This window comes from Nicotiana sylvestris, chromosome 2 (assembly GCF_000393655.2).
Source record: "Nicotiana sylvestris chromosome 2, ASM39365v2, whole genome shotgun sequence".
NCBI lineage: Eukaryota > Viridiplantae > Streptophyta > Magnoliopsida > Solanales > Solanaceae > Nicotiana > Nicotiana sylvestris.
This window is the reverse complement of record NC_091058.1, coordinates 208,632,891-208,704,979: the sequence shown is the minus strand read 5'-3', so window position 1 is coordinate 208,704,979 and position 72,089 is coordinate 208,632,891. Positions and strand designations below refer to the sequence as shown.

The following is a 72,089-nucleotide window of genomic DNA, read 5'->3' as shown; positions in this document are numbered from 1 at the left end:
ATTTTGGTTGAGCGCCAGCCGCGCTCCCTGAAGTTGGGGCGTGACAGAGTTACAGAGTGGGAACAAACCAATAAGTTGCAAATGGGCTTACAAGATCAAGAAAGATATTCATGAAAATATTGATCGATTTAAGGCTCGTTTGGTTGCAAATGGTTTGCTCCGAAAGAGGGAACTAATTATAATGAGACTTTTTCTCCTGTATCCAATAAAGACGGTTTCAGAATTATCATAGCATTGGTGGCTCATTTTGACCTCGAGTTACACCAGATGGATGGTAAGACAATATTTCTAAATGGAGAGTTGTCTTAAAAATTTATATAAAACAACCTGAAGGTTTCGTCGAAAGTGGAAAGGAATACTTAGTGTAAGTTGAAAAAGTCTATATATAGCCTGAAGCAAGCTTCTCATCAATGGTATTTGAAATTTAACAGTATTATGACATCATTTGATTTTGTAGAGAACAAGTTTGATGAATGCATCTATTTGAAGATTAGCGGGAGTAGATTCATTTTTCTTATCCTCTATGTTGATGATATTCTACTGGTCAGCAATGATCATGGATTACTTTTTGAAACCAAACAATTCATGTCAATACACTTTGAGATAAAAGATCTTGGAGATGCTTCTTTTACTTTGGGCATCAAGATTCACCGTGATATATCTCGTAATATTCTTGAGTTGTCTCAGAGATCCTATGTGGTTCGTATTCTTTTTAGATTTAATATTCAATCTTGCAAGCCTGGAGATATACCAGTGGTCAAGGGGGACAAATTGAGTAAGAAGCAATATCCTAAAAATGATATTGAAAGGGAAGCCATGAAAAATATTCATTACGCTAGTGCAGTTGGCAGTTTGATGTATGCTTAGGTTTATATTAAACTAGACATAGCTTTTGTTATAAACATCCTTGGAAGATACTTATCTGATCCTGGTCATTATCATTGGGTTGCAACTAAGAAGGTCATGAGATGTCTTCATAAGACCAAAGACTATATGTTAATCTACAAAAGGGTTGATAGTCTTGATATTATTGATTTTTCGGATGCTGACTTTGGCAGGTGCATAGATGATTATAAGTCCACATCTGGTTGTGTTTTCATTCTTGTTGGTGGTGTCATTTCTTGGAAGAACGTTAAATAGACGTTGGTTACATCATCGATAATGTATGCTGAGTTCGTGGCTTGTTATAGTGCATCCACTCAAGTTGTTTGGCTGAGGCATTTTATTGGTAAAGCAAGGAGACATTATTATTCATAATATTCGTACAGATGAAATGCTAGTTAATCCACTAACTAATAGTCTTAGGCCCATTGATTTTAAACATCATGTTATAAATATGGGTATTGTAGAATCTTTTAATTCTTTAGTTTAGTGAGAGTTTTGATATTCTGTGATTGTGAACATTTATTATATGGAATAAAATGTGCACATAATATTATATATATTATTTTATGATGATCATCATTTCTGTTCACATTATTTGTAAGTCACATTATGGTATCTTGAGGTGAAAATAGGCTCACCCAAGAGTTTTGAGATGTGCAATTATATGCAACTTTAGTTGCTATATATATTGGATGCATTTCGGTAATACGGTATTTTGAGATGAAAACTAGTTCGTCCATGATGGCATCCCCTTTTGGTATATGATGCAATTCGATAATACGGTATCTTGAGGTGAAAATTGGTTCGCCCAAGATGTGCATATGTTATATGCCTTTATGACATATAAAGGACCGATAAGGTAATAGTGCTATGTATTCGTTGTTATATCAATATATCACACGTGGCACTATTCCTTACTACACTACTAGACCATGATCTTGTTTACTTAATTGAGATTGTTGTGATTATGGAAGATCATGTGTTGACAATAATACATAGATCGACATAGTCTGATATTCAAGGTTGAGTTAATATAGGTCGATTAAAGTTTATGGACTTATTTTAAAATGAAATAAAAATGTGACCACAAATATTTTCTTTCGTCATCCCAGAATTTTCTTTTTAAGAAAATTAATTTTTCTTTGGTTGTTTTTGTTTTGTTTTAATATAAAAATTTTGCTAATGTAGCCCAAGTGGGAGAATGTAAGAAAAATGGACTAACATTATTGAATATTTTAGGAATTTTTACCTCCTATAGCAAAGGTTAACACCTTATTTATTTTAAATAAATATCATTTAAAAAAATTATATTCTATAGATACCTTTTAAGGTTTATAGCAAAATATTTAATTTTGGTTACCTCCTAGCCCTAAGTCACTAAATACACTAATCAGTTACACTATTTTCTTTCTCTCTCTATTTTGATACATCCAATTCTCTTCCTCCATGCCGTTAAAATTTTCGATCTCCTCATCCTTTCACTAGATTTGTGCAAAGCCCACTTCAGAAATTGCTCTGGCTCTCGCATCCGACGACTGCAACGGCATATTCCTACAGTACGTTTTCACTTCCGGAGCCAAAATCAAACACTTCCGAATCCAAAAATTATCGTTTACAACTCGATATCGCAGGGGAAGGGGAGAGGAGGAAGTTTGCAGCAAAGGGGAAATTGTTGTGGGACTTGGCCGGAGAAGATTGCCGTAATTAAAAGGAATTTCAGTCCATTTTAAGCATAATAAACAACAGGCTTGACGAACTAAAGTTATGGAGAGTCATTGTTGGGTTTCAACACAATGAGCTTTTGGTCTTTGCTTCTAATGTTGGTCTTGCTGATGGGTCTTCTTTTCCTGTTAATATATGTCAAGGCTTGTCACTATCGTTTTTCTGCTTCTAATATTGTTCTTGCTGATGTATTTTCATATATTTTATTGTATTTATAGTCTTTTTTTCCCATTGTAATTCAATATATTTCGTTGTATTTCATATATTTCATTGTATTCACTTTCTTCTTTTCTCATTGTATTTCAATGTATCCCGCTGTATTCTATGTATTTCATTGTATTCATTATCTCACTATATGCCATGAATGTATTCATAATTTTTTTTAAATTAATATAATTTATGTATTCAGATGTACTATATAATTTTTCTGAAGATTGCTATGTTTTGGGGGTATTTTTCGGTTGAGAATCTTTTTTATAACTGAAAATACAAAATTTGTGTGTTATAATTGAGTTTGTTGAGTTATATTAGGAGTCTATTATGTTAATTGATTCACTTTCCCTTTTAAAATAGTGTAATCCCCTATTTCACGACGTGAATACAGTCGAATACAATAATCTGTCCAGCTGTAATCCCATGTTTCACTTCATAAATACAGTCGAATATACTCGAATACAACAACTGATTAGCTGGACTTCCCTGATTTACGCCTATTTTTGCTACTGTATTCATGAATACAATAGCTTAAATACATCAAATACATCCTATAACCACGTAAAAGGTATCTATAATCTGTAAAATAGCAAATGGTATCTATAGATGGTTAATTACTACTAAAAGATAGTGCTTTATGAAAATTTCCCAATATTTTATTTATATTTAAATAAATATTCAGGTTTGATAATAGTTAATAAACGTGAGCCCAATTACAAGTGTGATAATTGGTTATTGGGTCGTGCACTTTATGTGCTTGGTGAGTCTAGTACGGCGTTGAGTGTAGGCTCAACCAGATGAGGTTCGTCAGGATTTCATTAATTGCAGCTAGGTCCTATGTCTAGCCCTCATATAAACATATAGTCAGAGTTATTTCATAACATTTGTTGTGTGTGTTATCTGTCCCATTGACGCTGCCATATTGGAGAAAAGGTAATAGAGAGAAAGATCTAGTCCTTCGTCAATCCGCGATATGGCTCAAACAGGTACGCAACCGTTCTTGCTAATTTTGATTTATTTTTTGTCTTGATATCATATTTGATCTTGGGTTTATTGTGTCGATATTCTCACACTTCTAGGATGGAAATCCGAAAACGCTATACTATTTGTAATTTCCAAAAAAAAAAAGTATAAAAATTAATTGATCTTCTGTACTAATGACGACCTATAGGACGATTTGAATCAGTTTTTAAATTTATAACTATACGAACAGTTGACTTGAAATGTGAAATGGTCTTGTGCAATATATAGTTATATACTGAAACAGTTCGGAGGGCACTATTTAAGCTCGATAAAAAAAACATACGAAAATTCGTTAATAGTTAGTCTGTAATGGCCCTTAGGGAAGATATTGAAGTCATCAATTCGGGAGAAATTAAAAAAATAGTCAGATTTATAAGTGGTCATTCAAAAATAGCTACAGTTTTAAAAGTAATCGAAATATAGCCACTTTTCATTTAAAAATAAATCTGAACGAAAATATTGTTCAAAATCCGGAAAAATATTCCGGTATAATATACTGGAATTCCAGTATAATATACCGATCCAGCATAATATACTGGAGAGTGGAGCATCGGTGCTCCAATCTCCAGTATATTATACTGGAACTTTCCGCGTGTTGGAGTTCCAGCATAATATGCTGGAAGTTCATGCACAGGTATACCGATCTCCAGTATATTATGCTGGAACTTTCCGTGTTGCGGCAAAATAGTGGCTATTTTTTAATGACTTTGCAAACGCTGGCTATTTTTAAATAACCAGTCCGAAAACTGACCAGCCTATGTTATTTTAACCATCAATTCCAATCCGATTAGTGCTTCTTTTTATTTTATTGATATGCCGCTCCGCGAGCAATTTATATAGGAATCATTCAAGTAAACTATAAAATACATAGTGGATAATCTCAAAATTAAATTGACAGCTTCTCCTCAAACAATTCTTTTGCAACATAATAAAATCTAACTATAAAAATAAAACATAAATTTTCTAAAAACAATAGAGTTGATGAACAATAAAGAGGTCTTATAGCCTGTTTGTCTCGTGGTCTAGCGTCCACAAAAGTTAAAACAATTTAGGCCCAATGCTACAGAAAAACAAACATATACAAAAGAATCTAGTCAATTGATTAGATTTCTAGTGGTTTAGTGTAAAGTTTAGGGGCGGAGCTAGCAGGGAGAAGGAGTTCATCCGAATCATTTTTTTAGAAAATTATACTATATATATGAGGTTAAATTTTTTCGGTAAATATATATTATATTGAATCTCTTTGGTTTCTTCACCTATTTACTTTTTATATATTTTTTAAATCTCCTTAATGAAAAATGAGGAAATATTTTTTGAATCTCCCTAATGAAAATTTTGCTTTCTCCACTAATATACACATAAATTAAAGAACTTTGACCTCAATCAGAAAGATATTATTTAAAATTAAATCAAGCTATCAAATCAATTTTTTCGAGAATTTGAGTCAGTTTGCAGTTCGATTTATTACTTCGGTCTACCTTCAACCGAGGCATCTGTATCTATATCCGTTTTTTGTGTCACGTTTTAATTTGTGCTCGCTTTGCAAAAAGAATTGCAAGCATACCCGCTTTTTCGCATAACTTCAGCATACGGGGCTGAAGTAGCAAAGACAATCACGCAAAACTTCAGCATTCTAGTAGACGGGCCTGAAGTAGCAAGTGTGCTGAACCAAATATGCTGAAGTTTTTGTTTTGTAACTGACGAACTTCAGCTCTAGAGCTGATGTTTTTGTTTTTGTAACTGGCGAACTTCAGCTCTAGAGCTGAAGTTTTTGTTTTGTAACTGTCGAACTTCAGTTCTAAAGCTGAAGTTATTTAGTTAATCTAGATACTAATAACTCCTTTGATTATCCTTCGTGTTGATGAGTACTGTCTTCTCCGGATTGTGTCGTGTCTTCTCATGTGAGAAATAACCTCCTTTTGTTCCATCTGTTTCGCTAATTTAGGACTCATCTTCTATGAAAAATGTGAATATTTATAATTTTAATTTATATTTTACTGAACTACCTTGAACCACAAAAAAACTTTACAAACTTAGAAGAACACCTCAACAACTGAATGAAGATGAAGTTTATGAATGATGATAACAACAATTGCAGCAGCCACAGAAGTAGCAATAATAATAATAGTAATAGTCATAATGATGCTAATAGTAACTGGTTAGGATTTTCTCTCTCACCCCACATGAAAATGGAGGTTACTTCGTCTGAACCTCAACACCAATATCATCAGTTCAATATTTTCTGCTTAGCTGAGATTCTCTTATATATGATTTGAGAGAGTTGTAAAGCAAGGAGGAGAAGAAATGGGGCTAAAGTTATTTAAAAAATAGGTACAAATTAAAAGTTTTTAAATAGGGCGCCCCGTGCAATTTTTACCTTAAACTGTCGTACTTCTTTGCTCAAAAAAATAATGACAGAATTGAGATTATGGAATCAAAGCACTTAGATTTAGGTGTGAATTTTGTGAACGAGTTTTTATTAGGCTTTTTCGAATAAAACTTCTATATTTAGAATAACATAAATCGACATTATCATAGCTGAAAATACCTTAAATACAAAGACAAATCCGGATTTAAAGTGTGCATATATGGATTCAGGTTTTCTTGCAACCATTTCCCGTTAATCAAGAGGTTGTTACCTATACAATTCATGTACGGCGAAGTTTAGTGGTCATATACAATTTTATTGCTCAACGATCTGAGGGGTCGTTTGATTCGGAAATAAGTTATCTCATAATTAATTATTTTGGGATTAGTTATTTTAGGATTAGTTATTTCAGTCTTCCAAAAGAATAAAAAAAAAATTATTATAATCCCGGAATAACTAATTCCAAAATTAGTTATACCATAATTTTATTTCAATCAAATATAAAATAAACTCATCTAAACGAGCCCCGAAGGTATGGCTTTTTACTCTCAAATGTGTCTCAACCTATTCACTTCTATCTATTGTTTGTTGATTTGTTTTTACTAATAAAAAAATCAACAATCTCTTGGCCCAAAAAAAACTGCAGTGATACAAGTACGAAATCAACGAATATTAAGTTCTGGTGAGCTCTCTATCTTTCTCGGTTGAGATCAAGGGTTAAAATCTTATCAATAACGTAGCATTCCCTTCCCTTTTCACGCCCCCTCCCCTAATATAATAAAAAAGATTTTGAGAAAAAAAGGAAGTGTAAATAGAGATATATTCAAGTCGAACGATATGGATTCACGTGAATCCATATTCCTCTTCCTAAATCATATTTAATAATATTATATTTTTGGGAAAATTTTACATAAGAATAAATGGGTTCCCTATTTTTCAATTTTATAGCCCATATTTCAATTTACAACTAACTAGCCCAAAAATAATAGGTTAATACCCAACATTCAACTCCAATAGATTCTCGAAATTACTCTTTAATTTTTAAAAAAGATTGCTCAAGCTTTTAAGCTAACTTTCGAATCAGTAAGTGTGACTCAAATATTAGTTCAACAAACCAAATCCATTTGGGTAGTGAAAATTAGATTTTTAACAAGCTTAAATATGTGGGTATAAATTCCAAATTTGATTTCTTGAGCATTTTTGAGTGGGTATTATTTAAACTTGTTAGAAATAGTATAAGGAGGTTGTGTATAAAATTTGAAGTCATTTAATAGAGATTTGGACTGGTTTTGAACAAGAATTGCAATTGAAAATCGTGAAAGAAGTTCGTTTGCAAACGTTTGTATAAAGGTGTATAAAAGTGTATAATAGTGTATAAGATGTGTTTATACACTCATGTACACTATTATACAAAATTATACAAAAAACTGTCTTCGTCTTCTTCCTTGCGTCTTTTCTGAAATTTAACTAAAATCTACTCCAAATTACTTCAAATTTAAATCTTGAACTCCTTTTGATTTTTACAATCAATTGGAACAACATTCAATCCAAACAACTAACAAACTCAAAAAATTATATTTTCGAAAGCAAAGCTTTGAATGGTCTTCAATGGTGGACTTCTACTTTTTAATTTTCTTACATTGCAACTAGGTGACAGGGGGAGAAGCAGAAAATACTCGGCCCCTTGAAGCATATGTAGAAGATGCGAGAAGAAGAGAGAGTAAAAGCAATGGTTGTGAGAATACATATTTAACTCCATAGCTTTTAAATGCGAGAAGAAGAGAGAGTAAAAGCAATGGTTGTGAGAATACATATTTAACTCCATAGCTTTTAGAAGCAATGGTTGTAAGAACACTTATTTTGAATTTGTCGATGCTTTCAAAATATGTACAATATGGGCTTGATAGGGTAAAACATAAAAACATAGGCCATTTTTTGTTATGGTGTGAAGTCATGTGTATTTTCTTGTAATTTTTTCTATTTTTTTATAAAATTACTTAAGTATATGTGCGTGCTCAAAGACTACTATTGTGCAATTATTGTTGAGTGCACCTCTACAAGTGAAATTGGGAGAAATTCCAAAATAACCAGATTTACAAGTGGCCATTCAAAAATAACCACAGTTTCAAAAGTAATCGAATTTTAGCCACTTTTCATGTAAAGATAAATCTGAACGAAAACACTGTTCAAAATCCGGAAAATACTCCAGTATAATATACTGGAGTCCCAGTATCCAGTATATTATACTGGAGTTCCATCATAAATACACTGGAGTTCCAGTATAATATATCGGTCCAGCATAATATGCTAGAAGTTCATACGCATGTGCTCCAATCTCTAGTATATTATACTGGAACTTTCCGCGTGTTTGAGTTCTAGCATAATATTGTTGCGGCCAAAAACACACGGAAGTATATGCGGTCGTCAAGTAATAAAGTGACTTGAAGTCGGATGTCGAACCCACGAGGACTTGTGATTAAATATTAACTAAATTAGATTATTTTAATTATTTAAATAAGAATTAAACCTAGAAATATTTGATTCTAAATTAATTAAATAAAGAAATATAAATAATGAACTTTGAACAGAGAAAGGGCAGATTTTTATGAAATCAATGTAATGAAAACGATCTAGGGTTATGGGCTATCTAACAATCCTATTATATTCTTCAATTGAATTGGCTGACTAATTTATCTAGTTTATTGATTGATAGGGTTAATATTGCTCATAAGAATCTGTCGAGTTCTTACTCGCCTATTCAAGCTAACCTAACGCCCATATGTCTATGGAGTTAGAATCAACAAGAACGCGTTTATTATTCCTGTACATCAACCAAGCAAGGAAATTAGGTATATATGTCTATCCTAACTGCGAATCCGTTCCCCGATGCCCAGGTTCAAGAATGTGCTCTAGTCAATCCTATATGTAATCTAGAATTCCCACTTTCGAGTTCAATTCTAGAATCATAGATAGTATTCAAATGGGGATCAAGCAATTAAATAATTAAGCGCAAGATTGAATAAATAAACTAATATGATAAATCAATAAGGCAAAATCAATATCCGAATAACAATTAATAGTCATGAAAGAACCACAACCCTAGAACGTGATGTCACGACCCCAAATCGGCCCGGTCGTAATGGCGCCTCTCGTGAAGACAAGGTCAGCCGACACAACACTCACCTTAACCCTTTAAGCATTAAGAGTCATTTTTAAGTCTTTAAATTAAACAATGTTTCGTAATAAAATCCTGGAATAACAGTGCAGAATAAAATACCAGCTCGACATTGGGGTGTCACTAGTCATGAGCAACTATCAAGGTCTGAATACAACAAAAGTGTAAAAATGTACTAAATACAGTAACAACAATGAGGGGAAGGAAGCGGTGCTGCGAACGTCATGCAGCCACCTTGTTAACTCTGATGACTCCGCGACTGAGCTATCAACACCCGCTACCGGGTTCCGATATACCTGAATCTGCACACGAGGTGCAGGGAGTAATGTGAGTACTCCAACCCAGTAAGTAATAAGAGTAAATAAAGGCTGAGCAGTAGGAAATAATGAATCCACATTTACGCTGGGTTCAATAAACACAACAGGCCTTCAAATAATAATACGAGTCAATCTTCCCTTTTAAAATCCAGCTTTTAGTAAAAATTATTTTGAAATACTTTCCAGCAGTTTCGGTAGGGGTTCAATACCATTTAAGATAATAATAGAGATTAAAGCCATAATCGGCCCCTCGGGCAAAACATAGTTTGTAAAACAGCCCCTCGGGCAAAACAGTAATCATAAACACTTCATAACTTAAAAATCTCAGTGGAAATAACCAATGCCAAATCACTGATTAATTTTTGAACATCTCATAAACCCTAGTTTAAATAAAAGTTGCTTTAAAATATTTGTTCAACTTTCCGACAGAGGCTCAATATAAAGATGAGTGAAAACAGTCGATAAATCAACATATTCGATAGAAATTCACTTTAAAGATGAGTAAAATCAATAAGTCCATAAACAGGCCTCTCAGGCAAAAACATCACTCATATGCATGTATATATCTATCGCCCCTCGGGCTAGCCTCTCTGTCACTCATGACTCAACTCTTACCAATCAGTACTCACACTCAACATTCACGCTCAATTGGTACCATATAGTAACCACTACGGCGTGCAGCCTGATCCGTATATCTCTCACAATAACTGAAATCAAAGTAACCGCTACGGCGTGCAGCCTGATCCGTATATCTCTCACAATAACTGAAATAAAAGTAACCGTTGCGGCGTGTAGCCCGATCCATGCATCGCTGTGGCGCACAGCTCGATCCATATAAATAGTCGACTGCGCTCACTGGGGGTGTGCAGACTCCGGAGGGGCTCCTACAGCCCAAGCGCTATATTGTTGTGGTGCGCAGCCCGATCCATATAAGTACGTTGCGGCGTGCAGCCCGATCCATATACATATATATATACATTGATGTGGCGTGCAGCCCGATCTATAGATATATAATCCTCACAACTAGGCCCTCGGCCTCTCTCAGTCATTAACCTCACCATCAGACTCTCAGTCTATCTCAGTCATCAATCTCACAATCAAACCCTCGGTCTATCTCAGTAAAACAGGGAACTCAGCCCAAAACAATTTCCATATTTTAAGAATATAGTGATAAAGCCAGATTTGAGCAATAAACAGGTAAAACATGACTGAGAATATGCTTTCAAACAAATAGAGTGAGGAAAGATAGTAAAAATGCCCCTAAGGGTCTCAACAAGTCGGCACAAGGCCCCAAACATGGCATACAGCCCAAAAATATAATAATGTCAAATAATTAACTATCAAATACGCATTAAAATATTCGTTCGGGATGGACTAGGTCACAATCCCCAGCGGTGCTCTACCCCACGCTCGTCATCCAGCGTGTAAGTCACCTCAAAGTAACACAACGACGTATAATCCGGGGTTTCAAACCCTCAGGACAGTATTTACAATCATTACTTACCTCGAACCGGCTAATCCTCTAGCTCGCGATGCCTTTGTCTCTCAAATCGACCTCCGAATGCCTCGAATCTAGCCACAATAATTCGATTCAATTAATAAAAATTATAGGAATTAATTCCATATGAAATTCTACATTTTTCATTAAAAATTCGAAATTGCACTCAAAATTCGCCCGTGGGGCCCACATCTCGGAACCCGGCAAAAATTACTGAATATGAAACCTCATCCAACCACGAGTCCAACCATACCAATTTTACTAAAATTTGACATCAACTCGGCCCTCAAATCTTCAAATTAAACCAAGAGGGTTTTCAAGATTTTCCCAACTAAAATCACCAATTAAATGCCAAAACAAGTAATAGATTCGGGTAATCTAACTAAAATTAAGTTAAGAACACTTACCCCGTTGTTTTCTCTGAAAATCTCCCGAAAATTGCCTCTCCCCGAGCTCTAATTTGATAAAAATGGAAAATGGGACGAGTCCCATTTTCAGAACTTAAGAATCTGCCCAGAAAATGTCGGGGGCACTGTTCACGCGTTTGGGTACTGTTCACGCGGTACTGTTCACTACACTATTCACGGGGGGTACTGTTCATATGTACTGTACACGAATACTGTTCATGTATACTGTACATAGTACTATACTTGGATACTGTTCACGCAGGTGCGGTTACTGTTCACACGTGCGAAAAATGCAGAACCTACCCAGAAAATTGCAACAACTTTTTTTCACTAAAAGGGCTCTAACTCCATTATACAAACTCGGAATTCGATGATTCTTGTTCCTATGAGTCACAAATAATAATACGAACATAGTCCTTCAGTCGAAACTCAATTCGGAGCTCATTTGCTCAGTTCAATACCCATTTCGCTCATTAAACAATTAACTCATGTTTCGTGTCAAAAACCCAATCATGACTTGATGAAATTAGACCAAACATTCCAGATCAGTCCTATAATTCATTATCAAAAATTTGGAAGTCTCGAAATCAAATTTCGATCTCTAGAACTAAAAATGAACCTTTGATCATTACATGTTTATGCTCAAAACGGCAAAATCTTCCAAAAACTCTTCCAAAACATATCCGAGCCTCATGGACCCCGACCAAACATGTCAACACACCCCATAACATAAATCAAACTTGTTCCAACCTTCGGAATGCTCCAAACAACATCAAAACATCAAATCACCCTCGGATTCAAGCCCAAGAATTCCAAAACTTCCAAAATCCGAATTCGATCAAAAAGTCGACCAAACGACGTCCAAATGACCTGAAATTTTGCACACACATCACAAATGACACAACAAAGCTACATCAACTCTCGGAATTCCATTCCGACCCTCGGATCAAAATATCACCTATCAACCGGAATTCGCCAAAATATTAACTTTGCCAATTCAAGTCAAATCCTTCCACGGACTTCCAAAATGCATTCCGATCGCGCTCCTAAGTCATAAATCACCCAACGAAGCTGTCCAAATCATAAAATTTTTGATCCGAGCTCATATACAAATAAGTCAACTCTTAGTCAAACCTTTCGAATTTAAAGCTTTCAACTGAGACTGTTCCTTCAAATTCATTCTGATTTTTTCTTGAAAACCAAAACCAACGATCTACATCAGTGATAATACGTTACACGGGGCAAGTCATGCCCGGGAACTAGCGATCAAAGTGCAAAAGTTCAAAACGACCAGTCGGGTCATTTCACGTGGAGTTTAGCTCCACATAGACAGGGTAGCCAAACGACAAATCATACAAAGAAACATAAAAATTACTAATTTTGGTGGAAGAAAAGATGAAAACTGGCCTCAACGGCGGCTCTATGCTCTCCCTAGGTCGAATCCACTTCAAAAAGTGTGTTAAATGACCTAAAAGGGGCATTTTTGGCCTATATATTGCATAGAAAAGTCGTGGGCCTAAGTTTTCCTTTTCCTAATCCGACTCAGCTTCAGAGATTGATGCTGGGGTAGATGTTTCGCATCTACCTCATCCTCCACTTCTTTGGCTTTGCATCCATCCTTTGCTCTTCCATCTCTGTTGTGCCCAAGCGCGGATGCTAAGGCGGATGCTATGGCCCAACTTCACTGCTAAGGGTGCACCAACTAGCCTTCTATCCAAGGTTGGATGCAACGCATCCACCCTCTTCTCCTCTAGTTGGAGCATCTTTTCTTCATATTTTTACACCCCAAACATCCTAAATCATCACACATAACTTAATAAGACATAAAACTAATAATTAACACATGTTGGGCATTTCAAACACAAAATAGCACCAAAAAGCGGTTAAAATATGGGTAAAGTAACATCAAAACATATAGAAATATGCCCAACATCACCACCCCACACTTAAACCTTTGTGCGTCCTCGAACAAACCATCACTATAGTAGACGAAACAAAATTAAGCTCTTTTCGTTCAAATCACACTACACCTATGACCATGGTTGATAGTAACAATTAAGCTCTAGAATATGCATTCACGTACACTTCCCTTTTTTTATGCCACAATTCTAGCCTCAAAAACCGATTCAATGTCAAAATACACTCATGGCTTGAACATTCAACATCGTAGAGAAGTCTAATAATGTAACCATCCCTCATGAAACCATATGCCTTCACAACCAAGGGAAGTGAGTTGAATCCACACATTCGAATCTAATGATCAAATATAATTTAAGGACCTCACGTATCAAAGAAACTTCGTTCACTCTCACAAAGAAGTCACATGCATGCAATTGGTATCATAGGCTTGCCCATAATGTAAATCTCTACTAATGTAGGCTCACTCGATCTAAAATCAATTAGGACTTTTTCGTGGTTGTAATATGGGCTAAGGGACGGGTAGGATATATTTAGGAATAGTGGCTAACCCTCCAAAGTACTTTAATACATCACATAATCAACTTTGAGCGCAAATTCTTCAACACCACTTCAATTTCACAAATAATATCACCCCAAAAAATGTTCCCTTCTTCTTTAAGAGCTACTTTAATTCACACTCACTAGCAAAGAAAAGATCTCATTTTATTCATATACATATTTTTTTTCAACATTATTTTTCTTTCAATAACAATTTTCTCTTCTTCTACAATTTTCGCTAGTGGCATATTCTTTGACGAAAGAAGTGCAACTTTCGTCCTTTCATTGGTTCCACTCGAAAGCCACCAAATTCCCTCCTTACTTCTTTTAGCGCTTATTTCAGTTAAAGTGCTTTAAGAGGTAAAAGGATCAAAATAATATCAATTAAGAACAAAAAGGTGAATGCGGGATAAATTTTATTTGTGATAAGCATTTAAGCTCAAAAAGATCAAAGAAAGCCTAAAATCATTTTTCAAACCGAGCATCACCTAAATTTTCGCTTCAACTCACATACCGGGCAAGTTCTAGACACAAGTACAATACATAGATTACACAAAAATCTTACCACTCATGGCATATGACTCACTAAGGACAGTCTCATTTCGACTCTCAACTAATGCAAGTATTCACGGAGTCACGAGATATTAAGCATTAAGCACAAAGTGAATACAAGTAAAAAAAAAAAAGACATCGGCGTCACAAAACATGCTATCTGCCTAAGCAAGGCATCATCAATAATTTCAAATCATAGGGAAGATTCTATACATGCCAAAGCCTAAATATGCTACTATCAAACAAGTCAAAGGTGCATAGGAATCTCATCTTTCTTCCATTTATTCCCTAAATTCTAATCTACTCTAAAAATTGAAAAACAAAACTACTACCCGGTTCAATTTACGTCTCATGGAAAAGAATCGATGTACAAAGAAAAATCACGGGGATTATTACTACCTAAAAATAACTAAAAGACATATTTTTCTATTTTTTTTTGCTTAAACCTTAATCCCTTAAGAAAACTGTCTAGGAGATCCATCGTCAGGAAGAGTCGAAATTTTTCAATTTTTTTTTTTGATTTTCCATATTAAAAAAATAATAATTTGAGTTACTAAAACTACTACTAAAATACTACACTACTACAAAAATAAAATAAGAAGTTAACATTTTTTTCAACATACTACTATTAATTAGCTAGAGGAATTTTTCCACCACACGCTCAAAAGAGTGCAATGTCCCCAATGCAGAAATAAAGCAAAAATAAATAACGAGGGTGGACAAGAAACTCCCTGAAAGCCCAAGGGCCGAAGCAATAGCAGCTCACGAGGTACTCATACTTCTCCCAAGGATAGTACTTTGTGCGGGTACCTCACACTAGTTCCAATCATCTGGCTCGCTTTTACATACTTCCATTGGATTTTCTTCCTATACTCATAATCCTACAAAATAAAAATAACACTACAAAAATAATATAATAAGAAGAAAAATCAAAATTAAAAAAAAAAGCAATAAAGCTTGCCTCCTAACAAGCGCCTAATGTAACGTCGCGGCGGGACGTGAACCACTTTTTGCCTCCACCTTGAACTTGTGAATTGTATCCCTAACATGGCATCCAGTCTGTGCATATGCTTCTTTGGTGGAGATACAAAAATAACCAGGCCAAGTAATAAATTTTTCACTCTATACTTCAGGGCCATTATATGAGGCATGTAATTTTTTTCTCTCTGGCACGACAAATCCAAGAATATAAGCAGCTTGTTCCTCTTCCAATGACTCCTCCAAAGGTTCATATGACTCGTGTCATCATCCAAGCACAACGTCAAAAAATGTATAGAATGACGACGAACACGCCCCAACTCTAGAATTGTATCACTATTTATATCCTCATATGTGTACACACTAGAGTCTTCAAATATAATATTATCTACTTCATCACGTGGCTCTAGAATACTCTTCTCAACCTTGGCATCCTCAACAAAAATATGCTCGAATGATTGACTCTCCATTTTTAGCTCCTTAATTTGGCGTATAAGCTCCTTTTCAGTTTCACACAACTCAGAACTATTTTGTTGGGTGTTAGACGCATCAACATTTGTAATCAGTTTAGCTCCCAAGTCGTGAATATCACTGCCAAAATTTTTAATCTCTTGTCCCAGTTCAGCTATTACTTCTATAAAGTATCTCATCCCATCGGTAATTTCCTTATGTTGAGCCTCATATATTTCTAACTTTTCAGCTTGTTCCACTAGCCATGTTTGGCTCAAAATCTCCATTTTTTCAAAATTTTCCTTTTTTGGAACTCGTTCTCTTCATTCAATTCTTCTATATTGGCCTTCATTCTTGTGATTGTTGCCCTCATCCTTTTTATATCTTTTTTGAGCTCATCCTGTTGCTATGCTACTTGCCTCAAAATATCCCTTATATATGCATCAGATTCCATATCATGTACTTCATTGCCCCTATCAAACTCACAAACATCAATAAGGGCTCAGAGAAGGATGAAAAGAATTAGGACAACTATCCTAGTGGCCATATTGACCACCACACATATTACAACATTACTAACTTCTGGGAAAATTTTGACAAATTTTCTACCATTGGGATCCTCCACAATATGGACAAGGATCATCAAAATAAGAATAATTATCACTCGAATAATTTTTATTCCAAGATGCCATGTTAAAATAAATAAATAAATAAATAAAATATCAACTAAACTAAAACAAAAAAAAACATGAATAGATAAAAAACTAAATGTCTAATCTAAAAAAATAATTAATTTCTAAGTCCCCGACAGCGGCGCCAAAAACTTGTTGCGGCCAAACGCACACGCAAGTACACGCGGTCGTCAAGTAATAAAGAAACTAGAAGTCGGATTTCGAACCCACGAGGACTTGTGATTAACTATTAACTAAATTAGACTATTCTAATTATCTAAACAAGAATTAAACCTAGAAATATTTGATTCTAAACTAATTAAATAAAGAAATATAAACAATGAACTTTGAACATAGAAAGGGCTAATTTTTATGATATCAATATAATGAAAACGATCTAGGGTTATGGGCTATCTAACAATCCTATTGTATTCTTCAATTGAATTGACTGACTAATTTATCTAGTTTATTAATTGACGGGGTTAATATTGCTCATAAGAATCTGTCGAGATCTTACTTGCCTATTCAAGCTAACCTAACGCCTATATGTCTATGGAGTTAGAATCAACAAGAACGCATTTATTATTCCTGTACATCAACCAAACAAGGAAATTAGGTATATATCTATCCTAACTGGGAATCCGTTCCCCGATGTCCAGGTTCAAGAACTTGTTCTAGTCAATCCTATATGTAATCTAGAATTCCCACTTTCGAGTTCAATTCTAGATTCATAGATAGTATTCAAATGGTGATCAAGCAATTAAATAATTAAGCGCAAGATTGAATAAATAAACTAATATGATAAATCAATAAAGCAAAATCAATATCCGAATAACAATAGTCATGAAAGAACCACAACCCTAGAATGTGAAGTTTAGCTCCACATAGACAGGGTAGCCAAACAACAAGTCATACAAAGAAACATATAAATTACTAAGTTTGATGGAAGAAGAAGAAATCCGGCCTCCACGGCGGCTCTGTGCTCTCCCTAGGTCGAATTCACTTCAAAAGTGTGTTAGATGACCTAAAAAGGGCGTTTTGGCCAATATATTACGTACAAAAGTCGTGGGCCAAAGTTTTCCTTTTCCTAATCTGACTTAGCTTCAGGGATTGATGCTGAGGTGGATGCTTCACATCCATCCTTTGTTCCTCCATCTCTGTTATGCCCAAGTGAGGATGCTAAGGCACTTCACTGCTAAAGGTGCACCAACTAGCCTTCTTTCCAAGGTTGGATGCGACACATCCACCCTCTTCTCCTCTAGTTGGAGCATCTTTTCTTCATATTTTTACACTCCAAACATCCTAAATCATCACACATAACTTAATTAGACATAAAACTAATAATTAACACATGTTGGCCATTTTAAACTCCAAATAGCACCAAAAAGCGGTTAAAACATGGGTAAAGTAACATCAAAATATATAGAAATATGTCCAACATCAAATATGCTGGAAGTTCATACACAGGTGCACCGATCTCCAGTATATTATGCTGGAACTTTTTGTGTTACAGCAAAATAGTGGCTATTTTTCAATGACTTTGCAAATGCTGGCTATTTTTGAATGACCAGTCCGAAAATTGGCTAACCCGTGTTATTTTTACAGTGAAATTGGCAGTTCAAATCTCACTCTGAACGGTCTTGTTTTCAACTCGGAGTGTATATGTGTGTGTGTGTGTGTGTAAAATACTAAAATTTCATTAAAAATGATTTTGAACGTATTATTTTAAATGTGTAATGGGTCATAGTAAGCGACTAAAATTAAACCAAAATTCTAGATTCATCACTTCACAATATAAATCCTAGATCCGTCGTTGAGTGTAACACCATGTAGCTCCACTATGCACATACATCATGACTCTGTCACAGTTCCTGTTTACAATCCAAAAGGGAGCAATAGTTTAAAGTCCTAAATACGTCAACATACAGTTCGTGTTCTATTATCACCTTGATATATGTGGTGTACTAGTGACTGTAGACCGGTGCTAGCCTTGGTTGCTCGAACTTTTCAAAAGTGTTGTTATATCTATATCGGATCCTACAAAAACATTAAATGTAAAAAATCCGACACGCACCCAATAACATTTTTGAAGAGCCCGGATAACACAAGTGCTAGCACAGGCCCAATATCTATAATAAAATAAAGAGGTTTTTTCGTATATATACCATATATGAAACTATATTACCAAATATGTTCATAGTTTGTTTATTACCCTTAATGCTAATAGTATTTCTACCTAATATATATAATGCATTAAATAAGGAATCATTGTAGCTTTATGATTCCTTATTTTGCGCACTAAAAAAGGGGAATTAAATATTTTCCAGATTTTCCCCAAAGCAAATCACGCACATTCCATAATTATCGTCGGCTTCACTCTGATCTTCCACAACACAGAACAAAATTTTTCATACTCTATTTTTGCGATACACTCTGTTTCCAGAAATTCTCTCTACATCTCTCTCTATTTCTCAATCGCAAATTTTAGTAATACAAAACAAATGAAAAGAGAGCAGCAATTCCACCATTGACAGCCATTAAAAAGCTTGAAAGCTTTGAATTCAAATTTGTGTTTTCAAAAATTATTATTTGTTTGGATTGGGTGTTGTTGAAAATAATCGGAGAATATGGTTTGGAGTTTATATCTCAATTTTGAGGGGTTTTGGTGAAGATTAGACTTGGTTTTGACTGAATTTCAGATTGAAACTCGAAGAAGAAGAAGAAGAAGAAGAAGAAGAAGAAGAAGAAGAAGAAGAAGAAGAAGAAGAAGAATATTGCAGAAATGTAGAAAAATTGTAGATAAATTGTAGACTGTTGTTTATTTATTTATCTTTTATTCATTTACCTATTGTATGAAAGTTGAACAACATTGTATAAAAATTGTATTAAAGTGGATGATTTAGTATTGTTTTGGACAAAAATATGTATAAAAAAAGTGAAACATACATTTCAGGGGAATCGTGTCGATTTCAAATATGTACCCAGTTTGTAGATATTTTGTAGATAAATTGTAGATTATTTGTATTCTGATTGTAGATGCTTTATTTTCTGTTTTCACAAATAAAAACGGCTAAAACTTCTACAAATCTTCTGAAAAAAACGCAATTATGTCGAAAATCCCAATTAAACTACAATCGAATGGGAATTGGGATATTAAAATTCAATATACCCAGTTTGTAGATACTTTATAGATGAATTGTAGATTATTTATATTCTGATTGTAGATGCATTGTTTTCTGTTTTCACAAATCCAAAACGACTAAAAATTCTACAAAATCTTCTGCAAAAAACGCAATTATGTCGAAAATACCAATTAAGCTACAATTGAATGGAAATTGGGATATTAAAATTCAATGTACCCAGTTTGTAGATATTTTGTATATAAATTGTAGATTATTTGTATTCTGATTGTAGATGCTTTTCTGTTTTCACAAATAAAAAACGACTAAAACTTCTACAAATCTTCTGCAAAAAACGCAATTATGTCGAAAATTTCAATTATGCTACAATTGAAATGGAAATTGGGATATTAAAATTCAATGTACCTAGTTTGTAGATATTTTGTAGATAAATTGTAGATTATTTGTATTCTAATTGTAGATGCTTTGTTTTCTGTTTACACAAATAAAAACGACTAAAACTTCTACAAATCTTCTGCAAAAAACAGTCTACAATTTATCTACAATTGCTGCAATATAATGTATGTGTCATGTCGTCGTCTTCTTCTTCTTCTTCGAGTTTCATTCTGAAATTCAGCCAAAACCAAGTCTAAATCTTCACCAAAACTCCTCAAAATTGAGATATAAACTCCAAAACATATTCCCAATTATTTACAACAACACCCAATCAAAACAAAAAATGATTTTTGGAAATCCAAATTTGAATTCAAAGCTTCAAAGCTTTTTAATGACTGTCAATGGTGGAATTGCTGCTCTCTTGTCTCTTTGAAGGTTTGTTCTTCTTCATTGAGAAAATTTGAAGCTGAAGGTAAATGTGTGTATGAACTTTGAAGATTTGACTTCAATTTTGACTGGTTTTAGAAGAAAAAAGCTTGAAATTGGACGTTAATGGAAGGGTGTTACATATGTTTCTCTGGTTTTAGCAGAGGGAATAATGGGTTTGAAACGTGGGTGTGGGGAGATATGTGGGTGAGGGTGTGGGTTTGGGAGAGAGAAACGTGGGGGGTGGGGATTTGGAGGAATATACGATAGTGTTAATTAAGGAGTGATATATGGTACATTAATTGTACAATTAAAACATATTATGGTATAGAATTAGTAATTAGGTATACTAAATGTAATTAAATCAAACCTTAAACATTGAGGGTAATATAGTTTTCTATATGGAATAGGAATATAAAAATTCCTAAAATAAAATTACTTATTCAATTTTAATTTATATGTCTTATAATCCTTTTTAGTTTGTTTCAAAAGGAATATCTTTTCGTAAATCTTTAACTTCAATATTTCACAAGGGATATTTAGGATCATAAGATTCAAGGCCATTTTGATACATTATACATTAAATACATAAATTAAAACGAAGGGAACAATAGTTTATCCAAGGTTATGTCTCTTTTTTTCATTATCGTTTCCTATTGTTCAGTTGCTTTGATCAATAATATTACTTATTAAGATATGTCCTATGAAAAATATGCTGCTTTATAATTGAGCAGTTATTGATGTATTTTAGGCACGTGGTTGTTTTCTTTTTTGCTATGTCAGTTTAAATTTAAATGAAAGAAGGCTCGCCTAATCTTATTTTCATATTTTATCTGTTAAATACTCAAACTCAAGAATGTTAGTTGTTGCTTATAAAAGTTAGTTCTAAAAGAAAGATATTATAGACGTATAAAACAATCATAAGTTCAGAATGGTGATAAAGACCCTATCTTCTAATTCTCCTCTTGTTTTACCTTTGAACCCTGTTGTAACATGTAATATCAGCAATGCAGAGTGTAGGTTCATTTTTCGAGTATATATAACTTTATTACTGTGGAGGGTTAGTTTGGTGTCTTATTTTTATAATTTGGCACGGACAACCCTCTTTTACAAGAAAAGCACAAAAATTCAACAAATGGCCACTTCCCGGGAGTTTGATTTCGATCCACATTTCAATTCTTCAAACTCCAGAAATTTTTGTCATTAATTGCTTACTCCCGTTCTTGCCTTTCATAATACCACCTATCAGATTGTGTTGAGCTATATAGATAGAGCATACCAAAGTGGATAGGGATAAAATACTGCAAGCTGAACGCCCAAGTCCAAAGCAAGCAAATATGAAAAAGACAGAGAGATACATATTATATGGTTGAAAGCTGTGCTCGGCTGAAATTTCCAAGTTAGGTACCAAAAAAGCAAGTAGAGAAACCCTGAACATGGTGGTCTTGGACTACTCCAAGATTGTATGGATATTTTTGCGGTACTTAGCGGGCGTTTGGACATAAGAAATTAGAGTTGTGTTTCAACATGAATATAATTTTGGGTTGTTTTTGAAGTTTTATAAGCGATACGAGTGAATTTTGAAAAACAACTTTTTAAAAATTTTCAAATTTTCGAAAAATTTCAAAATTCATCTTCAACTGAAAATTGCAAACACTGATTTCGGAAAAAAGTGAAATTACTTTGAAAAAAAGTGAAAGAATTTATGTCCAAACGGGCTCTTAGAAATCCAGGAAAATTTTCATGTGGTTATTTTTGCCACATTTTTTAAAGTTGGTGCCTATTTTTCAACTATTTAAAATGATTATATTTCAAATACCAGCTCTAAAAAGTTGTTCACGGAATTCTGCGAATTATTTAAGTGCAAAAGTAACATAATTTTAGTGCAATGAGCTTTCTCCTGCAGTATAGACCTTCGTTTTAGTTTCTTTTTTTCCCAACCTTATTGATTAAAAACCTTTAAACAAACATAGTTTAATCAGTTATTATCTTACAACATAAGTTTGGTTAGGGGCTTTTCAAAGTAACAAGCTTTTGATGTTTTCTTCATGTAGAATCTTAGTGATGTTCTAATACTCATATCATTCGTAGCGCAGATGAGATGTATTTCAGAGCAAAACAGTCGAAGAGGACCAAGAACATAGAGGTAAACAATTCAAGTTACAAATTACAATAGAACGAGAATCAGTCTACTCACTTTGTGGAATTGAAGCAATAATCACTTGGACCAAATGAGACAGATGTGATGTCTAAGTTATCAGAAGTCAAAACTTAAAAGCATTCCATTATGAAAATTTAGATCTCAGTTTTCCATTCAAAATTCAATTCCATAAAATGGTAAATGGTCCCATCAACTAAATGAAAACAGTACAGTCAAAACCACGACATATAACAGATAAAATAACAATCAGATTAACTAAAACCTGAAGCCTATCAACTTAAGTGCGAGGTGCAGCAGGGGCTCCTCCAGTGGGGCGTGGAGCTTGACCTGGCTTTGGGAGATCATCCTGGAATAACAAAAGAAAAGACACAAAAATTTAAAGTAAGCAGAAGAATAACATAAAGTAGCAAAATTCATAGAAAAACCCCCAGTACTATCTACAAAAATAGAAAACGACAAATAGGTGATACGTGGGTCTGATATTATGCTGATACACTCCAGGTATTAAACACGCTAGAGAAAGAAGATAGTTTCGATGTGTATAGGTGAATAACCAAATGAGGTTTTGAGATCAAATGACAAAATGGACAGCATGTACAGTAAACAGGTTTCCTTTCAGAGGCAGAAAGTTTAATTCGTCACCAAAATGCACATCTCAACACAAGAAAAATATCTAACAAAGCTATGAAGATAATACAACGAGGACAACATACCCTTGGGCGCCTGAAACGCTGTGGGGGCTCACGAACTCTCCTATCAGTAACAGAACGAACTCTGACCACCTTAGAGTGGATTGCACATGAAACACAATATTGCATCTTCAAGTACAGCTTAGGAAGAGTGTACGCTGAACAGAAAACGCACTCATGTTATTTAACATAAGCAAACTACTGTGCAATACATAGAGTTAGATAATTGCTCTGAGAAACCTCACTTTCAAAAGCACAAGCTTCCTGAACATCACGTACAGCAGCTTGCTCAACAATGTTCCTCACAAGAAACCTCTTGATGGCCTTGTCCTGAAAATCAATCAGGTTTAAGGAACATCACAGTAAGTTGCAAAATATTAGAAGAAAGTAGTATTGTATTTATACAAAAATGGATGATTGCACTACAAAGATCAATGCAAAATCAAGGGGTATAGGAGCGCTACAAGAATCTATTGTTGGCTACTACCATAATAATTGTCTAACTATCATCCGCAAATAATGACGAGATCTTTACGCAAATAGTCAGCTGAATTCAGTCTTTACCTTTAATAGCCAGTATAGATGTATTAAACACTTATTGTACACATAATATACATGGATTATAAATATATTACACATCGACCGACTATTTTTAGTTGAGGCAGTTGGGTGAGCGGCTATTTAGGTAAAAGCCCAGTAGGTAGCTGATGGTAACACAAAACATCACTGAATCTTAGCAAAAAAGGCTTAAAATGTCTTCTACTAAATCAATAGCTGCAATGAACGAGATCCCTAGTCATTTTCAATTTTATCCCCAATTTTCCTTGTTGACGAAGGAAAACATCACGGGCAAATACTTTCACAATTATCCCTCTTCCATATATATATATCCAAGAATTTCAGCTTTAACTAATACAATGCCCCAAGAGTACCTCTTAATCATTATTTAGATACACAAAATACATATTAAATTACTTCCAAACACAGCATTAACTAGCAAGAATCTAGATTTCACAAGAGGCAGATCAAGGATTTGAACATTATCAGTTCAGGTTTGGGTTCGAGTTGAGAATTCTACCACAGCTCATTTGATATTATTTATACTTGTTTAAAATTTCTTTTTTAACATATATACAAAGTACAAACAAAAGGTATTGGATTCCAGTGAATCCATAAGTTACCTTCTACATCTGCCCTGATTTCACATACCAGACAGGCAGACAGAGTACCAAAATTAGAACACATTAGTCCCCACAATATATACATCAAAACAATAAAATTTTAAATCATACTTCTACAATAAGCTCATCATGCATATATCTCTTTCTTTCCCTCAGTTATGTGTTGTAGTTAGGATTTCGAGCATCATACTTCTTAATTTTGACAATTAAGACATAGATCATAAACTTTTTTGAAATAAAATCTGCATACTTGGAAACTAAATAAAAAGTACTATAAGTCACAATGATTAACAATTCAAAAAGGCATATGAAAAAATCACGCTCAAAGTAATTAATATTAAGGTATGCAGACAAACTATAATCACAAAATTTTTATTTAAATATAAACATCTATGTTAAAATTATAAATATGTTATCACAAAAAAAATAGTACGTGATACGCCACATCCATTAACATAAATTTCTGGATCCATATGTTGAATTCATATTGAAAAAGATATTCAATAAATAGAAAATTGGAAATGACCTTTGGGCAGCATTTGCCGCAATTAGAGCAGCGAATAAATTTGGTGTGGCCACGTCCATGTTTGTTACGACCTCCGTTTCTTCTCTTGAAAGTCTGGAAAAAAAAAAGAGAGAGAGAGATTATACTTCAGTGGATTACTAAGAGAAAAAATAAATTGAAAAAGAAGCAAAGTGAAAAAAATTCTCTACCATTTTCGTTTGGAATGAGAGCTTCTGAGCGTTCTGCGGCTCTACTTTTTTAGGGTTTTTCTGCGAAATGAGAAGTATAACAGAGAGATGTTTTATATAGGGCTTGTTGAAAGCCCAATACAAAATGGCCCATTCGGTAATGAAGGATGGGGCATTTGCACAAATGGCCTTTTTGAGGCCTCTCTGCAAAAAGAGAGGAAGAATTAACCCAAAGAATTTGGAAAGGTTTTGTATCTGTAAAAAATATGGTACGACAAGTTTCAGTGTTGCATGATAAAAGAAGATATATTGTGAGATGGAAACCCAGTGTTGATTTCATTTCTTTCCCATTGTTTGATGCTCGTGAATAATGATAGTGATTATTGTCGCACCTCCTTTTTACCGCGCCCGCGTGGGCGCGTGGGGGAGTTTTCTCCAATTGAAGGACAGTCGAAACGGGATTTATTTAATTATTTAAGAGTCGACACCTGAGAATTTTAAAGCGCCCCAAGTCACCAATTTTAATCCCTGAATCGAGGAGAATATGACTCTGTTTATTATTCTGCGAACCAGAAATCCTGAGTAAGGAATTCTGTTAATCCGGAAGAAGGTGTTAGGCATTTCCGAATTCCGTGGTTCTAGCACGGTCGCTTAACTGTTTTTATTATTGGCTTAATTATCTTGATTTTTATTAAATATACTTTTATTACGTAATTTTACTACCGCTTATACTTATTGTGATTAAGGACCCTTCTTTGAATCGAATTACGCGTACGTATATTCGTGTTATAAATTTAAAAATGCGGAATTGTGTCACGCGTACGTGTACACAATAACTTTTGATAATATATTTATTAAGCAATCATTTTTTCGAAATTGTGTTGAATCAAGAATATTTGTTTTTCTTAAATATTGAACCGCACATCTCGTTTTTTTTTATGAAATTGATTTAACGCCTTTGGAAAAATCCTTTTCTTAAATATTCGCTCGAAATTGCGCGTACGCATAATCCGAATTTGCTTTTAAAAATATAATCAGGGTACGCGAACGCATCCCTAATTGCGCAAAATATTTGTAATGGTTTAGGGATTTTCCACAAATTGTTTATTATATTCATATATTTTTTATGTGAAAATCATGAGAAACTCCCATTTTAGAGGCCTATAAATTCTTTGAAAAGAATTCGCAATCTATTAAAGGTTGCCCGTTGATTATAATTTCCGAGTATAAATTATATTCATTCCAACTATTCAAATTCAAAGAACAGAATAAAAATATGATTAATACTATTTTTTTAACAAATATGACATATATATATATATATATGCCAAAGAATAAATTGCATATGAAACTGAAAATGAATGATTCATAAAGGAAGGAAATATTTTCCAAGAATTTTCATTATTTACTAGGTGCAAATTCTATTTCTAATTACCATTGATATAAAGTGTGGCAATTTATGATTATACATCTCAACTTATTCTCATATACTCGTTTTTAATCTAATAGGCGAAATTATTTTAATTAATTATGCTTATGATTAAATGTAAGATATATATAATCAAACCGATTGGATTCTCAATTTATGAGAACCCTTGTTACTAACTTTCACATTATAACAATTCCTAGGCCATTTGTTATTTTAAGAAAGAGAACAAATCTACCTAATTGACTTAATAAAGTAATATTGCATACAACATTATTCGCCCTATTTTGACGTTTGCAAACATAGCGGAGGATACTAATGTAACTTCCAACTATTGATGTTAACCATAATCATTACTACGCCATATATGAATAAAATACAACCAATCATCATCTAGCCTTAATCCACAACCAAATAATCGAAATACACTAACCACTCATTTTCTTGATATTTCCATAATACTTTATACCTATCTAACAATGTCGTAAGACTTAATTAATAGTCAACTTCATGCCAAATTCCCTATCTTAACAATTCAACCATAACTGTACCTTAATGAAATTCTGGAATAGGTAATATTATTACAACACTTATATGAATTTCAAAAGAATGATCAACTGATAATTAACATGTCAAGCATACTTCTATATGAAACAACATGAAACGAAAACTGAAATTTATAATAACAAACTTAGATAAATGGAAAAATAGAACTACAATTCAAGCTTCATTGATTTGTCATGCTGAATCTCTTTCCAACATAGAATTTAAGAAATAAGTACATGGAAATGAAGGTAGAAGAAGTAAATTTTCAACAGTTGCAGCAGTAACAAAACCAGCAGAATATACCAATAACACAGCAAGTCTGAACAAGACCCGTTAACCCAGATGAATAGTGACAGAAACTTGAAGGAAAGATTTCAGATTTTCTGACTGAATAATATCCACAAAAAAACAACGGACAGATTCTAGAAAGATAACATTTTTTCAGATTTTCAGTTTCTTCCTGTTTCGGATTCCTATTTCTGATTTTTTCTGTTTCTGTTTTCTTCTCTTCTTTCCTTTCTTAAAATCTGATCTAAATCTGATTTTTCCTTCTTTTTACAATCTGATCTTAAAATCTGATTTTTTCTCCTCAATTTCACACTCTCTTTTTCTCCTTTCTTTTTCTTTCTTAAAATCTTCTGTTTTTCAGATTTTTTCTTTTTTCTCCTAAATCAGATTTCTTCAATCTCAAATATGCCTAAAGTTTCCTTATTAAAATCTGATTTCTTTTTCCTTTCAAATCAGATTTTTCTCTTCCTGTTTTTCTTCTTCCTATTTTTTCTTCTTCCTATTTTTCTTCTGAAGGACTCCTTCTCTGAAAAACTGATCCTTTCAGTCTGTCCAGCTCCCTGTATTTATACAGGGCTGGTCCTATACAGTTTAGTGCTGGATGGACCCTTTTCTCCTTTAAAATCAGAAAGTTTTTCCATTAAAACTACTTTTGAATAATTTAAAACTAAGTGTTATTTATCCTGTTTTTCAGCAGCCCCATTATCCCTTGTTCCCCATTATTACTTAAATTATAGCCACTATCATATTATTGAAAGCACACTATCACATTACCCTACTGTTTCATTCTAAAATAAACCTGAAATCCTTCTGTAATTACAGCCCTTAAACTAAAATCAGAATATGTTGCAAAACAGATTTTAAAGTCTGCTTTAACAGTTATAACCAGTCCTAGTATTAAAGACAGTACATCACATTTATGCACAAGAGTTGAATTAAGATAGATGATTCTCAATTGAATACTGAACCTGAATAATACCCACTAACATTACACAGAATATGCAGGATCATTTCGACTGAGATTCAAAACTGAACCAAAAAATAAACAAATACAGGAGCATTGTCAATATACTGACAATGCCCTGAAACTCAATGCTCAGAAATCAACACATATACAGCATTCATTTGAATTTACTGGTTTATTAAACAAGAACTAACTGCTTAACAATAACTAATTAACTGGTTATAACAAAATAATCTATTCAAAACAGGCTATCTCAGTCAACATTTCCAAAAGCAAGATTCATAATACAACTAATCGACGAACTTAATCGAGTCGATTACACACATTGTACATAATCACAATCAACAGAAACAATTCACATTTAGAATCAAGTTGACGGGTAGGGGACAATATAACAAAATTTGACTAGAAAATTATGAAAAATTAAACAAACTAATGAAACGAACATAGAATACACATAGAATGCACATAAGAAACAGAAATTACCTCTGAACCTTTAAATTCAACTGAACTCAACTCGACTTGGATTTGGACTTTGTTTGAAATCAAACAGACCTTAGTCGAAGTATTTTCCACTGAAAATACTTCGACTAAGGTCGATTAAACCTCAATCTTTATTCAATCTGGACAGAATCCAAAAGTCTGGTATTTTTAGGGTTCTTGAAAGTTCGATTTGGGATTTACTCATTTCTGGTTAGATTCGAGGGAAACCAAAGATGTTCTAGGCACGAGGGAGGTCAGGGGGGTAACTGGTGTGAGTTTGAAGTAGGTTGGGATAAGGTCAGGTTGTACTCGAATCTTCAAATGAAGATTCGAGTAGTTCCAGTATGATTCGAACCATGCAACTAACAGATCCTTGGTGAGGGAATTTAGGAGAAACTGTGGTGTTATTTTGGAGGTCACCGGAGAAGATAAGGTTTTCAGGCCAACCTTCGATTTAAGATTCGAAGAGCTGGGGCCTGATTCGAAGGAAACCAATGTTAGATTTGTGTAGAGGATGTTCAGGGGATTCTAGGGTGTTATTTTGGTGACCGGCGGCGTTGATGCCGCCGGGTTTCAGGCGGTGGGATCCTAGGGCGGCTAGGGTTAGGGGTGGGTCTGAGGAAGATGATATGAACAGTAGAGAGGGGGGGTTTAGTTAGGGGGCCGGGGTAGGGGTCTGGAACTTATATAGGGGTGGGGTGGATTGATCTCATCCGTTGGATCAATTAAGATGCACGGTTGAGATCAATCCACTTAACCAAACGTCGTCGTTTGGTCTAAGTATAGGGGTGGGGTGGATTGATCTCATCCGTTGGATCAATTAAGATGCACGGTTGAGATCAATCCACTTAACCAAACGTCGTCGTTTGGTCTAAGTTCAGGGTCGGCCTGGATTGGGTCAAAGGGTCGGGTTACGGGTAAGGGTAGTGTATCTCAGCCGTTAAATTGATCTAATCTAACGGCCCTTGATGAATGATCACCAAACGACGTCGTTTGGCGTAGCTGAATTGGACCGGACATGGTCATCTGGATTGGGCTGTGGGGGGGAATTAATTCATTTGGGCCTGGATTTTAATCCAGGTCCGATTTTGTATATATATACATTTTTTTTCATTTTTTCTAATTTAAATTTCTAATTTTAATTATAAAACAATTTTAACTTCAAAAATATATTAATTACTCTATAACAATTATTTAACACATAGACAAGACATCAATCACACAGTGGAATATTTAAAATAGAACTATTGCATATTTTTGTGATTTTATTTAAATTATCTTTTAAATGCATAATTAAATCCTATATGCATGCAATATGTATTTTATTTTATTTTTTCATTTTATTATGACAAAGTAAACACTTACGGACATAACACAAGTATTTAACACCACGCAAATTCAAAAATTACACAGTAAAAGAAATTTATTTTATTTTTTGATTTATTTTGGAGTAGTTTTCGTAAGGCAAAAATCACGTGCTCACAATTATTGATCCTATTCTGCATTCAATCATCCCTATATTATTCTTTAGCTTAAAGTGTGTATACGGTCGAAATCAGGTATGCTCAATTTTCCAGGCTCGAGGGGTTGCCTAAAGCCCGAGTTCAGGTAAGATCGAGTTCGAGCTCAATGGACCAGACTTGAGCTCGAAGACAAAGTGCAAGGCCCGCCCTAAACCCTAAACCCTAAACCCTAAATCAAAGTGCGCGATGAGTATCGAAGCCGAGTATGCTAACTCCTAGATAATGCCGTTACGGATTTGTAACAGAATGAGCAAGACTCATGCCACGTCCCCGAGATCATGGCGTAAATACTGGAATAGATTTGTACGAATCCGTACTAGGTAGTTAGACAGTTGTCCCAATAAGATTCTTTACTGTAAATAAAAATGTACCTTATTTAGGGTTCCGCTATTATATAAAGGGATCCCCAATCATTTGTAAACATCATCAATCATTGGCAAAGAATATACCCTCTTACTTTCTCACTCATTGTTCATCAAAATTGTCCTTTAGCTTTATTATTCTTGATCCATCTCGAGGTCACGTTGGCTCGAGGTCGAGACTGGCCTACATTCTGGTTTGGTTTTGTTTGTTTTTTTCATTTATATTTCAGATTACTTGGTTATTAATTAGTATTGAACTAAATCACGTAAATTTAAAACCATAAATCAAATTTAATTGTTACTCGTATTTTTGAGGTAAACAAAGTACTTTACTCAAAAAAAAAAAAATAGGTCGGATGAATCCCACTCGAGAGGTGGAATTGATATGCGAATTGAAAAAGTCTTACCTTTCAATGAATTTGAAAAAGAATTTCCTTGCCGGTATACATAAGGTATGCATTGTTTATACATGGTTATACATATATTAAAAATGAATTATACATATATCATACATCTTTAAGCTATTTTTAATTTAAACGGATGGATAGACGACTATATAAATTAATTCTTCCTTCTATTTTCATATGTTTTAGGAGGGAAAAATCAAAAATAACTATATCTATAACTAGTAATTTAAAAATAGTCCCAGTTTTAAAAGTAATCGAAATTTAGCCAATTTTTTATGTAAACATAAAATGTGAACAAAAACACCTTTAAAATCCAAAAAAATCCCAACATAATATGCTGGAGTTCGAATTTTTTTACATATGAGATTCCAGTATAATATGTTGTAATTTCATAATGTGTTGGAGTTCCATCATAATATGCTGAAAGTTTATATGCAAGAGCTCCATAATCCAACATGGAATTTTTTGTGTGATGTGTGTCACATCTCCTTTTTACCTGCGCCCGCAGGGGCGTAAGGGAGTTTTTCCAATTAAAGGACAATCGAAACGGGATTTTATTTAAAGATTCAGAGTCGCCACTTGGGAGATTTATGGTGTCCCAAGTCACCGGTTGAATCCCGAATCGAGGAAAAGATTGACTCTGTATTACAGTCCGCGAACCAAAAATCCGAGTTAGGAATTCTGTTAACCCGGGAGAAGGTGATAGGCATTCCCGAGTTCCGTGGTTCTAGCACGGTCGCTCAACTGTCATATTCGGCTTATTTATTTGATTTTAATACATGTTGAACCTATGTGCAAATTTTAACTTTTTACTGCTTTTATTATTATTATTTTTAACGAGAATTGCAACGTCGTGAAAATACATCTTGAACCACGTCACATCAATGCACCCGTGGTTATTGACACATTTCAACTCTGTTGAGATATGGATTTGGGTCACATAAATGTGCACCCGAGTTTAAGAAAGTAAATTATTAAAAGCGCGTCTAGAATGACTAGCGCATTATTATCTTTGGGGAGGGCCGTGAAATTCACTAAACGGCCCATCCCGAATTCTAAATGTTTCATTTTTAACCATTTATTGAGGGCCTCGCAATTTATGCGTTTATTTGGCGAGGCTCATCTCATCTATTATTTATTTTAAAGGGAAGATCCTAAGGTAACTATGATTTCTATTTTTGTTGATCTCTAATAAATAAACAAGTACATGTCCTAATCGATTTGTTTCGGGGTTGGAGCAGACTAATTGGTGATGATGTACTAAAGCCAAAATCGGGCTTCGAAACTAGCCATCCGTATATCTCAGCCCAAGTCCAAACGCATACAGTCATAAAATGGGACCTGGGCTGCACGTTTATCAATCTGGAGATTACACCTCTTGGTGGGGAAAGGAATGGTTAAGCCTACGTGATTAAGCCAAACATGATAGTTCAAATTGAGCAAATGACCAATTAACAATTGTTCTGATGCATTATTCAGATGTTGATGATCAGATTAACACCTTAATAACTAAGTGAAACTTATCAGGTTTAATGGATAAATCTAATAGACGCGCACATTCTGATGTTTACTAACATTCTTGTACTAATTTGAAAATACTACTTCAAGCTAATATATCAATTGATGCTTAAGGTAATTAATCATATGAGGTTACAATTAACTAAGTGGATGATTGATATAACTACTACAAGCTTTGGCTTTAGGTGAAGGTGCATCAACCTGTATTCATATTAACAACCAGATTACCTATGACCAATTCAAATAGTTCACTCAATTGGTGCAGCCCAGTACAACTACCTTAACTACAACAATCCCTATTTCAGTCCTCAAAATGCAACTAACATCTACTGCAAAATAAACGGATCACAGAAAAACTTTCAAAATAACAGCTATCGAACATGCAAATCCCCAGTTAATAAGGAACACAAGTTCTCATACTACCTAACAGTCTGTACCAAATGATAGTTAACACAATCCAATTGCAGTTCAAATTATACAACAGCCCTGTTCGAATCTAGTTCATATGATTACAAAACTAATTTACAATGGAACTAGAGTCCAAGTTCAAATCACAGACAACGAATCAATTTAAAACAAAACAACAGAAGACATTTGGTCAATCTTCATTGATTTTATGTTTCAATCATGTGAAGCTACAACCATAGAGTCTCGAGTCGTGTACCTGGAAGTTGAAGTATAAACCAAAAAATGAGGGGGTCAGTCAAACAGCAACAGCAACAGCAAATGGCCAATCCAGCAGGGTTTAACAACAACAATAGGAGAATTTTTCAGAAAACAAATGACACCAAAGAATCCAAGAATCAACCCCAGCAATCAATAAACCCAAGCAGATAACCAATCAACTCAGTCGAACAAACCAGATTCAACTTGAAATCATATTCTTGTACCTTTCAAGCTTCAGTTACTCAACAATACCAAGAAAACTTAAGCTATTTTAATCCTAGATGAACTAGAATCAGGAAACTTCCTCAATGGAACGATAATATATTTTTTCTTGTCTGTTTCTCTTCCTTTATCTTTTTACTCTCTCTTTTCAGATTGCTCTTCTCTTCTAAGGTCTGCTCAGTTCTGTCCTAAGTCCCTCCACTTATACCCAAACACTGGCCTTGCCATCCTCTCAATAGCACTCAGGCAAAATTAAGAAACTAATTCTGCCCATGATCTCTTTTAGAATTCCACTAGAGTCTCTTTTCCCCATTATCCCTTGTCCTTTCCTTATTTAATGTTCAAACAGGCATGGACAACATATTTTAATCAATCCCTTTTAAGCTTTCCCCTACCATTATGTTTTGTTTCCCATTAGCACTAAACAAATGCATTAGTTTAATGTTAATTAAGTGCTTTACTGGCAGCCCACTTAGCAAGACCATTTTGCCAAACTTTAAAACCCCAAAACTACCCCTGAAATTATTGTGATTTACTGTCCTAGTCCAATCCCTTGTACCTCATCAGCTATAACCAATCTCCTTAATCAAATAACTAAGTTGATTCCTAATTGATCACCAAACTACATCAGCTATAACCAATTTAATTCAAATTCACTTAGCAGTTCGAACTTAGAACTCATATTAGATCAAATAGCAGACTGATATAAAACTGCTAAGATGCACATGTATATGGGAATAACTGACTGCATTCATAATTCTAAACCAATACTTGCCTAAAAATGAATGAAACATTGTAATATCACAAATTCATATGCAACAAACTGATTGGCAACGGAGAGGAAAGAATCAAACATAACCTAATAAGACAATTTGAATCTACAGTAATATCAAACGATCACAGTTTTATACAATCACCCACTGAACTTGTCTAACTCGAAATACTCAACAATGTAAAGAAGAAACTAATCCAGAGTGCAACCAAACAGACAGGGGTTCGAGCGATTCCAACTAAATCCTATCAACTATGAAATCCAATTAATACAGGGACGAAAATTTGGACCAGAAAAAGGTCCGAAAGAGGAGGAGGATTAATTGACAAACATAGCAAGGAAACCTAAGTAGGTAAACAACAAACAACAATCAAATAAGAAAAAGGAAAAAGGAGAAATACCTCAAAAATCAGAAACCCAAATGAACTCCATTCTCATTGACACTTCGTCTTGAAATTTTGAAGCCAAAACAGACCTTAATCGAGTGTTCTCGACTAAGAACACTCGACTAAAGTCGGTTAAGACCTCAAACCTTTAACTTCGTACACAGTCTGAAGCTGGTCCCTCTAGGGTTTGCCTTCGATTTGAAATTCGAAAAGCTCTAACAAGATTTGGGCAGAACCTGGGTGGGATTTGGGATGGGGGTAGCTAGGTGGTTCAGTGGTGTAACTTTGGGACTGATTGGGTAGGTTTGAGGTCGTGCCTTCGATCTGAGATTCGAAGCAGTCGGCCACGATTCGGGGGTGATGGTTAGAGGGGTTAGGTTGGGGAGGTCGAGGGGAAGCTGTGGTGTAATTTTGGTGGTCATTGGACGGATTAGGGTTTGGTTCCATTCTTCGATCTAAGATTCGACTCGTTGGGTACTGATTCGAGGGAAACTGATATGGGATTTGGAAAGAGGACGTCGTGGGAAGGCTATGGTGTAATTTTGGGGTTGTTTGGACCACCGGAACCGCCGTGAGGCGATTTTCGATAGGCGGAGGGTGGTGGTTGAAGGCGGCGGGCGGGTGTTGGGGCCTGTCTCTAGGTTAGAGACGAAGGCAAAGATGAGGTATGGTTTAGGGGGCGGGGTATGGTTTTAGGAATATATAGTGGGGTGGGGATTTAATCTTGGCCGTTGGATCATTCACGATCAACGACCTTGATCACTTCACTAATGAGAAACGGTGTCGTTTGGAGTAATACTGGGGATCGGGTTAGACCGGGTACATGGAATGGGTCAAAAAACGGGTTATGGGAGGGGTGATCTGGACCGTTCGATCAAAACAAATCAATGGCTTGGATCTATTGGCCAGATACGACGTCGTTTGGATATATCTGGAGACGGACTGGAACGTTTGATCGTATGAGATTGACGGTCCAGATTCACAATGCCCAAACGATGTCGTTCTGGGTTGGTCGCAGGTGGACTGGATTTGGGTGGGTATTGGGCTGATTTTTTTTTGGGTAAGAACTGGGTTTTAGTCTTGGGCTTGGCCAAACCAGATTTCCTCTTCTTATTCTCTTTTCCTTTTCAATTTTCTTTTCCTTTCCTTTTCAACAATTAAAACTAAAATCCTAATTAAATCATAAAACCCGAATTAACTTAAAAATATTAATTTACTCCAACTAATAATTATTACAAATAATAAAGTGCCAAATTAAAAGAAAATCACAACAATTTGACTAAAATTACCAAACATGTTATTATTATTTTTTTAATTTTCATTTTGTGAAACACCTAATCAGTAATTAATTCCAAAAATATAAAAATCAAATCTTAAATGCAAATGCTATATTTTTGTATTTTCCATGCATTAATAAAATTAAACATGCACACAAATATATGCAAACAATCAGGGAAATCACACAACAATTCCTGAAAAATAACACATAATTAAAGAAAAGACCTAATTTGGGGATTCTTTTGGAGTAATTCGTATGGGGCAAAAATCACGTGCTCACATTGTGTTTCAACAAAACAATGGCTATTTTCCTATAACTTTGCTACGCTGCCTATTTATCGATGACCAGTCCGAAAACTGGTTAACCCGTGCTATTTTTACTATGTTTTACCTTACTTTTCATAATAATGCAAAGACCACCTTGATTTGGGCTTCAAGTTAGAATAGGGCCACTCCGTGCAAAGAGAAGCTGGGCTTTTCATTCCACAGCTAAAAACCTAGCAGCTTTTTCTATATAAAGAGGCACAAGACCACAATATCATCATGTCCCTCCTCTCTGAATCTGAAAACTGCCGAATAGATATATCTTCCTTATATGCTTCAATCCTCAGCTTTATTCTATTGTTTTTTTGTAAAGTTTTTTTGGTCGTTTTCTTCATTTCTTGTATCTTTTTTTCATGGGTTAGCCATAAATTTGTGCACAATTAAGCCGATGCTCTGGATCTAAAATGAAGGTAGCATGGTTATGTGCACAAAAATTGAAACATATAGAGTCGACATGTCTGCTCCCTCTGATTTTCCATGATTAGGGGGCCTGGTTTAAACTCACATCCATAATAATCTATTATGCTATATATTGCTCTTTTGTAAGTTTTATTACATGTTAAAAATAATAAAACATAATTGCTTGGATGGTCTAATAATTTCTCAGTAAAAATAATCTAATTTTTTGGTTTCTTACTCGAGGTGGTTGATTCTTCTATTGGGTCTTGACTAATTTGATTCCCTACTATGTTTTTTAGGAGAAAAGAAAGCTAATCTAAACAAGATACTAATTATCATATCTCGATTTTTTTTTTAATCTTTTTTCCTAGTTGGGTCTTCAAATATATTGGGTCTTGAGAAAATTAATCCAACCAAAATACTACTAATCATATCTTGAATTCTTTTTCATCTTTTTACTAAGTTGGGTCGTGAAATATATATTCGTTGTTAAAGTGAGTTAGATAAAATGAGTAAACAAGGAAGATGGACATTAATAAGTAATTAAATTCAAAATCTTTTTTTCCAAACTTATTATGCTACTCCCACTAAAACTAAATTATTTTTAGTATATTCATTTGCAATACACAAAATATTTTAGCGATTATAATTAGCAAATTACAATGTAGTATTGAATATGTGTCTTTTTGATTTATTTTTTGAATATTTAATCTTTTAGACTTCATTCTCGAGTTTTGATTTGGTTAATATCTTTCCACTTATTTGATTTATATTTTTTGCGTCTTTGCTTAATTTCTTTTACTTTGTTGTAAGGTAGTTGATGGATTTATATTGTTGTAGTTTTCATGTTTTTTTAATTCATCACCCTGTAAACAATGAAAATATCTAAATAGTTTTGCTTAGTCCTATAAAAGCATGTATATTATCACATTTTACTAGTGATTTTTATAAGACATTAAAAAATTATCAAAAATTAATCGAACCATATCGAAGATACACCAATATAATTAAGATGATTTTGAAAAGTTTAATTTTAATTATATAAAAATTAGTCTAATTTTAATTATACAAAATAGAATGATCAAAAAATTAATATGATACAAATTTTATAATGTAATCGTTGAACCGAACTATTGACCCCCTTAAACCTAGCCCAATTAAACATAATACAAAGGCCAAAAAGTTTAATTGAATATTAAAATTATATTGTAATAAATAATTATCACGAAGTTGTGATGATTCAAAATATCATTTTTAATTTTAATATTCATTTCTGTATTCTATGATAATGAATAACACTATTCATCATTTCATTACTTGTGTGTATAGTCCGTATAATTTTTCGGAAAGTTGCGACTGTGAAAATTGGATTAAAACTATAAAAATTGGATTAAAATGTGAAATAGAGCTTAAAAACTCAATTGAGTTGACTTTAGTCAATGTTTTAAGTAAATGGACCCGAATCAATATTTTTGACAATTTTAGAAGGTCCACATGTCAAATTATTGTCATTTAAAGTAAACTAGAAATCTAAAGCTAAAGGTTTTCAAAGTTTGACCACGAATTTGACTTAATCATTGTCAGACTCGAATTGTGATTTCGAGAGGTCGAATAGCTTCGTTATGGGATTTACTTCCAAAATTTAAGGATATTCCGATTTGATTTAACATGTTTTGGCGTGAGTTATAGAATTGAAAATTTCATAAACTCGTAAGTTCGAATCAAGGTGTGAATCATAGTTTTGATGTGATTTGAGATTTCGAGTAGGTCTGCATTATGTTACGGGACTGGTTGATATATTTGAACGGGGTCCCGAGTAGCTCGAGTGAGTTTCGGGGTGAGTTTTGAACGAGTTTGGGCATCCTGACACTCTAATGATGTTCTGGAACAGTTGAAGTGTGGAGGGCACATTTTGGAGTACAGATGTGCGGCAGCAAACTCCCAAAGTGCGGACCGTAGTTGAAAATGTGCGGTCCGCAAAATTCCTCTCACGACCGCAGAAAGTGGATTCTGCAGGTTTGATTATTTGACTTCGAAAGCTTATAGCTTTTGATCTATAAGAAATTTGGAGATGATCCAAAAACAAAAGTCGTAGTTCTTTGAATCTTGTTTCCAGAAAGGTATACCATAAATTATTTGGACATTTGACCATAAGTTATGGTCAATTTACTAAAGCCTGGTAGTGTTGTCCCTGTTGAAGTGCGACAACACAATTTGAATTGCGGCAGCGGAACTTGGAAATGTGTGGACTGCAATAAATATGTGCGGTCAGCACATTGGGAGACCAAATTTGTGTACTTTATAAACAAGGGTTTCATTTCATTTATCATTTTTGGACTTTGGGAGCTCGATTTGTGGCGATCTTTTGTGGGTTTTTTAATAAATTCATCGGGGTAAGTGATTCTAACTCGGATTTGATTAATATACATAAATATATCATTGTTTTCATCATTCAATTAGTATTTTGAGATGGAAATTTGGGAAAAATTATAGAAACTTCATAAACTATAATTTTAGGATTCGAAGGGCAATCCGATGATGGAATTCGATAATTTTTGTATGGTTGAACTCGTATCGGAACGGGTGTTCGAAATCCGTAATTTTTCGTCGTATTCCGAAAAAGTGGGCCCCATGTTGACTTTTGGTTGCCTTTTCCGAAAATGACCTAAATTAAGTCTCTTTTGAATTATAAATAATTTCTAAAGCTCCAATTGAATTGTTGGCCAATAATTTGATAGGTTTGATTGGTTTGGAGACTAATTCGAATGGAAAAGTTGTGGCTGAGTATTCACTTGAAAATGCAAAATAAGGTAACTGTCGTGGTTAAGCTTGACTTGAGGGAAGATAACGCTTGAATTATTTGTTATGTGAATTTCATGTGAAACGACGAATAAGCGAGGTGACGAATGTATATACGTAGTCAAAATGCTTGTTTGCATGTTTATCCATAATTCATAAATTACTTTAATTCATGACTTAATTGTTATATTAATTATTTCTCTTATATTAATTGCTCAATATTATATCTTGAATCCATGCTATAATTGTTACATGCTTATTTGACTTATGTGTCTTAATTGCTACTTAACATTTGGCATATTATATATTAAATTGCCTATTTCCTCCCTAATTTCACAATTAATTGCTACTTGTCATTACCTGTTTTGATAATAGGATATATAGACGATATTTACACCCTAAATGTAACATGCTTTATTATTGTTTTAAAGACTAAATGATAACAAAATACTCTAATTAGTGTTCTTGTGCTTCGCAGGGACTAATCCGAGTTAGGAAGAGACTATGGAGTGTTTTGGGAGTCAATAATGTGGATAAAAGGCCAATCAAGAAGAACCCGATCGAAAATAAGCAAGAAAGAGTCAAAGGAAGACTGGGCTGAAGGCCACCGCGACCGCGGTCGACCGCGACAAGCCAATGAAGCTAGGCAGAATGTTCGAGTTTCACCGCGGTCGCGCCGTGTTCTGCCGCGTCTGTGGTAGACTGTGTAGCTGCCCAGAACTTTTGGGACTAAAATGTAAATCGGGAAAAACTTATTCCAAACCCTTTTAAACTCAACAAACTCGCCCAAGAGAAGGTTAAACTTGGTTTTAGACTAATTTGGAGGTAAGAACAAGTGTGAGAAGAGCAACCAACCATTAGAGTTTTTCTATCTTTTCTTTGTTATTTCAATTGCGCATTATGAACATTTTTGTAGTTTTATCTTATTTTGCTATGAGTAGCTAATTCCTTAATCTAGGATTTTGATGGAACCTATTGAAGGATGAACTTCATGTTATGTTAATATAGTTTGCCCGGTTTAATCTCTATTTATTCAACTACGTTCTTGTTGTAGTTAATTGATAAGATCTTCAATTAGCTGTGCCTATTTAGTATGCATAACTCGGGAGAGAGTGCATATTTAGGTAATTATTGAACAACACCACTCCCAAAGTATATGATGGATCAATAACCGAGGGTTTAAAGGCGGGATTAAGGATAACGAAGCCTTATGTGCAATCTATAGTGAGCTGTAATAAACAAAGCCAGCTAGCGTAGCTCGGGAGAGTGCGTCTAGTAAATTGTTATGATTACTCGGGAGAGATTCACGGTTATAAGAGTGCTCATAATTGATAGAGACGATTAGGCAAATCTATGTGAAACACAACCGGAAGGGATTCCATCAATAGGGGAAATCATAACCCTAGATCCTTCTCTTAATTGTTTATAACTTAATCATAGTTAGTCTTTACTTACTTAATTGCAGTCGGTTATAGTTAGTAGAAACATCCTCACTGGTTATTCAAAACATTTGGAAAGTTGATTCCGTAGAATTTAGTGAGTCTAACAAGAGTAATTGATAGGTTAATTCCTTATGGGTTCGACTCTGGGCTAAATACTCAGATTATATTTGCAACGTCCACTTAGTCCTTTTTATAAGGCATAGTTGGGCGTGATAAAATTTTGGCGCCGTTGCCGGGGAATTAACGGTGTTATCAATTACAATTGAAAGAAATAAAAAAATTCTTAGGGTAATCAATTTTCTCTATATCCAATCTATACATTGAAATTTTAACGTTTGTTGACTTGGTTGTACAAGTGCATGCCTAGAAACTCATCGAGAACTGGTGAAGTATTTGAAGTATTATCAGATCCCGAGAAATTTTTCAAGGCCTTGAATTGGGACAATCGGAAAAACAAACAACAACAAACAACTGAACAATTCGAACCAGACAGTGGGGATCACGTGGTAGACCCAGCTACGCCATTAGCGCCAATGGCACCTCTTGTGCCAGAGATAGCTCTATATGACTGGGCACAACCCATAACAGAGAACTTGGCCACAACGATTTTAGTCCCGCAGATACAGGCTCAATCGTTTCAAATCACGAACAACATCATGCACTTGTTGCAAAACAAAGGACTTTTTTCGGGGTCACAAATCGAAGATTCTCAACAGCACTTGAAGAATTTTCTGTCAATCTGCAAAACTCAAAAGCAGCCCAATGTAACTTAGGAAGCAATCAAGCTGTTGTTGTTTCCATTCTCAATGACAAGAGCTGCCCAGACTTGGCTAAACTCTCTCCCCATTAATTCCATAACAACTTGGGAGGAGTTAGTCAAGCAATTTGTGAACAAGTTTCATCAACCCAACAAGACTGCTCAACAAATTGATGAAATTCTGAGTTTCAAATAGAGACCAATGGAGACACTGCAAGAAACATGAGAACGATTCAAAGGGATGTTGGTTATATGTCCGTACCACGGTATTCCAGATCAGATGTTGGGGCAGCGATTCTACATGGGTTTGGCAGATGGCGTGAAAGGTAATGTTGTCACGACCCGGATTTTACACCCTCGGGAGTCGTGATGATGCCTATTAATGTGCGCTAGGCAAGCCAATCCTTTAAACTAATAACTTCATTATCCATTTATTTCTTTTTAACAAACATACAACAATAACGTATAAACAACGGAAATTAGAATTAAGCGAAAGAAAATAATAAAATATCTGAAATCTATTACAATTGCTTAAGCCTTAATCACCCAAAACCTGGTGTCACAGTGTCACAGACGGTCTAAGATTTACCACATACAAAGTCTGAAGAAAATAACAATACACTGTTTCTGAATTAAGGAAAATAAAACATGGAAAAAGGGATAGAGTGAGACGCAAGGGCCTGCGGATGCCTGCAGGTCTACCTTGGATCTCCGCGTGGACTGAAGGTAGCCTCCAAACTACGGTCCAAAAGCTGCTCTGGGATCTGCACATAGTGCAAAATGTAGTATCAGCACAACCGACCCCATGTGCTGGTAAGTGTCTAGCCTAACCTCGGCGAAGTAGTGACGAGGCTAGGACCAGACTACCAAATAATCTGTGCAATTCAATATATACAGTGGAAAAGAAATACAGAAATAAACAGTCAAGTATGGGAGGGGGAGCATGCTGTGGGGGAGATATCAATCCCGAATAGAAAGACAACAGGTAAATGAAAGAATCAGTATATCTCGGATACCAACAAAAGAACCAAAAATCAACAAATGCACGACATCACCCTTCGTACTTTTACTCTCGTCCTCACCAAAACAATTATATAATAAAAATGTGCACGACATCACCCTTCGTGATTTTACTCTCTTTCCTCACTATATAATCAGTATAATTGGCACAGAATGGTACATCATGCGGCACGACATCACCCTTCGTGCTTTACTCTCTTTCCTCACAATCATACACAGCATCACCCTTCGTGATTTACACACTTTTCTCAAAAAAACAATGCACGTCATCACCCTTCGTGCTTTAACTCTCTTCCTCACCCAAACAACAATCACAAACAATAGGGCATGGGAATAAATGAGATTATAATAAGAATCCCGGCAAGGGAACAACAATTCAACAATTAAGTCCCGGCAAGGGAACAACATCAATAATATCAACATCCCCGCAAGGGAGATAACAAATAAAGCAACAATAGCCCGACAAGGGGGCAACATAATGATCTCATCTCTTTCTCACATTTACTTCGCAATTCACTTCACAACTCGAGCCAATGCTCTAACTGTTCAATTATCACTTATACTTTCACAAATCGTTATACAACACGAGCCAACGCTCCTCAATGTTCATAGGTCACAATTCTTTCCAGAAACTTTACAAAATAAATAGAAATCTTCACCAAGGCATCAATAATACAACGAAGTCATGAAAATCACAATATAAGACTCACGAGCATGCTAGACACTAACGTATAGATACTCGTCACCATGCCTATACGTCGTACTCCACAATTACCACATAGAAAATAGGACTCGACTCCTAATCTCTCAAGTTAAGGTTAGACCAAACACTTACCTCGATGCCACGAACACAATTCACATCTCAATTATAGCTTTACCCCTTGATTCCACCACCAATTTGCTCGTATCTAGTCACAAGTTACTTAATTGCATCAATAAACGCTAAATGAAACAATTCGAATGCATGAAAAATGAATTTTCCAAAGTTTTGCCCAAAAAGTCAAAAATCGCCCCGGGCCCACATGGTCAAAACCCAAGATTCGAACCAAAACCCGATTACCCATTCCCCCACGAGCTCAAATATGTAATTTGTTTTGAAATCGGACCTCAAATTGAGGTCCAAATCTCCAATTTTTGAAAACCTAGGTTCTACCCAAAACACCCAATTTCCCCCATGAAAATCATTGATTTTGAGTTGAAATCATGTTAAAAGATGTTAATGATTGAAGGAAATGAGTTAAAATTAACTTACAATCGATTGTGAAGAAGAGTCGTCTTGAAAAATCGCCCTAGGGAGTTTGTGTTTTGAAAAGATGTGAAAATGGGTTAAAAATTCGTCTAAGTATAAAAGTTGCAGGTCTCAGATGTGGGAATTGCGAACAGGGTTTCGCAATTGGGAACCCCGACCTCTGCTAGGTTGGGAAATGCGAAACACCTCTCGCATTTGTGAGTTGGGAATTGCGACTAAAGCTTCGCATTTGCGACCCAAGGCAGAAACAGGGGAGTTTCGCATTTGCGAAAGTAGTCTCGCATTTGCGAGACTGGAGCTGGCCTGGCTTCCTTCGCATTGCGACAAGCCACTCGCATTTGCGAGCCAGGCTTTGCAAATGCGAAGCCTGCAGGCCTGCTATGCACAGCTGGAAATCTGCAATTTTTCTAAGTCCAAAATACACTCTGTGGCCTATCCAAAACTCACTCGAGCCCTCGGGTCTCCAAACCAGACATACACACAACCTCAAAAATATCATACAGACTCACTCGTGTATTCAAGTCACTAAAATAACATCAACATCTATAAATTTTGCATCAAAATCATGAAATTTTCTTAAGAACTTCTCATTTCCAATTTTTCCAAAAACGATCCGATTCACGCCATTTTAAGTCCGTTTCTTACCTAATTTCACAGAACTATCTTAAATCACATATAAGACCTGTACCGGGTGCCGGAATTTAAATACGGGCCCGATACCACAGGTTTCACATAACATTTCACTTTAAAAAACCTTTATATTTTTCAGAAAATAATTTCTTTTAAAAATTCATTTCTCGGACTTGGGACCTTGGAATTCGATTTCGGGCATACGCCTAAATCCCATATTTTCCTACGGACCCTCCGAGATTGTCAAATCACGGGTTTGGGTCCGTTTATCCAAAACGTTGACCGAAGTCAAATTAATTCATTTTATAGTCAAAAATTATTATTTTTCACAGATTTTCACATATAGGATTTCTGGCTACGCGCCCCGACTGCGCACGCAAATCGAGGTGATGTTAAAAGAGGGTTTTAAGGCCTCAGAATCTAGAACTCATTTTAAAAACAAGTGATGACCTTTTGGGTCATCACATTCTCCACCTCTAAAATAATTGTTCGTCCTCGAACGGACATAAGAATGAAGTACCTGAGTCGGAGAAAAGATGGGGATAACGGATCCGCATATCGGACTCGGACTCCCAGGTCGATGCCTCAGTGGGCTGACCTCTCTACTGAACACGAACATAAGGAAAACTCTTTGATGTCAACTAACGAACCTGCCGGTCTAGAATAGCTATCGGCTCCTCCTCATAAGACAAGTCCTTGTCCAACTAGACAGTGCTGAAATCTAACACGTGGGATGGATCGCCGTGATACTTCCGAAGCATGGACACATGAAATACTGGATGCACGATTGATAAGCTCGACGACAATACAAGTCTATAAGCCACCTCTCCCACTCGATCAATAATCTCAAACGGGACAATGAACCTAAGGCTAAGCTCGCCTTTCTTCCCAAATCTCATCACGCCCTTCATAGGCGACACTCGAAACAATACTCGCTCACCGACCATGAATGCCAAATCACAAACCTTACGGTCGGCTTAACTTTTTTGCCTGGACTGAGCTGTACGAAGCCTATACTAAATGATCCTGACCTTCTCCAAGGCATCCTGAACCAGATCCGTACCCAACAACCGAGCCTCTCCCGGCTCAAACCATCCAACCGGAGACCGACATCGCCTACCATATAAAGCCTCATAAGGAGCCATTTGAATACTCAACTGGTAGCTGTTGTTGTAGGCAAACTCTGCCAAAGGCAAAAACTGACCCCACGAGCCTCCAAAGTTAATGACACTAGCTCGGAGCATATCCTCCAAAATCTGAATAGTCCACTCGGACTGCCCGTCCATCTGAGGATGAAACGTTGTGCTCAACTCAACTTATGTGCCCAACTCTCGCTGAGCTGCTCTCCATAAATGTGAGGTAAACTACGTACCTCGGTCCGAAATGATAGACACGGGCACACCATGAAGGCGAATAATCTCCCGGTTATAGATATCGGCTAACCTCTCGGAAGAATAGGAGACTGCCACAGGAATGAAATGCGCTGACTTGGTCAGCCTATCAACAATAACCCACACTGCATCGAACTTCCTCTAAGTCCGTGGGAGTCCAACCACAAAGTCCATAGTGATACGCTCCCACTTCCACTCAGGAATCTCAATCTTCTAAAATGAACCACCGGGCCTCTGATGCTCGTACTTAACCTGCTGATAATTCAAATATTGAGCCACATATGCAACGATATCCTTCTTCATTCTATGCCACCAATAATGCTGCCACAAATCATGATACATCTTTGCGGCACCCGGATGAATAGAGTACCGGGAACTATGGGTCTCCTCTAGAATCAACTCTCGAAGCCCATCCACATTAGGTACAAAAACTCGACCCTGCAATCTCAAAACTCCACCATCACCTAAGGTAACCTACTTGGCACCTCCGTGCTGCACCGTGTCTCTAAGGACACACAAATGGGGATCATCATATTGCCGATCTCGGATCCGCTCCAATAATGAAGAACGAGCGACTGTGCAAGCTAACACATGACTAGGCTCAGAAACATCCAACCTCACGAACTGATTGGCCAAAGCCTGAACATCCAAAGCAAGCGGCCTATCACCGATCGGAATATAAGCAAGACTGCCATACTGGCTGACTTCCCACTCAAAGTATCAGCCACCACATTGGCCTTTCCCGGGTGATATAAGATAGTGATATCATAATCTTTCAACAACTCCAACCACCTCCTCTGCCTCAAATTCAACTCCTTTTGTTTGAACAAATACTGAGGACTCTTGTGATCTGTGAACACCTCACATGCCACGCCATACAGATAATGTCTCCAAATATTCAACGTGTGAACACTGGCTGCCAACTCTAAATAATGAACTAGATAGTTCTTCTCATGAATCTTTAACTGCCGCGAAGCGTAGGTAATGACCTTGACATCCTGCATCAACACTGCACCAAGTCCAATACGAGATGCATCACAATAAACTATATAAGACCTTGAGCCTGTGGGCGAAACAACACCGGTGCCATAGTCAGAGCTATCTTGAGCTTCTGGAAGCTCACCTCACACTCATTCGACCATCTGAACTGGGCACCCTTCTGGGTCAACCTAGTCATCGGGGCTGCAATAGATGAAAACCCCTCCATGAACTGACGATAGTAGCCTGCCAATCCCAAGAAACTCCGAATCTCTATAGCTAATGCTGGTCTAGGCCAGTTCTTGACTGCCTCAATCTTCTTCGGATCAACCTGAATACCCTCTGCTGATACAACATGACCCAGAAATGCAACTGAACTCAACCAGAACTCACACTTCGAGAACTTAGCATATAACTGACTATACCTCAAGGTCTGAAGAACCACTCTAAGATGCTGCTCGTGCTCCTCCCGGCTGCGAGAAAATATCAAAATATCATCAATGAAGACTATCACGAACGAATCTAAATAAGGCCCGAACACTCGGTTCATCAAATCCATAAAAGCTGCTGGGGCATTTGTTAACCCGAATGACATCACCAAGAACTCATATTGCCCATACCGAGTGTAGAAAGCTATCTTAGGGACATCGGATGCCCTAATCCTCAACTGATGGTAGCTAGATAATCAATTGCCGGTAATCAATACACATTCTCATTGATCCTTCCTTCTTCTTAACAAACAACACCGGTGCACCCCAAGGTGAAACACTCGGCCTAATGAAACCCTTCTCAAGCAAGTCTTGCAACTGCTCCTTCAACTCTTTCAACTCAGGCGGGGCCATACGATACGACGGGATAAAAATGGGCTGAGTGCCCGGAGCCAAATCAATGCAAAAGTCAATATCCTTGTCGGGTGACATACTCGGCAGGTCTGAAGGAAATACCTCAGGGAACACACGAACAATATGCATAGAATCAATAGAAGGAACCTCGACACTAGAATCACGAACATATGCCAAATAGGCCAAACACCCCTTCTCGACCATACGTCGAGCCTTCATATAAGAGATAACACTACGGGTAGAATGACCAGGAGTCCCGCTCCACTCTAAATGAGGTAAACCCGGTAAGGCTAAGATCACAATCTTGGCATGACAGTCCAAGATAGCGTGGTAAGGTGATAACTAGTCCATCCCTAATATGATATCGAAATCAACCATATCCAGAAGAAGAAAATCTACACGAGTCTCAAGACCTCCAATCACAACTATACATGAACGATGGACTCGATCTACCATAATAGAATCACCCACCGGTGTAGACACATAAACATGAGCACTCAAAGATTCACTAGGCATGAGTAGATACGGTGCAAAATAAGATGACACATACAAGTATGTAGACCCTAGATCAAATAACACTAAAGCATCTCTATCACAAACCAAAACCGTACCTGTGATAACTGCATCAAAAGCCTCAGGCTCGGGCATGGATGGAAGAGCATAATATTGGGGCTGGGCCCCACAACCCTGAACTACATCTTTGGGACGTCCTGTTGCTGGCTGGCCTCCACATATAATGGCTTGAGCTCCACCTCTAATATCTCTACCTCCACCTCTAGCACCACTACTCCCACCTCTAGCTGGCTGGGCGGGTTGTGGAACACCTGGTGCCTGAACCATGGCACTGGAACCCTGATGCTGAGAGCTACTCGGTGCTCGAGGGCAAAACCTAGCAATGTGACCCATATCACCACAAGTGTAACAAGCCCTCGGCTACTGAGACTGCTGGCCCTGACGACCTGAATGGCCACCCCGAAAACTCTAAAATGGCGGTGCACTAATAGGAGCTGGTGGTGCATTGTAGGACTACTGATCAGAATACTGTATCTGAGGACCACGACCACCTGAAGCACCATGAGAAACCTGAAGTGCTGACTGAAAAGGCCTAGGAGGATGGCCTCTACCATACGAATACCTACCTCCAGACGAGGTACCACTGAATCGGCCTGAATGACGAGGCTTCTTCTCCAGAAATAGCTGAGTAAACTGCTCCCAAGTCAAAGCTGGCGATCCGGCTGGTCTAGCCAAACACTAATCTCTCCACCAAGTCTTGGCGGATCCAAACAAGCGAAATGTAGCAAAATCGACCCCATTGGTCTCAACTACCCCCATGTTCATGAGAACCTCATGACAACCGTCTAGATAATCCTGGGGATCCTCAGTAGATGCACCGCTGAAAGTAGTGGTGAAGATCTTGGTGAACCTATCCAACCTCCACAAACCATCGGCAGACATAGCTACTCTATCACCGGTCTGAGCTACCACACCTAGCTGAACTGCTACAACTGGATGAACTTCTAGAGTCTGAAACTAGGGAGCTACCTGCTCCGAAGTACGAGTAGCAAGAGTATGGGCTCCTCCTCTAGCCTAAAAGGCAGCTGGTGCTACGGGAAGCAAGCCTGCCCAAATTACACTCTTCATAAGGCCCACTAGACGGATCAGAGCATCCTGAAGTACTAGGATAACAATAAACCCCTCTAGGACCTGAGCTGGGCCCATAGGAATTGTTGGGGCCGGAACCTCATCATCAAAGTCAACCTGAGGCTCCGCTGCGGGTGCTTTTGCCCTGGGCTGAGCTCTGCCCCTACCTCGGCCTCGCCCTTTACCCCTCGTGGGAGCTGTTGTTGGGGGCTCGGGCTGCTGGTCAGTGGATAAGGAAGCGCGTGTTCTCGCCATCTGCAAAAGAACATAGTAAAAATCCAATCAGCATTGAGAAACCAAACCACACAATAGGAAAGAATAAATATGAAGTTTTTCCAAATTCTGTAGCCTATGGGGGATAATACAGACGTCTCCGTACCGATCCCTCAGACTCTACTAAGCTAGTCTGTGAACTGTGAGACCCATGTAACCTAGAGCTTTGATACCAACTTATCACTATCCGGATTTCCCATCCTTGGGAGTCGTGATGGCGCATACTAATGTGAGCTAGTAAAGCCAATCCTTTAAACTTATAACTTCATTATCCACTTATTTCTTTTAACAAACATACAACGATAACGTATAAACAACGGAAATTAGAATTAAGCGGAAGAAAACAATAAAATATCTGAAATCTATTATAATTACTTAAGCCTTAATCACCCAAAACCTGGTGTCACAGTGTCATAGACGGTCTAAGATTTACTACATACAAAGTCTGAAGAAAATAACAATACACTATTTCTGAATTAAGGAAAATGAAATAAGGAATAAGGGATAGAGGGAGACGCCAGGGCCTGCGGATGCCTACATGTCTACCTTAGATCTCCCCATGGACTGAAGGTAGCCTCCAAACTATGGTCCAAGAGCTGCTCCGAGATCTGTACATAGTGCAGAGTGTAGTATCAGCACAACCGACCCTATGTGCTGGTAAGTCCCTAGCCTAACCTCGGCAAAATAGTGACGAGGCTAGGACCAGACTACCAAATAACCTGTGCAATTCAATATATACATCGGAAAAGAAATACAGAAATAAACAGTCAAGTATGGGAGGGGGAGCATGTTGCGAGGGAGATATCAATCCCGAATAGAAAGACAACAGGTAAATGAAAGAAGCAATATATCTTGGATATCAACAAAAGAACCAGAAATCAACCCTTCGCGCTTTTACTCTCGTCCTCACCAAAGCAATTATATAATAAAAATGTGCACGACATCACCTTCGTGCTTTTACTATCTTTCCTCACCATATAATCAGTATAATCGGCATGAAATGGTACATCGTGAGCACGACATCACCCTTCGTGCGTTACTCTCTTTTTTCACAATAATACCCGGCAGCACCCTTCGTGTTTTACACTCTTTCCTCACAAAAACAATGCACGACATCACCCTTCGTTCTTTAACTCTCTTACTCACCCAAACAACAATCACAAACAATAGGGCAAGAGAATAAATGAGATTATATAAGAATCCCGGCAAGGGAACAACAATTCAACAATTAAGTCCCGCCAAGGGAACAACATCAATAATATCAACATCCCGACAAGGGAGATAACAAATAAAGCAACAATAGACTGGCAAGGGGGCAGCATAATGATCTCTTCTCTTTCTCACTTTTACTTCACAATTCACTTCACAACTCGAGCCAATACTCTAATGATTCAATTATCACTTATACTTTCACAATTCGTTATACAACTTGAGCCAACGCTCCTCAATGTTCATAGGTCACAATTCTTTCCACAAACTTTACACAACAAATAGAAATCTTCACCAAGGCATCAATAGTACAACGAAGTCATGAAAATCACAATATAAGACTCACGGGCATGCTAGACACTAACATATAGATACTCGTCACTATGCCTATACGTCGTACTCTACAATTACCACATAGCAAATAGGACTCGACTCCTAATCCCTCAAGCTAAGGTTAGACCAAACACTTACCTTGATGCCACGAACACAATTCACATCTCAATTATAGCTTTACCCCTTGATTCCACCACCAATTCACTCGTATCTAGTCACAAGTTACTTAATTACATCAATAAACGCTAAATGAAACAATTCGAATGCATGAAAAATGATTTTTCCTAAGTTTTGCCCAAAAAGTCAAAAATCGCCATCGGGCCCACATGGTCAAAACCCGATGTTCGAATCAAAACCCGATTACCCTTTCCCCCGCGAACCCAAATATGTAATTTGTTTTGAAATCGGACCTCAAATCGAGGTCCAAATCCCCAATTTTTGAAAAACCTAGGTTCTACCCAAAACACCCAATTTTCCCTATGAAAATCATTGATTTTAAGTTTAAATCACGTTAGAAGATGTTAATGATTGAAGGAAATGAGTTAAAATTAACATACAATCGATTTGTAAGAAGAGTCGTTCTTGAAAAATCGCCCTAGAGAGTTTGTATTTTGAAAAGATGTGAAAATGGGTTAAAAATTCGTCTAAGTATAATCGTTGCAGGTCTCAAATGTGGGAATTGTGAACAGGGGTTCGCAATTACGAACCCCGACCTCTGCTAGGTTGGGAAATGCAAAACACCTCTCACATTTGCGAGTTGGGAATTGCGATTAAAGCGTCGCATTTGCGACCCAAGGCAGAAACATGGGAGTTTCGCATTTGCGAGACTGGAGCTGGACTGGCTTCCTTCGCAATTGCGACAAGCCACTCGCATTCGCGAGCCAGGTTTCACAAATGTGAAGCCTGCAGGCCTGCTATGCACAGCTGAAAATGTGCAATTTTTCTAAGTCCAAAATACACCCCGTGGCCTATCTAAAACTCACCTGAGCCCTCGAGGCTCCAAACCAAACATACACACAACCTCAAAAACATCATACGGACTTGCTCGTTCATTCAAGTCACTAAAATAACATCAACAGCTATGAATTTTACATCAAAATCATGAAATTTTCTTAAGAACTTCTAATTTTCAATTTTTCCAAAAATGATCCGATTCACGCCATTTCAAGTCCGTTTCTAACCAAATTTCACAGAACTATCTTAAATCATATATAAGACATGTACCGCGCGCTGGAATCAAAATACGGGCCCGATGCCACAGGTTTCACATAACATTTCACTTTCAAAAACCTTTATATTTTTCAGAAAACAATTTCTTTTAAAAATTCATTTCTCGGATTTGGGACATCAAAATTCGATTCCGGGCATACCCCCAAGTCCTATATTTTCCTACGGACCCCACGGGACCATCAAATCATGAGTCCGGGTCCGTTTATCCAAAACGTTGGCCGAAGTCAAATTCATTCATTTTATAGTGAAAATTTATCATTTTTCATAGATTTTCACATATAGGCTTTCCGGCTACGCGCCCGGACTGCGCACACAAATCGAGATGATGCTAAAAGATGTTTTTAATGCCTCAAAATACAGAATTCATTTTAAAAACAAGTGTTGGTGCTTCAACTGGTGGAGCATTTTTGAGTAAAACATGGAGAGAAAGCCAAAGTCTTCTTGATAAGGTAGCACAAAATTTGGGGTGGACAACCAGGAACACACCTATCACTCCAGTAGTTCCCTTAGTGCCCTTAGATCCATCCAACACTCTTGCTGAAAACATGGCCACATTAATGACACATATGAGTATACTCACCAAAAAGGTGGAAGAGTCAGGGCAGAAGCAGCAGGTACATATTGTAGATACTACCAATGGGGGCTTATGCACATCTTGCATTAGTCAGCCAATTGGTAACCAGTGGAATGCAAAAAGTGATCATCATCACTACTCTAAAGACATGAATTATGTGTGTAATTAAGGAGGCCAGAGACAGGGTGGTCAAAATTGGGACCAACAAAATCAGTCGTACAGGCCAGTCTAGCCACAACTCAATAATGAAAACATGGGAGGTATGAAACCTCACAATAATATGGCGCCTTATCAAAGGCCACAAAGATATAATAATCAAAATCAACAGCAGGGGTATCATCCTCCTCAACAACATGGTGGAAGGTAGGAAGATGGGTTTGCTAGACTCGAGGCAATGATGCAGTAGGTTATTGGGTCAAATGCAAAATTTAGTGAAAGAGTAGATCTACATGAGTCAGCTGTTTAGAATATTGAAGTGCAGATGGGCCAGATTTCGATGTCTTTGAATAATCAACCTCATGGGACACTACCTGCAGACTCTCAGATAAATCCAAAAGATCAAGGCCTGAAGCAGCTGATGACAGTGAGTCTACGTAATGGCAGAGACTTAGACTTGGATCAAGAGAGGGTTCGAGAAAGCGTACAGGCTGAGACACTTGTACCGGTGCCCATTGAGCTAGATGAGTCAACAAAACTGACAGAGGTAATAGTACAGCCTGCCCAGGAAGAACATAACACACAGATTGAGGCTGAGATAGCCTAGGAACCGGTAGTTGAGGTGGTAGCTGACAAAGAAAATACCCAAATCATTGGGAAGAAGAGACCCTACGCACCCTTCCCACAGAGGCTGGCAAAGTACCAAAAAGCGGAACAATACAAGAAATTCTTGGAGATGCTAAAACAAATCCAGGTAAATATTCCATTGATTGATGCTTTGAAGGAGATGCTTGGTTACACAAAAGTGATGAAGGACTTAATATCCCGAAAAATTGATTTCCAAGACTTGGACACGGTGACTCTTACTCAGACAAGCAGTGCGGTGGTAACTAGACCAATTGCTGAAAAGTTGTCTGACCCAGGGAGTTTCACAATTCCCTGTACTATTGGTAACTTTGCTTTCGCCAAAACACTTTGTGATTTGGGGGCTAACATAAATCTTATTCCCCTAGCGATCTATAAGAGGTTGGGAATTGGAGAGCTAGACCCACATCGATGTTGTTGCAGCTGGCTTACAGGACCGTGAAAAGACCTTATGGTATCTTGGATGATGTGTTGATTTAGGTAGGGAAATTTGTGTTCCCTGTAAATTTTGTTATTCTAGATTGCAAGGTGGATGAAGAGATTCCCATAATTTTGGGAAGTCCATTCTTGGCCACTGGGAGAGCTCTCATTGATTGTGAGACTGTGGAGCTCAAGATGAGGTTGAACGATGAAGAGATAATATTCAATGTGCAAAAATCTATAAGGTGACCAAGTGAATTTGCCAATTGTTCTCTTATTGATGTTGTGGATGTAATCGTAGAAGCTGATGATGAGATGCTGACTATTGAAGACCCTCTTGCTGCATGTCTGGTAAATTTAGATGAGGTGAATGGGGAAGAACTGGCAGAATGGGTGTTGGCTTTAGAGGGCAGAGGGTTCTGGGATAGAACTCTTGAATTAGAGCCCATGCACTTAGAAAACAGGGAAACTCCTCCACCCAAGCCATCCATAGAAGAATCACCAAAGCTGGAATTGAAGCCACTGCCCGCCCATCTCAGGTATGAGTTTCTTAGACCTAACTTCACATTACCTGTTATTATCTCATCTAGTTTGTTAGATGTGCAGGTACAACAACTTTTGCAGGTACTCAAGGAGTGCAAGACTACCATTGGGTGGACCATGGCAAACATCAAGGGGATCAGCCCGACATATTGTATGCATAAAATTCTGCTGGAAGAGGGACACAAACCTTCCAGGGAACACCAAAGAAGGTTGAACCCCAACATGAAGGAAGTGGTGAAGAAAAAAGTGATAAAGTGGGTAGATGCAGGAATCATTTTCCCAATCTCTAACAACAACTGGGTTAGCTCGGTGCAATGTGTGCCTAAGAAGGGTGGCATGACGGTGGTCAAAAATGATAACAATGAGCTGATCTTTACAAGAACTGTCACAGGCTGGAGAATTTGCATGGATTACAGAAAATTAAATCTGGCCACCCGGAAAGATCACTTCCCACTTCCCTTCATTGATCAGATGCTAGACAGATTGGCAGGGAGGTCTCACTTCTGTTTTCTAGATGGGTACTCAGGGTACAATCAAATCACCACTGCACCAGATGACAGAGAGAAGACGTCCTTCACTTGCCCATATAGCATTTATGCTTTTTGGAGGATGCCCTTTGGCCTATGCAATGCACTCGCCACATTCCAAAGGTGCATGATGGCCATATTCACTAACATGGTAGAAGACTTAATAGAAGTATTCATGGATGTTTTCTTAGTGGTGGGAAATTCATTCGATGAGTGCCTTACAAAACTGACCCATGTGCTGAAAAGATGTATTTAGACTAACCTGGTACTTAATTGGGAGAAGTGCCATTTCATGGTACAAGAGGGCATAGTCTTGGGACATCGGGTATCAAGTAAAGGAATCGAGATGGATCGTGCTAAAGTTGACGTGATAACAAAGCTTCCACCTCCCACTTCAGTCAAAGAAATCATGAGCTTCCTCGGGCATGCCGGTTTCTACCAGAGATTCATAAGAGATTTCTCAAAAATTGACAACCCTCTCTGTAAGTTGTTAGAAAAAGATCACCCCTGCTTGTTTTCTGATGATTGCAGGGTAGCATTCGAGGAGTTGAAAAAGAGGCTAGTCACAACACCCATCATTGTCGCCCCTGACTGGGAGCAACCATTTGAACTCATATGTGACGTCAGTGACTATGCAGTGGGGGAAGTGTTGGGACAACAAAAAAACAAGCTAATGCACCCAATCTACTATGACAGTAGAACGCCGAGTGGAGCCTAACTGAACTACACTGTGACTGAAAAGGAGATGCTGGCTGTGGTGTTTGCATTCGACAAGTTCAAATCATACCTGATTGGCTCTAAGGTAATTGTATACACTGATTATGCAGCTCTCAGATACTTGATTGAGAAGAAGGAGTCTAAACTGCGCTTGATTCGTTGGGTGCTGTTACTACAAGAGTTCGATCTCGAAATTCGTGACCGTAAGGGCATAGAAAACCAAGTCGCTGATCATCTATCATAACTTGAGGGAGCTGAAAACTCAGTTGAGGTTGAGGATATTCTAGAAACCTTTCCAGATGAGCAACTGCTCACTACAAATCTTGAGGAAGTGCCATAGTATGCAGACTTTGCAAATTACCTGGCAAGCAGTATAGTTCCCTATGACCTTTCCTCTGTACAAAAGAAAAAGTTTTATCGTGACTGCTGCATGTATTATTGGGATGAACCTTATATGTTTCGAATATGTGTTGACAATATGATCCGGAGGTGTGTCCCTGAGATAGAACAATCTTCTGTTTTGCAAGCATGTCACGCATCAACGTATGGAGGGCATTCTGGAGGAGTCAGGATGGCCGCAAAAGTGCTAGAGGCCGGGTTCTTTTGGACAACAGTGTTTAAGGATGCACATCAATGGGTGAAGGGCTATGATGAATGCCAGCGAACCAGAAACATTTTCCGTCGCCATAAAATGCCCATGAACCCAATTCAAGAGGTTGAAGTGTTCGATATCTGGGGGATTTATTTCATGGGCCCCTTCGTCAGCTCCTTTGGCAATAAGTACATACTTGTTGTTGTAGATTAAGTATCCAAATGGGTAGAAGCTACAACATTTCCCACCAATGATGCAATAGTGGTGGTGGGATTTTTGAAGAAGAATATATTCACCAGTTTTGGGACTCCAAGAGCCATTATCAGTGACGAAGGCACTCACTTCTGCAATCGAGCCTTCGAGAAATTGCTAGCGAAGTATGATGTACGCCACAAGGTGGAAACCCCATATCATCCTCAGACCAGTGGATAGGTGGAAGTGTCAAACAGAGAGATAAAGAGTGTGCAAACTAAGACTGTGAACGCCATAAGAACTGATTGGGCGAAAAAGCTAGATGATGTATTTTGGGCCTATAGAACTGCTTTTAAAACACCGATTGGTATGTCACCGTATAAGTTGGTGTTTGGGAAGGCCTGCCATTTGCAAGTGGAACTTGAACATAGAGATTGGTGGGCACTGAAACAACTGAATCTAGACAGCGAGGCTGTGGGCACAATGAGAATCACAGAATTGCATGAGCTCGACGAGTTCAGATATCTTGCTTTTGAGAGCACAAGGTTGTACAAGGAAAGAATGAAGAGGTTGCACGACAAGAACATTGTGGAGTGAAATTTTAACCCCAGAGACATGGTATTTCTCTATAACTCAAGATTAAGGCTATTTCTGGGTAAGCTTAAGTCACGATGGTCTAGACCATTTCGAGTGGTCGAAGTATTCCGTTCAGAGGCTGTAGAGATTGCCGCAGAGAAAGAATCTCATATATTTAGAGTCAATGGGCAGAGATTGAAACTATATGTGGGCATGAATGAACCAAATGAAGTGACAGAGATCTACCTGGCTGAACCTCAGAGGTCGAGTGAACCGTAAATGTGCTTATTTGCGTCGTGCCACGACGTTAAATCAGGCGCTGCATGGGAGGCAACCCATGAATGTTGTTGTTTTTGTTTTCTTCTGTAACCTTCTTATGAAAAAAATCCTCGTGACCACGACCATGGCGCGAACCCGGTTCGACCGCGGTAAAACGTTAACATTCTGCCTCGAGCCCTTTCACTCACCGCGGCCATGGTGGGACCGCGGTGAGATGCGACCTTCCGTCGCCTAGGTAAGTATATTTAAAAAAAGTTATTTTTTTTTATTTTCTTTTCTTTTCTAACCCCCCACTAATAAAAATCAAAACACCCGCCCCCACTTACTTTCCCTTCATCTCTCTCTCTCTAACCCTAACATCTTCTCTCCTCTCTTTCTTCTTCTTCTTCTTCTTCTTCTTCACCTCTCTCACACATAAACCCATCTCCCCAACCCCCATTCCTCTCACCCTCTCCTACATCTAGGTATGGTAAGCTTCTCTCTCTCTTCTCTTGTATTTTTGTTTTGGTTTTATGTTAGTTCAATGTTTTAGTTGTGTAGTATTTCTAGTAAATTTTTTTCTTTTAATTTTCTTTTTTTGCTTTTTAATAGGTTATGTGCACAATGTTGTAGAGGTGTGTGCACAATGTTGTAGAGCAGTGTGTGCTTGTGTGTGTAAGACTAATTGTTGTGGGGTGAAATGGTGAAGTACAAATTGTTGATTTGGGGGAAGAATTGATGTTTCCATGAGGGCTAATGTGTTAGGATAGTGCCTTGCTCACAAGGTGTTTGTGGAATTGCCCCAATGAAGTTCTAATGGCTATTGTGACCATGGTAGTGGTGAAGTCTGAGTAACCACTCAGGGTTCACACAACTCAAACTCTCACTGATAGGAGATTCTGTTTTTGGCAGGTACAATGCATCCATCTAGAAAGAGACGTAACACATGGTCCCGCTTGTGGACTAGACAGTCCTTTGAGAGCTCGGGGTCAAGTTAGTGCGGAACAATTTGACTGCACTAGGTTTGTCTCCAAACCTGCTGAGGACAGGTATAATACCAAGGCGTCCAAGAAATTGTTACTAGAAAAGCATATTGGCCGGGAAGCTGTGCAAGTGGAATGCCCAAATATCTTTGCTGAGTTGAGGAGATGTCAGCTGGACATCTTCTTTGAGGAACCAGAGGAGGCGAATGTACATATGGATAGGGAATTCTATGCTAACTGCCCGGAGCATGAGAATGGGGTGGTCATAGTACGAAACACCCGGGTAATTGCATCCCTTGAGGCCATCCGCCGAGTGTACCGGCTGCCAATATTCACTGGAGAGAGAGATACTTACATTGCTTCTCATCGCCCAACTATCTGGTGGGCACCAATTCTAGAAGCAATATGTATGCCTGGCAGGGAGCATATATGGATAAAGCGCCAGATCACATTGAACTCACAGTCTCTTAATTGGGAGGCTAGGTGTTGGCTTACAATTATCAATAGCCGGTTGCTACCCTCCAGGAATACTACCGATGTCAATGGGCCACGAGCAGCAACTATCTACTCTTTTATGACCCACCAAGATTTTGATATCGCCAGGCTCCTCCATGATGAGATGTTCGTTCGCTCACCAGAGGTACTAAAAGGATTTTACTTACCCTCTCTGGTTACCAAGTTGTGCCATGTTGCAAGAGTTCCGGAAAATCCCAGAGTTGATGGGAAATTGCCATTGAAAGCCTCGTTCCGGGCTAGATAAATCACAATTGGGAGAGAGCCGGTAGTGATGGTTGAGGATGATGATGAAGCTGATGAGGATGTTGAGGATGCTGTTGTTCCACCACCGCCGAGAATTGATGAGGAGGCTCGTCACAGGCCCGCCGAAGTACCCGTATGACAGCCCTGGAGCAAGAAATGGTTGGCCTCCACACTTCTGTCATTGACCTGGGCACCAGAGTTGACAATCTGACCACTCAACAGGCCAAGTTGGAAAAAAAGATCATGAGATGGCTTCGGGCGCTAGGACGAGCATGTCACCTCGATCCTGGTATCGTCTCTGATCAGGATTGAGCTTCAGGGAAGTCCCCTTACCTTACTCTACTTTATATTTGTTGACATGGGGACATGCCAAAGTTTTAAGTATGGGGTGGGGGATGGTTGTTGTTGTAAAAATTGTATAACTTTGTATGGTGTTGTTTTCTTTTTGTTTGTTTGGTATTGTTGGGTCATGTTAGTGAACTTCGACTTGGCTCAAAGACGGACACCTCTCGACATGTTTCTTTAGGGACACAAAAGTCGAACAAATAAAAAAAACAGGAATATGGGGACTCTTCCTAATGACAGATCTTTTAGACAGTTTTCTTGAGGGAAGTAAGTCTAAAGAAAATACCAAAAAGATTTTGTTTTTATTTTAGGTAGTGTAGTAACTCCCCCTTGGTTTTTCTTTGGGGCACGGTTCTTTTCCAAGGGTTTAGCTTGAACCGAGTGTAGGTAGTTTTTTTTGTTTTTAGTTTTTAGTTAGTATTGATGGGGTAAAAACTGAAATAGAAAGAGAAACCCTTGGTGTTGATACACCTGAACACAGTAGACACTAGAGTGTAACGTTTAGTCTCAATGGTTGATTCTTGCCAAAGTGCCTTAAATTGTATGTTTGTAACTGACTTGAACACTCAATAGAGAGTGTCTTGATAAGCCAATCTGGAGTGAGTCATGTGCTATGTGTGTGTGAGTTGTACGGTATTCCATGCTTTACATTTGATGCCTAGAACTTGCCCAGTGTGTTTGCAAAGCAAAATATTAGCTTCATTCAGTCTTAGAAGTGATATAGGCATTTCTTTGTTAATCCAGATATATAAAGTAGACCCACCTAAATGTAATACATCATAGTCAACCCCGTTGAGCCTATAAGCCTGTTTTTTTGGCAACCACATTGCGAACCTTACCCAATTGTTTGAATGGCCCATCTGTTTGAATCCCTTTTACCTCCCACGAGCACTTGAATGGCCTTGAAATATACAAAAGCTAAAGTGTGGGGTGGTGGTTTGGTTTTTGAATGGAACCACTGAAATAGAGGAAAGGTGCAGTTTTTGGAAAAGTAAAAGAATAAGCACCACTTAAAAGAAAAAAAAAGAGAGAATGAGTAAATGTAGTAGTTGATAAGTGGCGACTCGATACAATTGCACCTAATGGAGTGGGGATGTTACAAATAAAAATGTGGTGGAATGTCAGGTTGACATAAGTATGAGTTTGAAGGTTAATGTGATTGTATTAAAAGTACTTAGGGAGGTTAGTCACTATATCCAAATATATCCTACCCATCCCTATTACAACCAAGTGAAGTCTTAATAGATCTTAGACTGAATGGACTCGATTAGTAGAGTAGTACACTACGGGCAAGCCTATGGTGCAACTTTGTGGCATGCGAATGTTTTTTTTAGGGTGAAAGAATTTTGTCTATCTGAGTTCCTAATTGTTCTTAATATTATTATGCGTGGAAATACTCTCTTGTGTGATGTGAGGGCATGTGATTCACAAAGGAAAGGTAAGTCTTGACTTCGGTATAGAGTAGTTTGAGTAAGTACGAATATTGCACAACACGTGAGATTCGACTTTTGAGGCAAAAGTTGTTCACTACTAGGCGCAACTTTGGTGAGTTGTTCTTGGTGTGATACGTTAAGGAAAAGGCTTAGGGAAGGAACTCTGATAGAGTGTGGTGGGTTGCTCGAGGACTAGCAATGATTTAAGTATGGGCTATTGATAATAGGCTATATAGACGATATTTACACCATAAATGTACCATGCTTTATTGTTGTTTTAAAGGATAAATGATAACAAAATACTCTAATTGGTGTTCTTGTGCTTCGCAGGGACTAATCCGAGTTAGGAAGAGACTATGGAGTGTTTTGGGAGTCAATAATGTGGATAAAAGGCCAATCAAGAAGAACCCAAGCGAAAATAAGCAAGAAAGAGGCAAAGGAGGACTAGGCTAAAGGCCACCGCAACCGCGGTCGACCACGGCTGGACCGCGGCAAGCCAAGGAAGCGAGGCAGAATGTTCGAGTTTCACCGCGGTCGCGCCACGTTCTGCCGCGACCGTAGTAAACTGTGTAGTTGCCCAGAACTTTTGGGACTAATGTGTAAATCGGGGGAAACTTATTCCAAACCCTTATAAACTAAAAAAAACTCGCCCAAAAGAAGGTTAAGCTTGTTTTATTGGCAGAAAAGGCCTATCTTTTTGGCATTTGGTAGATGTACCTAAAAGAATTTTTATCTCCTATAGTAAAAGTTAACACCTTATTTATTTTAAATAAATACCATTTAAAAAAAATTATATTCTATAGATACCTTTTAAGGTTTATAGCAAAATATTTAATTTTGGTTACCTCATAGCCCTATACCACTAAATACGCTAATCAGTTATACTATTTTCTTTCTCTCTCTACTTTGATATATCTCATTCTCTTCCCCAGCCTATTAAAATTTCCGATCTCCTCCTCTTTCCACCGGATTTGTGCAAAGCCCACTTCAGAGCAGGTTCACTCTCTGCTTCAGCTAGTTTAAAATCTATGGAACATTTAATCCGGTTGGTTTCTCACCAACAACAGCAGCCGCCGGTAGACTTACTACACACTTAATTATTTTTTGGGAACATAATGCGATAAGCATTTTGGCAAAATGCTCTTTGAACTCTATTTTATGGCCTTCCTAGAACAGAAGTGACTTTGTTCTTGGAATCCCAAATCTGTTAGAAGGGTTAAATCTCCATGTTTGAGTTTTGGAGTTGCTCAAGTATATTTGTCTCTCAACTTCGGTTTGTTAGTGGAGACAAAGGTGTCTCCAGAGATGGTGAGCCTGGAGATATGGATGTTGTAGGATGATTTTCTGTTAATATATTTCAATGTATTTTCATGTATTTCATTGTATTCATTGTCTTTTTTTCCATTGTAATTCAATGTATCTCGTTGTATTCCATGTATTTCATTGTATTCACTATCTTTTTTTCTCATTCTATTTCAATGTATCCCGCTATATTCTATGTATTTTATTGTATTTACTGTCTCACTATATGCCATGAATGTATTCATAAGTTTTTTTTTAATTAATATAATTTATGTATTCAGACGTATTATATAATTTCTCTGAAGATTGCTATATTTTTAGGGTATTTTTCGGTTGAGAATTTTTTTTATAACTGAAAATACAAAATTTGTATGTTATAATTGAGTTTGTTGAGTTATATTAGGAGTCTATTATGTTAATTGATTCATTTTTTGTTTTTAAAACAGTGTAATCCCCTATTTCACGCCGTGAATACAGTCGAATACAATAATCTGTGCAGCTGTAATCCCATGTTTCACTCCATGAATACAGTCGAATACACTCGAATACAATAACTGATTAGCTGGACTTCCCTGATTCACGCCTATTTTTGCTACTGTATTCATGAATACAATAGTTTAAATACATCAAATACATCTTATAACCACATAAAATGTATCTATAATCTGTAATATAGCAAATGGTATTTTTAGATGGCTAATTACGACTAAAAGATAGTGCTTTATGAAAATTTTCCTAACCTAAATTTAACATTTAATGATCTTCTCTCTTTTCTAATGGTCCAACCATCTTCCTAAAAACAAGCTTTCATTCTTCTTTTTTAGTATTCCAAAAAAATTCAAGATTTTCTCCCAAGTCTATACAATCTTTTTTTTGTTTTTTTTTTAAAATTATTTTTCACAAGCCTTACAAATATAATAAATTATAAATATAGTTTGTATATCATAGTGTATATCCAAGTGTATAACACAAAAATAGTTATATTTTTTGTATATCATATTGTATAATATGTTAAATAACGTGTATAACAACATATACATCGCAACTTTATATTTCTTCTTTGTGTATATCAAAATACAGGTGCATTTGCATCTATACCCATTTTTTTGTCATATTTTAACTTGTGCCCGCTTTGCAAAAAAATTACAAGCGTACCCATTTTTTCACATAACTTCAGCACACGGGACTGAAGTAGCAAAGACAATCACGCAAAACTTCAGCATTCTAGTAGTCGGGCCTGAAGTTCAGCTCTAGAGCTGAAGTTTTTGTGTTGTAACTGGCGAACTTCAGCTCTTGTAACTGGGAAACTTTCGCTCTAGAGCCGAAGTTTTTGTGTTGTAATTGGCTACTTTTAACTCCCTCTCTGTAATGCACACACCACATGATACTCATCTTCACTGTTATGTTAGCTTTAAGCTTTATTAGTCTGCAACAGAACTAGACACTTAAGATATGGATTGCATCGCTAACAAAAGATTAACCAGAACTATAGCCAGTTATAACAACTAAATCGGGGTGGTTACCTACTATAGCAGTAAGTTCTTGCATAGCTAGCAAAACCAAAACACATGAACTGTTAACAACAGAAGCATATAGACAGCAGCAGAAATGATCGAAAGCTCAAGAAATAAAGTGTGGTCACAGCTTCATTTAAAGCTAGTGGAATATAGTTAGCAGGTATTTAAATAACAAAATATACGGATAGCAGCAGAAATCATCAAAATTACAAGAAATATAGTGCGGTCTCCGCTTCATACAAAGCTAGTGGAGTAAGTAACATGAGCAGACTGAAGTTTTCGACACAAGACCAATAAAAAAAATAGGCTCTGCATTTTGTTTTTTGTTGAGAAGAAGAAAACGAAGGAGGAGAAGAAGGAGGAGAAAGGGGACTGAAGTTATTTAAGAATTGAGTACAAGTTAAAAGTTTTTAAAAAAATGGGTATAAGTTAAATGGGGGCGACCAAATAGGGTGTCCCGTGCAATTTTTACCAAAATACAACAACAACAACAACAACAACAACAACAATTACCCAGTAAATTTGTGTATATCAAAAATATATTTTACTTCGCTGTATATCTTAGTGTATAACTCATAATTCCTTGGAGATATACACAAATATATATGCTAAAAATATATTGATATACAAAATGAGAACTTCCTAAAACAAAATTAAATCTCAAAACATGCTGGTGATAAACATTAGTAATGGTATGCGTGTTGGAAAAGTTCTGTTGTTGAATTCCCTTCCTGCTGGCTGTAAAGAACCACGGAGGGATACATAGATGTAGAATAAGAGGATTGTGTGGGTCTGGGGGTGAGAGGAAGTTAACTACTATAGAGAAGCAAATAAAGTGGGAGGGGGAAAGGGACAAGCACCGGACATGGAGTGGGGAGGGGCGTGATGTAGCAAACAAAGGGGGGGGGGGAAGAGAGAGAGAAGTAGCGAACAAGAAGGGCAGAGGCAACAAACGCATAAGAGAAAATAAATAAAACTTAGGTTTTTTAAGAATGGGCTATAAAATGCCAATTGTTTGGGATACCTTTGCCAAACTTAATGTAAGGCTAAAATATGCCTATTCCTCTTATGTGTTGTCATTTGATGCAATTTTTTCTAAAAATAAAAAAGGGTAGCCCGATGTATAAAGCATACCCTCTTCACACAAGGTCTAGGAAGGGCATATTCCAAGGGGTATGATGTAGACTGATCACGCCCAACTATGCCTTATAAAAAGGACAATGCGGTCGTTGCAAATATAACCCAGTTTACAAGTTCGGAGTCGAATCCCACAGAGAACTAAGGCTTAGCTACAGCTGTTCACTATCACCAAGAAGACAAGCTTGAACAGTTCCTAACTTATAGATATTTAGATTCTTGTGTTTAACTAATTGATTAACAAATTAAAATAATAAATTAACAACTAAAGATACTAAGAGTTAGAGACAAGATTAAGGAGGTCTAGAGTTATGATTTCCCCAATTGTCGGAATCCTTCCCGCTATGTCTTCTATAATTTCGCCTAAGTATTCTCTACCGATCATGAGCACTCTTATTACCGTAAATCTCTCCCGAGTAATCACGACAATTTACTAGACGCACTCTCCCGAGCTACGCTAGCTGGCTTTTGATACAACTCACTTCAGATCGCACCCAAGGCTTCGTTATCCCTAATCCCGCCTTTAAACCCTCGGTTATTGATCCCTCATATACTCTGGGAGTGGTGTTGTTCAACAATTACCTAAATATGCACTCTCTCCCGAGTTATGCATACTAAATAGGCACAACTAATTGAGAGCTCTTCAATTAACTACAATAAGAACGTAGTTGAACAAATAGAGAAAAGCTATGACTCAATTATATAAAAACATAAGAAGAATTTATCCAACAAAAGGTTCTATCAAAACTCTAGGTAACAATTTAGCTATTCATAATAGTATGTAAAACTACAATACTAAAAGTCATAACCAACTGTCACACCTCCTTTTTGCGCGCCTGCCCCGAAGTATAAATGCGCGAAGGAGTTTTTCCAATTTAAGTGACAATATTCAAAATGAGATTATTTATTTAATTCAGAGTCGCCACTTGGGAAAGGTTTGGCTTTTGGTGTCCCAAGTCACCGGTTTAATCTTGAATCCCAAATCGAGGAAATATTTGACTTTCCAAATGAAGTCTGCGAACCAGAAATTCTAAGTAAGGAATTCTGTTAACCTGAGGGAAGGTGTTAGGCACCCCCGAATCTCGTGGTTCTAGCACGGTCGCTTAAATTGTTATAATGGCTAAATATTTGATTTTAATACATGTTATGACTTGCGTGCTTTTATTAAGTTTAAACCGCTTTTATTATTTTTCTTTATAGAATTGCAACGTCGTGAAAATGCATTTCGAACCACGTCATAATCAATGCGCCCGTGGTTGTTAATACATTCCAACTGCGTTGAGATTTGGATTTGTGTCACATAAATGCGCACCCGAACTTAAGAAGGTATTTTAATTAAAATCGCGCCTAAAGAGTCTAACGCGTAATTATCTTTAGGGAGGGCTGTGAAGTTCACTCGACAGTCCATCCCAAGTTCTAAGTATTTAATATATACATTTATGAGGGCCCCACGATTTGTGCGTTTTATTTGGCAAGACTCGTCTCATTTATTTTTAAGGATATCCTAAAGCGACTACATTTCTATTAAATTCGTTTCTAAAATAAATGAGAGAAAATCCTAACCCGTTACAGGCTCAAAAGAGGCGTAACATATTAAATGCTAGATTGAGACGAACGTTAACTGAAAGGAACATTACTAGAAATTATGAACAAAATCGAGAACGATAAAATAATACATTCGAACGTGATTAATTATCTTATAGCTAGATTAACTCCTCCTAATTATATAAAAAAACGAATAATTGTTCGCGACTATTAGCGCTGAAACTAACCTTAATTATTAATGCTTATTCGGGAGTTTATTAGATCTAAACGCCATACCATCTTATTAAACTGATACCTATTAGATTAGTGTTCTTAAAATTGTTGCGTTGTTTCGTGCTTCAAAATATGTAAAAACCTGCTGATCCTATTAATAGCCACTTCGTTTAAATGATGGGCCGATGCCAATATTAATTATTAATTTGCCTTATTAAAACTATGTTGAAACAAGGAATCCAACAAGAGAGTTGACATACATGGCTAACCCGTTGGTACTAACATAACACAATATGAAAATTTGTTTGGGATGCGTTTTTCTTGAAATCAAATTGGACCGGATATGACGAGTTTGACAGTTCAAAAATCCAAACAGGAGTACATACAGATGCTTGCCATGATTTTACGTTATACTATCATCACTAAATCAGACTAAATTGTTATGCACATGGAGATACGTCTGATCTAACAACATACTATTTAACAGTCCATATCAGTTAGGGTACATTCCAATTCATATAGAATAAACGTAGTCGGAATGAGCTTAAACAAATACAAGCTAACTATCATTCAACCTATTGCTATATTTTGAACACAAGTACTGTGAAGCAAGCGACGTTCATTTCTTTATTGTTACTTCAACTTCAAGCTTTCAACAACACATGGTTTCAGAAATATGTACCTGGAAGCGCTTACAATTGAAGAAGAAGAAGGGTCAGTTGAGTAAAAGTGACAAACGAACAGCAACACAACAATTTCAACCGTAGAATACCCCAGAAATACACTCAAAGGCAGCCCAGAATGTTTTGTTAAAACCCAACAGCACAATCAACACCCGAAAGACTCAACTGAACTTGAACTTAAACCAAAGCTGAACTAATAGATCGCAGAAGAAGTTCATGCAAATTGAAATCAAAATGAGATGTCGACTTCAACTACTAAACTCGAAACTGAATCGAAAAATTCAATGGAATAGTCTTTCTGTTGTTTTGGTTATCAACTATTTTTGAAACTCTTTTAAGCCTCCCCTTTCTGTTCTGAAAAACTCTTCGTCCCCTTCATCCCCTGGAACCCTTCCCTTTTTATAGCCAAAAATCAACTCATTCCACAGCCTGTTAAAACCCATTAAAAACTGACCTCCCCCATGTTCTCTTTTCTGTTTTTCCACTCACAAGTTAAAAGAAAGGTATCCCTCATGAGATTCCCCCTGACAGCCCCCTTTTCATTGTTAAAGTGGTTTATCCTTTATTAAATTAAGCAAGTATGGGCAGCATGAGTATGTCCTGACAGCACATGCTGTCCATTCTACTTTAATTCATTAAAAACTACAATGCACATGCTGCCCAAGGTCTAAAATAAGTGAACATGCCAGCAATTTCATATCAATTCAAAACTAAACTCCGGGATCTATATCAAACTGCAGCTATAAACCAATCTTTAAATGATTTCTGACTTAACTAACAAATTAACAAACAATTGTAATCAATTCTCAACTGATTCAACAATGCCTTAGTAAGAACTAAACAGCACGAGTCAAATTACTACCATTCCAAACTGAAACTAATTGACGACATATATCGAATCGACTACGCGAATTACAACACATACAATCAAAGCCAATGATCAGAATCCAACATGATTAACATGTGATTCAAGTTGTACTGACCAAAACAAAAGTTGCCCTGGAAACTAATTAATCGACCAAATTCATTTCAATCGATTATATAGTTTAAAACACATATACTCAATCAGTGAATAGAGAAAAATTCGACCAAATAAAAGGTCCGGGAAAGGTGGAGAGAATAGTCGACACAAAAATGAAAACAAATCAACTAACATTTAAACACATGAACAAACATCAATAGAAAACAACATAGGACTGACAAGGAAAAGAAAAAATACCTTAAGGAATTGAAAATCAGACGACCCTGTCTCGGATTTTAAATCGAACCTCTTTTGGGGTTGAACGGACTCTAATCGAAGTGTTCTCAACTGAGAACACTTCGATTAAGGTCTATTAGACCCCAACCCTTTCGTTTAATTGGACAAAACCCTCAGATACTGGATTTCTAGGGTTCTTGGGGCTGGTTTGGGACTTGGGGTTTTCTGGTTAGATTCGGACCAAACCAAGATTGGTTTGGTCACGAGGGAGGTCAGGGGGGTAACTAGTATGGATTTGGGATAGTTTGGCATAGGCTGAGCTCCGGCTCGAATCTTCAAATGAAGATTCGATACGATAGAGGAAGATTCAAGGCCAACGGTTTGTAGATCCGTGTCCAGGGGGTCGAGGTGCACTAGGGGTATTAGTCTGGTGGTCACCGGCATCGTTTCCGCCGGGCTTATGGTGAGGGAAAGGAGGGGCGACGCTAGGGTTCTTGAGGGGGTTTGGGAAGAAGACGATGATGGGGAGGGGGTCTGGCTTAGGGGGCGTGGGGGTAAGGGATTGAGTTTATATAGTTAGGGGGAAAATTAATCTAGGCCGTTAGATCATCAACAATCGATGGCCTGGATTGATCCGCTTAAATGGAAACAACGCCGTATGGGTTAAGTGAGACCGGTGGGTCTCTGGGTGAGACGGGTCGGGTTAAAACGTGGGTATGGAGATGTGATCTTGGCCGTTGATCATTCTGAGATCAACAGCCCAGATCAAGCATGATCAAGACGACGTCGTCTGGACGTCCCTGAGGTCAGCTGATTTGGACCGGGCAAAACAAATGCTTTGGCCCCGATTTGGGTCCAATTTGAAATGGCCCAATCCCGATTTTGTCCAATTTAAACTTATTTCTTTTCTTTTCCTATTTATAATTAAAATCCGAATTTACAAAAATCCTAAAAATATATTATAAAAATCAAAATTATATCACAAGTCATTAATTGATATTTTTAGTAACAATTAACACACAATATCATATATTCATTAAACAAAAATCAACCATTAACGCTAAAAATGACAAAATTACCCAAAAATAATATTTTTTGTGATTCTTTTATTCATTCAAAACCAAATACGATTTGATTAATTCCTAATAGTAGAACGATATCCTAAACTTACACGCGACATATATTTTTTGTATTTTTATTTGATAAAACTAAACAATCACAGACAAAACTACAAATAACTACCAAAAATGCCACGTAAATTCCAAAAATTGTACAACAAGACCATTTGTTTTATTTTTCGATTTCTTTTGGAGTAATTATCGTGTAAACAAAAATCACGTGCTCACAGCTGCCCCTCTTTGTTTGAAAACATGAAGGGTTTTCGTGCAAAGATAAAGTGAGCGGACATGAGCGATTTTTGCCCGTTGGAATACTCCGTGTGAAGCACATTTTGAAAGATTTGACTGAATCTTTGCTTCAAAGATTTCCTACATATACTGGGCTAAACAGGAATCAGGTCAATGTAGTTCGGGAAGTTTTGGTAGCTTTGACTATCATGGGATTGCAATGCTTGCTGTTACTACTGTTGCTGTTGCCGCTACTGCTTTACCAACCTCCTTATTACAACCAAAGGAAATTGAAACTGAACTAACTACTTATGCCTGTCAACCGCTAGTTACAAGATTCCTATCTATAATTCTTTTGCAACTTGATCTTGGGTCTTGATTCTGCTTGTAGACTTCGATCTGAATCTTGATGCTCGCAAGTTGTAGGCGCTTGTTTATTTCTGCAATATTGAGTGAAACGGGATTGGCGGAGCTCGGGAATTTAATCAAATTTTGAGCAACCTGCCCTTTGTTTGTTCCAATATTTGGGAACATCTTCTTTTTGTTCTTTTGTTCTTTTCTTTATTCTAGATTGAGACTCATCCCGTAGACCGTCTCGATCTAGGCGCCTCGAGGTCAGACCTGCTGAGACAAACAGAACAAACGAACGAAATTTTCTGCCCTAGTTTCACTAGAAAAATTTCGTGAGTTAATTGCCATAAAAATCTACAGAATTGATGAGGGGATTGGAAACCTCAAGTCTAAAAGGCGCAACTCAGGGATTGGAGCCCTAATGTCGCAAAAGGTAAAAACGCGCAACTCAGGGATTGGAGCCCTAATTTTGGCTAAAAAGGAAAATCGCTCGACTCAGGGATTGGAGCCCTAATGTCGGCTAACAGAAAATTGCTCAACTAAGGGATTGGAGCCCTAATGTCGGCTAAAAAAATCGCTCCACTCAGGGATTGAAGCCCTAATGTCGGCTAAAAGAAAATCGCTCAACTCAGGGATTGGAGCCCTAATGTCGGCTAAAGAAAAATAGCTCAACTCAGGGATTGGAGCCCTAATGTTGGCTAAAAGCAAATTGCTCAACTCAGGGATTGGAGCCCTAATGTCGGCTAAAAGAAAATGCTCAACTCAGGGATTGGAGCCCTAATGTCGGCTAAAAGAAAATTGCACAACTCAGGGATTGGAGCCCTAATGTCGGCTAAAGGAAAATCTCTCAACTCAGGGATTGGAGCCCTAATGTCGACTAAAAGAAAAATCGCTCAACTCAGGGATTGGAGCCCTAATGTCAGCTAACAGAAAATTGCTCAACTCAGGGATTGGAGCCCTAGTGCTGGCTAAAGGAAAATCGCTCAACTCAGGGATTGGATCCCTAATGTCGGCTAAAAGAAAAATCGCTCAACTCAGGGATTGGAGCCCTAATGTCGGCTAACAGAAAATTGCTCAACTCAGGGATTGGAGCCCTAATGCTGGCTAAAGGAAAATCGCTCAACTCAGGGATTGGATCCCTAATGTCGGCTAAAAGAAAAATCGCTCAACTCAGGGATTGGAGCCCTAATGTCGGCTCACAAAAAATTGCTCAACTCAAGGATTGGAGCCCTAATGCTGGCTAACAGGAAAGTCGCTCAACTCAGGGATTTAAGCCCTAATGTCAGCTAAAAGAAAAGTTGCTCAACTCAGGGATTGGAGCCCTAATGTCGGCTAAAG

At 37.1% G+C, this 72,089-nt stretch overlaps 2 protein-coding genes and 1 non-coding gene across 3 annotated transcripts; 2 read left to right on the top strand and 1 right to left on the bottom strand.

Annotated features, from left to right (window-relative positions):
• Window positions 1-22,911: 22,911 nt before the first annotated feature.
• On the bottom strand, window positions 22,912-25,479 carry LOC104236697 (small ribosomal subunit protein eS26x). Its single transcript, XM_009790680.2, has 5 exons — window positions 25,403-25,479; window positions 25,215-25,307; window positions 23,753-23,837; window positions 23,532-23,665; window positions 22,912-23,164 (listed from the first exon to the last, which is right to left on the bottom strand). Exons 1-5 carry the CDS (start codon window positions 25,403-25,405, stop codon window positions 23,096-23,098), a joined length of 384 nt encoding a protein of 127 aa, XP_009788982.1. The 5' UTR covers window positions 25,406-25,479; the 3' UTR covers window positions 22,912-23,095.
• An 11,469-nt stretch (window positions 25,480-36,948) lies between these two features.
• On the top strand, window positions 36,949-37,055 carry LOC138886648 (small nucleolar RNA snoR100). Its single transcript, XR_011405697.1, has one exon. It is a non-coding gene; the product is annotated as a small nucleolar RNA snoR100 (small nucleolar RNA).
• A 16,019-nt stretch (window positions 37,056-53,074) lies between these two features.
• On the top strand, window positions 53,075-56,565 carry LOC138886230 (uncharacterized). Its single transcript, XM_070167286.1, has 7 exons — window positions 53,075-53,353; window positions 53,795-54,016; window positions 54,224-54,419; window positions 54,635-54,709; window positions 54,896-55,727; window positions 56,136-56,226; window positions 56,347-56,565. The coding sequence occupies exons 1-7, from the start codon at window positions 53,075-53,077 to the stop codon at window positions 56,563-56,565; spliced, it is 1,914 nt and encodes a 637-aa protein (XP_070023387.1).
• The last annotated feature ends 15,524 nt before the right edge of the window (window positions 56,566-72,089 follow it).

Excerpts from the sequence above, each read along its gene's own strand:
- LOC104236697 (XM_009790680.2), bottom strand. Across the intron at positions 23,666-23,752 it reads GGAAGCTTGTGCTTTTGAAA|CGTACACTCTTCCTAAGCTG; the intron begins GTGAGGTTTCTC and ends TTTTCTGTTCAG. Across the intron at positions 23,165-23,531 it reads AGCGTTTCAGGCGCCCAAGG|GATGATCTCCCAAAGCCAGG; the intron begins GTATGTTGTCCT and ends TTGTTATTCCAG.
- LOC138886230 (XM_070167286.1), top strand. The coding sequence starts at position 53,075 with ATGTTTTTAATGCCTCAAAATACAGAATTCATTTTAAAAACAAGTGTT. Across the intron at positions 53,354-53,794 it reads AGTCAGGGCAGAAGCAGCAG|ATGGGCCAGATTTCGATGTC; the intron begins GTACATATTGTA and ends ATTGAAGTGCAG. Across the intron at positions 55,728-56,135 it reads GCACTCGCCACATTCCAAAG|GGTAGCATTCGAGGAGTTGA; the intron begins GTGCATGATGGC and ends TGATGATTGCAG.